This window comes from Pongo abelii, chromosome 6, assembly GCF_028885655.2.
Source record: "Pongo abelii isolate AG06213 chromosome 6, NHGRI_mPonAbe1-v2.0_pri, whole genome shotgun sequence".
NCBI lineage: Eukaryota > Metazoa > Chordata > Mammalia > Primates > Hominidae > Pongo > Pongo abelii.
This window is the reverse complement of record NC_071991.2, coordinates 141,506,414-141,578,502: the sequence shown is the minus strand read 5'-3', so window position 1 is coordinate 141,578,502 and position 72,089 is coordinate 141,506,414. Positions and strand designations below refer to the sequence as shown.

Below are 72,089 nucleotides of genomic sequence, written 5' to 3'. Positions count from 1 at the left end.
CTTTCTTTTATTTTAAAATACCACCTGTGCTCATGGTGGAAGAAAATGAAATTCACCCATCAGGCCACACCTCAGAGGTAAATTTGTTGACATTTGGTGGTTTCTTTTTCCCAATTTTCACGTATTTTTAGCTTAATAGACCTCACATTATACATAAAATTTCTGATGCTGTTTGCCACTTGCTATGATAATCTAGGCAATCTATCAATCAATATAATTTTAACTGATGATTATCTGTGTGACTTTGGACAAGATAGCTAACATCTCCAAATTGTTTTTCCATCTGTAAATTGGGTATAAAGTAATATTGCAGAGTTCTCATTAGAGCTAAGTAGAAAAATAAAGAGGTAGTTATTACAATATTATAAAGTTATTCTTTAAAAAGATTGATTCAATTAATTTTTCCATTTTTAACTAATTTTTTTAAAATTTTATTTTATTTTAAGTTCTGGGATACATGTGCAGGATGTGCAGTTTTGCTACATACGTAAATGTATGCCATGGTGGTTTGCTGCAACTATCAACCCATCACCTAGGTATTAAGCCCTGCATGCATGAGCTATTTATCCTGATGCACTCCCTCCCAACTAATTTTTTAAACAACTCCCTGCTTTCATGTTTCTCCCGGTGTGCCTGCATATAATTTCTAAACTGTCTTCAGCAATTTGATAGTCTAAAACTATAACTTTCTAATTTGGATATGTCTGATTACTAGGAAAGTTGAATGTAACATTATTGTATTATTGGCCATTTGCATTTCCTATCTTATGAGTTGTCACTTTCTGTCCTTTGCTTATTTAGCTCACAACTTTATCCAGAGTGCCTGGCTCAGGACCTGGCCAATGGAAAGCACTCAATAAATGCTTGTTGAATGAATGAATGAAAGAAGTAGTTAATATCAGCAAACCGTGCATATAACAATATTTGTTATTAATTCACATGCATTTTTTATTCATTAGAGTTATGGATTCTGTGTTTTTGTTTGCTACAAATATTTTTCCATTTAATGTTTGGGTTTTTATATGGAGAAAGTGTAATTCTTTTAGATTTTTCATTGATTTTAAATTTTACAAATTCATCCAATGGATTATATGATTATTAATTCCTTTGTTTTCAAATAGAAATAGGTTAAGAATATGTAATTGTAATTAGAATTAGAGAAATGAGTTTACGTTTAGGTAGAAAATTCAAGCATGATATAAGTCATTGGCATTGAAAGAATTTTGAAAAGTTCCAAACTCCCTTGCATTATTTTAAGTTGACATCCAAAAAATTTACTATAGGTTTAATAGTTTCAAAGGATGACTTTGTTTTAAGAATAAAATTTCTTCTCTTTGTCATAATATTATGTAATTTTTATAAATAATTTATTTCAAAATAATTTTACAAAAAGTTGCAAATATACTACTGACACAGCTACTGTATCTCCCTAATTCAGATTCCTGTATTTCCTTCTCTTGTCTGATTGCTGTAGCTAGGACCTTCAGTATCACGTCAAATAACAGTGGTGAAAGAGGGCATCCTTGTCGTGTTCCAGATTTTAATGGAAGGGCTTTCAGTTTTTCCCCATTTGTTGTGATACTAGCTGTGGGTCTGTCATAGATGGCTTTCATTATGTTGAGGTATGTTCCTTCTATCACCAGTTTTTTTAGGGTTTTTGTCATGAACGGATGTTGAATTTTATCAAATGTATTTTCAGCATCAACTGAAATAATCACATGGTTTTTGTCTTTCATTCTGTTGATATGATATATTCCACTGATTGACTTTTGTGTGTTGAACCATCCTTGCATCACAGGGATAAATCCCACTGGTCATGATGAATGATCTTTCTAACTTATTGTTAATTTATAAAATGAGAAGGAAGAGAATGTACCTGAGTGTGAAAGACTGAGAGGCAGGGAGCATTATGGGGCGTACTCTCCTTCCTGGGTCTTCACATTGGTTATTGATTTCTCTGAGTTCAGTCCCAAGCCTCACTGTCTTCTGCTCTGTCTGAGATTTTGCAATCTAAGCCTTATCTTCAATTTTTCCATAGAATAACCTCTAGCCTTCTGCCTAGGGCACGTTTTTGCCTAACCGAGTTGGGGTGGTAAAGAGATCAGAGGATTCAGCTGCTGTAATAATAGACTTTCAGCTTACACCCGTGTTTTCACCCTTTTTGTATTCTCGTTCTCAACTGTTGTTAGTCTGAAGTTCCCTGGGGACCCTTGAAAGGAATGTGTTGTGCTTCTAAGTGGTTTCTCTTTTTTATTTTATTTTATTATTACTATACTTTAAGTTTTTAGGGGTACATGTGCACAATGTGCAGGTTTGTTACATACGAATACATGTGCCATGTTGGTGTACTGCACCCATTAACTCGTCATTTAGCATTAGGTATATCTCCTAATGCTATCCCTCCCCGCTCCCCTCACCCCACAACAGTTCCCGGTGTGTGAAGTTCCCCTTCCTGTGTCCATGTGTTCTCGTTGTTCAATTCCCACCTATGAGTGAGAATATGTGGTGTTTGGTTTTTCGTCCTTGCGATAGTTTGCTGAAAATGATGATTTCCAGTTTCATCTATGTCCCTACAAAGGACATGAACTCATCATTTTTTATGGCTGCATAGTATTCCATGGTATATATGTGCCACATTTTCTTAATCCAGTCTATCGTTGTTGGAAATCTGGGTTGATTCCAAGTCTTTGCTATCGTGAATAATGCCGCAATAAACATACGTGTGTATGTGTCTTTATAGCAGCATGATTTATAGTCCTTTGGGTATATACCCAGTAATGGGACGGCTGGGTCAAATGGTATTTCTAGTTCTAGATCCCTGAGGAATCGCCACACTGACTTCCACAAGGGTTGAACTAGTTTACAGTCCCACCAACAGTGTAAAAGTGTTCCTATTTCTCCACATCCTCTCCAGCACCTGTTGTTTTCTGACTTTTTAATGATGGCCATTCTAACTGGTGTGAGATGGTATCTCATTGTGGTTTTGATTTGCATTTCTCTAATGGCCAGTGATGATGAACATTTTTTTCATGTGTTTTTTGGCTGCATAAATGTCTTCTTTTGAGAAGTGTCTGTTCATATCCTTTACCCACTTTTTGATGGGGTTGTTTGTTTGAGTTCATTGTAGATTCTGGATATTAGCCCTTTGTCAGATGAGTAGGTTGTGAAATAAAAGAGGATACAAACAAATGGAAGAACATTCCATGCTCATGGGTTGGAAGAATCAATATCGTGAAAATGGCCATACTGCCCAAGGTAATTTATAGATTCAATGCCATCCCCATCAAGCTACCAATGACTTTCTTCACAGAATTGGAAAAAACTACTTTAAAGTTCATATGGAACCAAAAAAGAGCCTGCATCACAAGTCAATCCTAAGCCAAAAGAACAAAGCCAGAGGCATCACGCTACCTGACTTCAAACTGTACTACAAGGCTACAGTAACCAAAACAGCACGGTACTGGTACCAAAACAGAGATATAGACCAATGGAACAGAACAGAGCCCTCAGAAATAATGCCGCTTATCTACAACTATCTGATCTTTGACAAACCTGACAAAAACAAGCAATGGGGAAAGGATTCCCTATCTAATAAATGGTGCTGGGAAAACTGGCTAGCCATATGGAGAAAGCTGAAACTGGATCCCTTCCTTACACCTTATACAAAAATTAATTCAAGATGGATTAAAGACTTACATGTTAGACCTGAAACCATAAAAACCCTAGAAGAAAACCTAGGCAATACCATTCAGGACATAGGCATGGGCAAGGACTTCATGTCTAAAACACCAAAAGCCATGGCAACAAAAGCCAAAATTCACAAATGGGATCTAATTAAACTAAAGAGCTTCTGCACAGCAAAAGAAACTACCATCAGAGTGAACAGGCAACCTACAAAATGGGAGTGGTTTCTCTTTTGAGTGCTTGTTAGCTGGTAGCTTCTTCTCTGATAAGTTGGTTACTGTTCCCCCTTGTTCCTTTCTGTATTAAAAAGGAAATCTGCGATTTCTCTGGTCTGCTTCTGTCTTCCCTCGAATTCTATATTTTTCTGTGGATTATACCTTTGCTTTTTTGCCATTTTAGTGGTAGCTGGGGAGGAAAAAGAGATAAACATGTATGATAAATGTTCTCTGCTTTAAGAGACCGTTTATAATCACCTAAAATTGTATATCTCTGTTAACTAATTCTTCACTCTAAGAACTTTCTCTCTAAAATCTCTGACCAACTGATTACCCTATATAAATTAAATTGAATTTATCTAAAGAAAATTGCCTAACATATCCAGGAAACTTTTTTGACTATTAGTAGCTTGCTGGCTTGCTTTTTTCCAGGAAGTATTTTATAAGTGGCAGTATTGTTTACCTTTAAATAATGACCTGAAGCCTCTTTATAAAATTCCATCAGATATATCTTGGCAATGCCTCTACTGACTGGACTGTCTATATTAAATCGAATCCACCCTGGCTTCTTTTTTCAATTACCTTAATCTCAATGCTGCTGAGATGTCAGATAGATGGTAAGTGTAAAAACCAATGTGAATGAAAGCAAAAGAATTGGTTACTTCAGCAATAAATGTCAGTTTATTTCATAACTTGGCCTTATAAACCTAAACTTATTTCTCCAAAGTAGTTTAAATTAGATGTTTTTCATCACAAATTGAGTAATTGGTTCAATTGAATGTCCAAACTGGCCTGTATGTGGATAAGCACATTTCCTGGGAGTGAGGGATCATTTGGCACATCCATCAGGTTAATTAAAGACCAGAGGTAGCCTGAGTCTGGGGTTGGGGTTGGTAAGAGTATAGATATTCTTTTCATATCTATATTGAGGATCTGATCTATAGTACACCTCCTCTACTGCTAGTCAACAAGACAGAGCTGAGAGGCCCAAAGTCTAGACTCAAATATAAAACTAATGAGAAAGGCCTGATCTATAAGAGACACATTAAGGCCTTCTGGAGTACTCTCCATCACTTCCTCCCTCCCTCAGTGGCTGTGAATGAATATAGAGAGATTCTAAGTTGAAAGGAATGTGCACTTCTGAGCCTTCCCAGGGAAATCATCTTCTGGGTCTCAGAAGTTTCCATGCCTTGCTCCCTGGGAGCTCCTGCTGTCTCAGTGCAGGAAGAACCAATGGCCCAGGAGCCATGTGGAGAACTCATTAAAAGGACACAGCTGGAAAGTTGCCTCAGGCATCTCGGCAAAGATGAAAAAAAAACTTTATAATTGATCTCATAGGAATAGAAACTATTTTAGGTTTTACAAAGTAAGTGTCAGAAAAAAATATCCTTATGGGGTTCATTAAAACTTTGCCACAATTAATTACAGCAGCAGCACTCTTCAGGCAACTGCTCCAGAGACCACAGGCATTTGGCCTTTGGGAACAAGTCCTGATTACACAGCTGTGGGGCACCAGCACTGGTGTTTAAGTGGAGTGAGGAGACACTCTCCTTGGAGACTGGAGGTCCAAACATCTTATCAATAGATTGAGCTTTTTTCTAATTCACACATGTAGACAAAAATAATAGACCAAATATCCTACAATATTCTAGGCACAGTGCTAAGCCTTTTATAGGCAGTTTTACCAATCCTCAAAAAAATATTTAAAAGTGAACATTTATTACCTCCTTGTTCATAAAACAAGAGACAAGTTCAACGAAGTTAAAGAACTCATCCAAGGTCATATAAGTGACAGCCCCAGAAATTAAAACTCATTCCAAAGCCTTTTCCACTTTTCTGCTGATGGAGAGTTTAGCATGAAGGTGCATGTGCCATCTCTAGACCTACACATGGTCCCTAGTTCAACCATCCAAACAAATACCTCGAATATTCTTTCCCTGGAATCAGCAAGGAAGACCAAAAAAGGGCAACATTAACTGAAGACATAATAATAAAGGATATGAGTTAGAACTTCTTCAAGTTAATACTGTTCTGATTTTAACATATGCTGCTAGCTTATATCTTTCCCAGTTGTTTTTAACCCCAAGTCTAACCACCGCCTTGACACACACTCAATTCAGGCACCTTTATTGAAATGCTAGTACAAGATAATCTTTCTTGATAGATACTAAATTGATGGCAAAGTATTCAACTCTTTCAGTTCTTCTGTAAGCTTTAACTAAAGTCCGTGGCATGGGAATGCTTGAAGTTAATAAACTACAATGTTTGTCTAGGTCCTCCAAGAAGCAAATGCCAAGATAGACTAGATGTCCAAAAGATTTGTTGTAAAAACATCATGAGGAAAAATAAGCAGGAATCCAGAGAAGTTTGGAAGAGCCATTGAATGCAGCTCTGATTCCTGTGAAAGAGAAATAAAAGGAAGTGAGCAAAGCAAATGAAACACCAAGGGTCACAGCAGGAAGACAATGACACAAGTTATGCCATTTGAAAAAAGTTTAATAAAAGGACTATTTACAAAGGTATGAGAGGAATATGGGAAAACCACAAGCAAGGGTGCAAGATACCAGGATAGTGCAGGATTCTGAGCTTGTAATAAAACTCCTATACAACCTCTAGGCCTAAATGAGAAGAGGGGATGGCTGTTATTAGAACGAGGAGACAAGGACGACTATGTGGAAGGGCTGGCTAAATAGGAACTTGAATCAGAGTCAGTTGGTTCAGTCCATATTGATCCTGCAGGAAGTGAATAAATTCTTGACCTCACACTTCTCCCTCTTTCCTGTTTCTCTTGCCTTTGCTTCCAATAAGCCAGACTCAGGAAGCCAGAGGGCTGCAGAGCCCTAGTTTTTACAGATCAGTCTTACAGGGCAGAGAGAAGGGTAGAGAAAGATGGAGGGTGGATATGGAGAAAAGAATGCCAACTAATAAATGTAAAAAGAATTGAAAGAATTATAAAATTACTACCTTGGAGCCAACTTAATAATTTATTCAAGCAATCAGTGGATGCTAAAATAATTGACTGAAAATATCTTAGGAGATAGGATTTTTACCAGAAACAGATCCCAATCCAGACCCCAAGAGAGGGTTCTTGGATCTCACGCAAGAAAGAATTCAGGAAAAGTCCATAAAATGAAAGCAAGTTTATTAGGACAGTAAAGGAATAAAGAATGGCTACTCCTTAGACAAAGCTGCCCCGAGGGCTGCTGGTTGCCTATTTTTGTGGTTCTTTCTTAATTATATTCTAAACAAGGGGTGGATCATTCATGCCTCCCCTTTTTAGACCAAATAGGGTAGTTTCCTGACGTTGCTATGGCGTTTGTAAACTGTCATGGTGCTGGTGGGAGTGTAGTAGTGAAGACCACCAAAGGTGGTCTCCATCTTGGTTTTGGTGGTTTTTAGCCTGTTAATTTACTGCAACCTGTTTTATCAGCAAGGTCTTTACGACCTGTATCTTATGCTGACCTTCTGTCTTATCCTGTGACTAAGAATGCCTTCACCTCCTGGGAATGCAGCCCAGTAGGTCTCAGCCTTATTTTACACAGCCCCTATTCAAGATGGAGTTGCTCTGGTTTAAATGCCTCTGACAGGATCTTCAGGTAGTCTCCCAGATTCATGCTGTAGAGTACTTACGAATTCCCAAGGGAGAAGATACCCTTACAACGAAGAAATATGGTGGAAAACACTTAAACAAATCACTGAATAGCATTATCAATAATGGGGCACGCTGACATCATATGTCTCCCGATGTCATGCACTGAGAAGGATACAACATGTCTATGTAGAATTACTTCCAAAAAAGCTTTATCTGAATCTGGATATGAGGATTCCAAATTTCAGGACATTCTACAAAACAAGTAGGCTGGACTCTTCAAAGAATCCCAATGACATGAGAGACAAAGAGTAAGAGAATGGTTTGAGATAAAATTAGACTAAACAAGTAAGAAACTAAATGCACTGAAACAATCTTTGATTAGATCCTGAATGAATAACAAGATAGAAACCCAAAGAGCCATTTTTAGATAATGTTATCATATTAATGTTAAGCTCATGTGTGTGATAATGATATTGTATTTAATATTTGTTCTTAGAAAATACTTGCTAAATTATTCCGTGGTATATAGGGGTGTGTGTGTGTGTGTGTGCATGTATGTGTACATATATTCTATTAAGATTTACTCACAATGTCTAAAAAGTACTTCTAAGTTATTCAGCATATATATAATATATGTATCCACTGATGCATTTATATCTTATATCTACATCTATATCTGTATCAAGAGGAAGCAATATAGATGGATGATAAATATATAGAAAATGTCAAAATATTAACAATTAAGAATTAGTTAATATAGAAGGAGATATGGGTGTTCATTATATTATTCTATTCAAAACTATATATTTAAAAATTTCACAATAGAAATAGGAAAAAACAAAAATTGAATTAATCTACTGATAATAAAACTTACATCAAACTAGGAATAAGCAGCAACCCCTTCACATGGTGAAAGTGAAAGACTTAATAATTTCCCATTAAGAACGACTTTTGGGGCTTGCTAGCAATCTTTGTTAGGCCCACAGCAGTCTTTAATCTGGGGTTATTCTTATTACCACCATTGAATCCAACTATTGATGCCATTGTTTATTGCCACTTTCCAAGGACTCTATTCAATGGCCATATGTTAAGAGGTGTTTCACTCTAGCTGATGGGAACATGAACTCTTCCTGGCCTGATGCAAGCTCTGAGAATAACTGTTCCCTGTTTGTTTCTGATGGTTTTTCCCCAGCCACATTTGTTTTCTTATAGAGATGTGCTGATCAGTATTCAGCCGCAGGTTTGAGGAGAACTCTCTGAAGATATCTGGAGTTCTCTCTCTCTCTCTCTCTCTCTCTCTCTCTAAGTTCTCTCTCTCTCTCTCTGTCTCTCTCTATCTCTAACTCGATCTCTCTGAGATGTCTTTCTCCTGTGGTACCTTGCCATGTTAATACTAATCAGCTTAGCATTTCGGAAGTTTGAACTGTTTCTCCTGAACTTCATGAGACCACAGGGTGAGTTCTCTCTACCTCTCTCTACACAGTAAGCTAAAGCAATTATTGAATTTTGCTTGGAATGTTTCTTGGAAGATCATCCAGGGACCTGGCTTGGATCAGAAAGTAGAAGAGATGGACTAAATATGGAGCCATGCCACAAGTGTCATTTGCATGAAAAGGATCATCTTTGTAGAAAAGGCTAAAAGGAGATATTCTGTATTGTTAAAAACAACAACAGCAACAACAAAACCTGAAGTTTCACACTCTCCCTGGCTGTGAGAAAGTAAAGCTCAAACACACCGAAAACCCTGGATCATAAGGAAATGTTCTGTTGGTTTTGGCTCTTCCATCATACAAATCCCTGGAAACATGCTTGTCTGGGGAATAAAGTCATCTGCTTTAAAATAAAGAAAACCAGAATAATGTAATTCTTGTTATTTACCGGGGTTATGTTCTATACAATCACCATGAACACTGAATTAACAAAACCTCAGCTATTGCTCCTAGGGGAAATAAATACAGGGTTACAGTCCTGCAAACCTTTGGTAGCAGCATTTCATCAACTTAAATACAATTTGCATTTACATTATATGAGTTCCTTTGCCAATATCCTTGTAAAACAAGCTGGTTTCATCAGTGTTGAAAAACAACTCATCCACGTAATCCTTTTTCTGTATAACACTTAGCCTTTATTTTAAAAATTCTTCTCCAGCTTTCTTACCTGCAGAACCTATCTTTCCTGCAAGTTTAACATTTTCCATGCTGCATTTCCTTTGGTAACATGTGACCCAGCCAGGACTAGCTGAGAAGGGTTTAACATTTTCTTGATCTTAGATAATACGATCATAAATTCCTTTGGCTTTCAGCCTCACAATAGTGCTGCCCACTGTGGTTTTGCTGTTGTGACTGTTATTGGTTTCCTTTTTATTAGTTGTTATTTTATGCATGCACACATTTAGTCACTCATCTCTGCCATAGCTTCATAGCACACTATAGTTGCTACTTTAGCGCTTTCTTGAGTAGTCTCACATACAGATTGGTAAATTTTCTCTTTATTTTTTTCTGGAAGTACTGTATTGTTGATTTGTTAACATTAAATCAGTACCAAGGGTTATATAACACATTTATTTTTTCTGTAAAGTCACATTACAGCTTTCTTGTGCTTAGGAACACTGTACAACACTTTAATATTACACTTGAGGGCCATTTTAAACAGTAAAATTACCAACAAAAAGCACAAGAACGTGGAAAATGTAGCATTGGGGTAGCCCGCAGAAAGAACACTAGTTTACAGTCTGAGAGCTGAACCAAGAAGATAGAGTGTTGTCCTGTTTGATCTCAGCTGGAAACATGAACATCTGGGGACTCAAATATTTGCTACACTGGACACGTCCTTGAATAACCACAAAAGTAGCCTGAGTATTGATTTGGGGCTACAAACACATTTCAGCAAGTAGGCATATTTACAAGTACAGAATCTGTAAATAATGAGAATATTTGTATCTACAAAATATTCTACAAGGAAAAAACTGGAAAATTCAATGTCTGATTAAAAAAATTCACAAGACAATTTTGTTTTACAATACAGATGAAGTGGTAGGCAAACAGTTCTGAAAGGAAGCCCTTTTCTTTACAAAATAAGAAGAGCTTTCAGAGACTCAAGACTTTGCAGAGACTCAAAAATACTCAAATATCTTGATGTAGTAGAAATAAATAAAGTATGATCACACAAAGTTTAAAGTAGAAATGAAATTTTATACAAAAATACTTCAGAAATAAAGTTGAAATTGGAACAGGTATAAGGAGAATAGAGACATTGCTGGAAACACACAAAGGAATATTGAGCATATAAATAATAAAAGCAAGTATACCCAAATTGAAATAGAGAATTAAAATGAATTAGCAGTGCTTTTGGAGAAAGATCTTGATCAGAATGAGGAAATGTGAAAGCTGCCGATACCAGGATGAAGTAACTAGTCAAACACACACAAATTGGGGTCAGGAGGGCATGAAGGAAAGGAACTCATGCTTACTTGTCTGAGATACACACACACACACACACACACACACACAGTCTACAGGACTTTAAAAAAATAACCCCATGAGAAATTCTTGCATGTTTCTCACATACACACATATTTTTATGATAAGGTTTATCACTAAACATTCTTTAGGATTGCAGCAATTCCAATAAGATGTTCCCATAACACTTGCCCAGTAATAGCATCTCCACCAGTGAACCAATATCTCTAGCTTCAAACCAATGGATCCAATGAACTCTGTTTCTGAGCAGTTTATGTAAACTTCAACCATTGGCAATAAAAGTTTTCCTTTACTATTCCCTCACTGTATTTGCCATAGTACATCCCAGATTATAATTCTCTTTATTTACTCCCATATACATTTGTTTTGTTGGGAAATAATCTTCTCTGGTGTCTTTTTTTCTTAGATTGACAGCAGGAACATGAAAAATGTGGAAGGTAGGTATAAGAGTGCTGATATGTTCATTTTCTAGAAAATTTAAGTCATAAAGTAAAAGTATTTTAAGTTATAATTCAAGAATATTCTTCCAAAGTAAAAATTAGACATGAATCTAGAAATTGAAAAGGCAAACTATGTTCTTGGGAAATTGACATAGAATGGAAGTATAATGATACATCCTAGTAATGTTACTAAATTTAAAATATAAAGAGAGAATCATGTGGTTAGCTAGGCAAAAGTAAAGCTACTTATAGAGTCAGTCTAGACTTGTACATTTTCATAGCAATATCCAATAGCATAGCTAAAGTTTGTGAAGCAACATTTACAAAAATCCTCCAGGAAAGAAAGTATCACCCAAGTTTTATACCCAGCCAAATGTTTGTACAAATGAAAAGATACAAATAGTATAGAACATAACAGAAACCAAAGAATATCAGTCCCAGAAAATCAGTGACAGAAGTGGCAGTGAGCATTGAATCTTTTTATTTGTAGAACTGTGATGAAAGTAAATATGAGGACTTAGCTGGCAGGGCAGAATGCAAATGCCAAAAACATGACTTGAAAATATAGAAATAAATACAAATGACAAAAAATGGAAGAAAAGAAGATAGGAGATTGTGTAATGCTGAGTTCCTCATCTTTAATATCTGAGAGCAAAAGTATTTCACTTAAATCTGGCAAATCAGTAAAACAGATATAAGTACATTTAATTGATAAGAATAAATACAAAGAATGGTTATATGCCCAACTAAAATCAGATGAGAGAGGAAAGGCAGGAAGGCAGAATAAAGAGTATATAGACAAATTCCATTATTGTCCATAACAGGTCATTACCTTCATGTGGGAAGTAATTAATTCAATGTAAAGAAACAGAAGATTAAGGATATTGCACAAAATTACAGATCTAAAACATAACCTCCAGAATGAAACTTAAATCTTAAGTTAGAATGATCTTAAATCTTCAATGTTAGAGTGACCCAAAAAATAAAACATACAACATGGTTTTTTTAAAGCTACAAATGCACCAAGCTTAACATAAAATCCAATGCTCTATCCTAAAATAAATATTTCAGTTATAACGTAAATAGGCAAATTCATTTATTAAAATAACTTAGAGTTTGGATATAAATAACAAAGTTCAATTTTACTCTGTTCACAAGAAACAGAGTTAAAGCAAAGAGATTTATAATATTTAAAAAGAAAAGTATGAGTAGTGGCATACTTTTTCTTTTTTCTGTTTCTGTTTTTGGAAGTACTATATTGTTGATTTGTTAACATTGAACTCATGGTGTACCAAAGGTTATTTAACACCTATATTTTCTCTGTAGAAGCACATTACAGCTTTCTTGTACTTAGGGACACTATACAGTACTTTAGTATTACACTTTTAAACAGTAAAATTATGAATTGTAATCTTAATATCAGAGTAAAGCATGAATTGTAATCTTAATATCAGACAAAAAAGTTAATAAGTCATATAAGAGCATGTAATGAGACCAAATAATATAATTAACACAGCAGATATTATAGTTATAACTACATAAACTTCAAATGAAATAAAGTCAACCTTTATAAAGCAAAATCTAGAAGTGACTCAAGAAGAAATAAGAACATAGAACTAGCAGGAGTGAGGAATTCAACTTTTTCACTCTGTATCAGATTATGGGAAAAAAATAAAACATAGAGGTCTAAATAGCATAATTAACAAAATAGATATAATTACTATTTCACAGTCTCTGAAACCTGAAAACAGGCAACAAAACTTCTTTTTTTGAGGCAAAGTTTCGGTCTTGTTGCCCAGGCTGGAGCACAATGGCCTGATCTCGGCTCACTGCAACGTCCGCCTCCTGGGTTCAAGCAATTCTCCTGCTTCAGCCTCCTGAGTAGCTGGGATTACAGGCGCCTGCCACCACGCCAGGCTAATTTTTGTATATTCAGTAGAGACAGGGTTTCACCAAGTTGACCAGCCTGATCTTAAACTTCTGACCCCAGGTGATCCACCCACCTCGGCCTCCGAAAGTGCTGGGATTATAGGCGTGAGCCACGCGCCCAGCCGAACCTTCTTTTTAAATGCCAGTAGAAAACTCATAAGGAAAGAGAAAGAAAGAAAAGACAGAAAAGAAGGAAGGAAGAAAGGAAGGACCACATATTAAGCCTAAAATAAACCTAATTTCCAAAAGTAAAATGAATACCTGCATTATTTTCCAAACACAACTCAAAAAAATAAAATTACTAATAAAATAAGAAAATTAAATTTCCAAAATTTAACAAAACATGTAAATACTATCTGAAACAAGCTTTGTAACAGTGCTTACTGATGCAACTTGAATAAGACTGAACATTATAAATATGCCATTTTCCCCTAAGCAATTTAATAATTATAATGCAAACCCAGGGGAAGTCGCAACCGGATTTGTTTTAACTGTAGACAGGATGACGCTGAAATCATATGGAAAAGAAAAAAGAATGAACAGCAGGACACTTCTATAAGAGAAGAGTTATGAGGGAGCCTGGTCTTTTGTATTTTCAAACATTATAAAATCAGAGTGATTTGAAGTCTGTTACTGGTGCATGGTTAGAGAGACACGTCAATGGATCAGAATAAAAAGATTTTAAGTAAAGCACGTATTTTCAATATATATTGAACTATAAAGCACATAATTTTCAATATATATTGAAATTTTGTTTATGATGATTATGACATCACAAATCAGTAAGGCGAAGTTTGATTACCCAATAAATATACCAAAACCACTAAATGTGCTAGAAAAATAATAATATTGGATTTATGGCTTTCCCTTTACACTGTGTCTCCCAGGAGTCAAGATCCATTCCCAAGACATGGGCAAGCAAGAAAAACTTCTTCACTATATACTCCTGAGAATGTTAAACCATGTCAATGTATAACTTTTAAAGAAAAATTAAATGCAAAAACCTTCTTTGTTTATTCAGTTTTGAAAAATGTATTTTTCTGAGTATATAAAAAACATGTTAAAAAAATGTGAGGAATACAGAACATACCAAAAATAACCAAGACAACGTAAAGCAGAATCCCAATAATGCCAAAAAGCAATAAGTGGCAGCTATTCCCACACTTCTTTTTATGTTTCTATTTCATTTATTCGTTTCATTCCACACTTAAGTCACATGTAATACTTATAAAGTTAAAAGATTTAGTCAGAATCCTTTTTCAGCTGGACTTCATGCCACAATTTCATTCTAACTTTTCACCTACGTCTTTGACCTTAGTGTCTTTGTCATCAGAGCTACTTTATGAATCATCCAACACAATTTTCCAAAGCACATCATTTTCACTTCCCTTTAAGTTATTTGAAATATAACACCTTTTGAATCAATGTGTGATCCTTTAGTGGAAATCTTATTTCAAGCCAGAAGTGCTCTTTCATAAACCAGCAAGATATTTGCCTCTTAAAAAATTATTGATATAGAGTCATAATTTGAAACTGTAACCACTGCTACTTTAAGAACTTGAATTACCAATTCCAAGCTTTGTGCCTTTGAATTACAAAAGTCCTTCATTACACTGACCCAATTTAATGATTAGAGTTTGTGATTTATTCTTTATCTTCTCATACCAAATTGATTTACTCATACCCATTTCACTTAAATTAGTTAATGCCCTCTTACTTTCTCATCTTACTCTTGTGCTCTTTGTTTCTTGAATATCTCCTTTTTCTCTCCTTTGTATTGCATTAAATATTCCTTCCTTGCTTCTCTAGCCATCCAGATCCTAGACAGCTTTCAAGATTTAACACAAATTACACTTCTTCTAAAACTGCATTTTTATCACTGCACTTTTAGCATGTTTTTCTTATTCTTCTGAGTTCTTATAGAAAATTTGTGTTGATTTTATTAGCAGTTTTTTACTCATATTGAATAATTCAAATATTTTATCATCACATTTTACTTATTAATATCTTATGTCTCCATATTGGTGGTAAACACAATCCTTTGCATTTCACCTAACAGTTTATTTCACATAATAGGTGCTCAGCCTTACATAAATCTTGAGAAAGTTCTTGAAGTTTCTAAATCTCAGTTTATTCCTTTGAATAATAGAGAATATTGGACCAGGTGAATGTTCAAGACCTGTCTCAATACTAACTCTCCAATGCCGATTTAACTCTTGAACACTATTCACATTTCCCACTAGATGGTACTAACACCAAACAAACACTACTTGAGAAAATTGATAATATTTTTCCCCAGAAGGTCACTGCACTATTTTATTTGTCCTGGATTAATTATTTATCATGTGCATAAGACAAAATACACATATTATTTTCTGATACTATACAACAGTCTACTGTTGGTATAGCTGAACATAAACTAATAGCTACAGCATGAGATGCATTATTATGTTTCAAGAAAATTGATAATATTTTTAAGTGAGTGGCACAGAAGAATAATCAGGACAGGTAGCCTGTTATGTACAACAGTTATAATTGGAAAAATACATTAGAGACATATATATTCAACTGTGATACCATCAAACCAATCAAGGAACCAAACATATCTTCTTACCTCTAAAAACGTCCTTGTGTTCTTTTGAGTGTGTGTTTTTTTGTAAGACCACTTAACATGAGATCTGTCCTTTTAACATATTTTAAAGTGCACAATATTGTATTGTGTACAGCAGATCTCTATGTCATATTCATCTTGCATAACTGAAACCTTATGCCCATGTGTTAGGGTTCTCCAAAGAGACAGAACCAATAGGATATGTGTGATGATAGATAGATGATAGATAGATAGATAGATAGATAGATAGATAGATAGATAGATAGATATTTGTGAGGGGATTTGTTAGGAGAGTTGGCTCACACAATTATGGAGGCTGAGGAGTATGGTAACAAGCCATCAAGCTGGAGACTTGCTGGGATGCCAGCACTGTGGCTCAGTCTAAGTCCAAAAACCTCAGAACCAGGGAAACAGAAGGTTTAATCTTTAGTTCCAGTCTGAAGGCCTGAGAACCTGGGGTTCCAGGGGGCGTTGGTGGAAGTGCTGCAGTCTCAGGGTCCCAGGCCAGAGTGCATGGATTTGATGTTGAAGGGCAGGGTGTGGAGAGTGTCCCAGTTCTAGGAAAGAGAGAGAGAGCACAATCCTTTTCTCTCTCTTTATTCTATCAAATTGGCCCTTAGCGGATTGCATGGTGCCTACCCACATTAAAGGCAGATCTTCCCCACTCAGTCCACTGACTCGCGCACTAGTGTCCTCTGGAAACATCCTCACAGACATACCCAGAAACAGTGCTTTACCAGTTCTCTAGGTATTCCATAATCCTGCCAGGTCGTTACCTAAAATTAACCATTTAAGCAACAACTCCCCATTTCCCTCTTTGCCCTGCCCCTAGAAACCACCTCTCTCTTCTCTGTTTCTATGACTTTTACTACTTTAGATACCTCATAAAGGATGGTATAATTGGTGTATGCATATGTCAAAGCTCAACGAAATGTGTACATTAAATTGCACATTTTATCTTTAGTTGTACATTGTGCACATTTTCTAAATTGTACATTGCAGAAAAACTCCGATTATCTAACATTTTTAGCTTTATTGAGATATACGTAAATTTCACATATCAATTATATCACAATAAAGCTAAATATAGAGAATCATAGAGTTTTTCAATTGGACAGTTATTTGTCTATAACTAATTTAATGTGTATCCTCAAAAAATATTATTTGGTCTGGGCGCGGTGGCTCATGCCTGTAATCCCAGCACTTTGGGAGGCCGAGGTGGGCAGATCACGAGGTCAGGAGATTGAGCCCATCCTGGCTAACACGGTGAAACCCCATCTCTACTAAAAATACAAAAACAAAATTAGCCGGGCGTGATGGCGGGCGCCTGTAGTCCCAGCTACTTGGGAGGCTGAGGCAGGAGAATGGCATGAATCTGGGAGGCAGAGCTTGCAGCAAGCTGAGATCACGCCACTGCACTCCAGCCTGGGTGACAGAGCGAGACTCCATCTCAAAAAAAAAAAAAAAATATATATATATATATATATATATATATATATTATTTGGAGTAATGTTTATGAAATTAGCCCCAAATGCCTTATTTAACAAATATTTACTGATAGCCTACTCTGTACACACAAAAAATAGGATAGTTGTTTGAGGATACACAATGATAAATCACGTATGGATGTTGTTAAAGAAAAAGGAAACAAAAAGACTTAAAACTGTAATAAAACTTAAAAATGAGAACATTCAGAGGGTGCAGATATGACATTCAATTGCAGAAATCATCACTGATATTCATGGAAATTGGGGTATTTTAGATGAGTTTTGGGTTATGGGCTCAATTTGCTTAGTCACATAAAAAAGCAAATAGTGGAGGATAGTAGAGGACATTGAATGTCAAACTCAGGTCTTTAGATTTCATTCAGTAGATAATGGGGAAAACACTAAAGACTTCTTCACACATAGACTCATTATCAGAGCTGTGTTCTAGAAAGATATGTCTGCTGGTAGTGAGGCTATTTGATGAGAATGATAGGAAAGAAACAGGGCTGCAGGTTGAAGGGATGTGACAGTATTTTCACGTGAGATGACGGTGGCCTGAAGTTAGATGAAGGACATGGTGACGGAGGACACACAGCATCGAAAAATGGAGGGAGGATGAATCGAAGTAGAGGGCAAGGAAAATGGGAACGAGCAATAAACTGGATACCTTGGAGAAAACTGGAGTCTGTTTTGTTTTTGTGAGTGATGAAGGAATCAAAAAATGATGAGTTTTTACCATCTTGAGTTTGAGAAGCTGTCACTCTGGCTTCTCTCCCTCAATAAACCCACCTGCTGCTTTCGTGGCATGCTACATGTTTGCTGATGCCTTAAAAAGCCTCTAGATCTGTTGAGCCCATGTTATGATTGCAGCCTGTCTAGAGCAAACAACTCATAGCTGAGTCTTTGTGGAGTCAGTTAGAAACAGCTTGTGTGACCTTCTGGATGCTTCTCTTAAGGAAATTTTCAAGACATTTAGAATCGTATCAGAAAAATACCTGTACATGGCCCCAGAAAAATATTTTGTCTTTTTCTCTCTCGTAGGAAGCACAAATCCCCCTTGATTCAGTTCAGCTTAGTTTAACAATGTTACTTGAGCACCAGCTATATCCCAGGTGCTATGCTAGGCTCTAGGGACACAATGATGAATGACACAAGATTCCTGCTTCTTTGAGTTCGGAGAATAGATGATAGGACAGCTGTGTGGCTTAGATGGGAAGAGGGGTTGCTAGTGAGGAAGGTTCTTGGAGGAGGTGATGCCTAAGTAAACTAGAAGAATAAAAAGTATGAATAGCTGAAGAGGAAATGATACTTTAGGCCCAGTGAACAGCCTGAACAAAGACAAGGAGGCCTGAAACAGCAAGTTGTGTTTTGGAAACTACAGGAAGATTGAGAACATCAAGTGCTAGTTGGGAGTATCAGGTGACGGTGCTGAGAGGTACAGGCAATGCTGAGAGGTACAGGCGATACTGAGAGGTACAGGCGATGATGAGAGGTACAGGCGATGATAAGAGGTTCAGGTGATAATGAGAGATTCAGGCTATGATGAGAGGTACAGGCAATGATGAGAGGTACAGGCGATGCTGAGAGGTACAGGTGATGCTGAGAGGTACAACAATGCTGTGAAGCACAGGACCCTGCTTCTGACTGCAGGTGGTGGAGAGAAACACTGAGGTGTTCTGAAGAGGAAGCCAACAGCATCAGATTAGCATTTTAATTTGCAGGGTGGAGGGGACAGGGAATTATTTTATCTTAAAAACAAGTGATACAGCATTTTTAAACACGAAAAAAAGTAGAAAATACAATGTAGTGAAGAAGAAGGAAGGAAGGTCAGGGTGAAGAGGAAGAGATACAAAAACCCAGCAAGCCATCCACTCCTAGACAAACACTTTTTAAATTTTAGTATATCTAGATTTTAGGATCAAGATCGTTATTGACCACATTGTCTCAGCACACCATGCGGATCTTTCAATGTCTGAAAGCTTGAGTCAAAAGGGGAGACTTCTCAGATGTTAAATATGATTTACACTGAACTATAAGGGCTGCTTTAGCCTGAGCCCTATTGTTACCATGACAACATAACAAAAGGAAAGATTGATGAAGCTGCTCTGACCCAGAAGATCTTTGATAATTTCTAATATCAAGTAAATCATGGCCATCCTCCTCCTAAAAAAGCCATGTTTTACACCAGACATCTTTTTGTTTGTTTGTTTTCCTTTGGAGACAAGGTCTCACTTTGTCACCCAGGCTGGAGTGCAGTGCAATTAAATTGTATTTAATTTATATTATTAAATATAAATCATTTAATTCATAATATTAAATCTAAATATGTAATTTATATTATTGCTGAGCTAACAATAATATATCATCACTGTATGCCACTTTCCATGTCATTAGCTACCTTTTCCAATATAAGAATATGCTACATTTTACTCCATTGAACTATATTTTTTGAAATGCTGTCCCATGCCCTGATTTTTCTGTTATAAACAACATTGCAATGAGCATCCCATTTTTACTTTTACATAACTTCATTTTCTTAGTATAAGTTTCTAATTGGAATTCCCATACTGCAAATTTTACTTTAATCACATCATTATCAGCCTTATTCATGGGACATGCTACTCTAGTTCTCACTACAAACTTTTACACTCAGTATTTGCTCTGCTCATAAACATTTGCCCAAATACAAATAAAATAATATTTTATGGAGCACTGACTATATGTCAGGAATGGGTCTAAGTACTTTATCTGTATTTAATGGAGTTTTCAAAACAATGCAATGGAATTGGTGTGATTATCAGCCTTGTTTCAATTATGAGAAACTGAGGCACAGAGAGGGTAAAGTCATCCAAGTTTACACACCAGGAACTAGCTTCAAATCAGAAGTCTAGCCCAGAGACAGGTTTTTGTAGCCACTACCCTATACTTCCCATAGCTGGCTCCTGCTCATCATTTGGACTTTGTGTACAATACCACCTCCTCTTGTCCTTCCCTTGACCTTTGTTCCTAAAGCGGTCTACGCTTATCCTGACCTGCCTTGCCACACTACCCCAAATCTACTCTCTGACTTTTTCTTTCCCAAAGAGACCGGGTCCTATCATTTACATCTCCCAACTTTTTTTTTGCTGCCTGGTTTCTGGATAGATTCAGCCAACAGAATAAGCATGGGGAGAATTGGAAGGAAATCCTGCTATCTCAGTCTCCCTTTGGAGATAAAAGAACAAAAGGAGACTGAGAGAGCAGGATTTCCTTCCAATTCTCCCCATGCTTTATACTATGTCTCTAGCATAACTGAATCCCTCCAGCTCTTAGAAGAGCTGCCTGTCCTGCCAGCTCTGGGAGATGTTAATGGCTTCCTAATGTTGCAGGTCTCTGGGTGCCTCAGCATCCCTTGTTTGTTCCTGTATCCCAGTTCGCATCTCTGTAAGTGGTGCCTTCACTAAAATCTCTTCATTGGAATCATCTGAAGTAAACTATGTTTCCTGGCAAGAACCTGACTAATAGAATCAACATATTCTCTTTATTTTCTTCATGCTACTTTTTTACAGTCTGAAGTCAACATGTGTATATTGTGTTTCTCTAGCTTCAAGTTTAAAATTCATAAATGGAACTTATGAATTCCATTACTCAACTCTGTTTCCTCAGCATGCAATAAATATTTGTCATACTTACTTATCTATGTGTTTATTTATTAAAGCGTCTACAGATTAAATTGCCCTCCAGAAATATATACATATATATATATATCTGTGTTTCTGTCAAAGAGTGGCCTTAAGTCAAAATATTTTTGTTAGATGCATCCTGAAACAAACAAATAACCTGTAAAATAGACATTGAGTTCCAGGGAGACCAATTCAAAGGTGCCTCTCAAAACACTTACTAATAGTCGCTGATTAAAGGCCATGGCTGGAGCTCAACAATCGGGGTCCTGTATTTTCTCTGATTAAAGTCAACATTTTTCTTCGAAAATTGTTGTTATTTAACAGGCAATCTAGAAATGGAACAAGCAGGCTGGAGGTTAACACTGGTAGAAGAATTGAATTTTAATTAGAGAACCCACGTTCATCCTCAGGGATTGAATGGCAGTAAATACTAAGGCTTGTCTGGCTGAAGGTTTGGGCAAGAAAAGATCTGAGGAGCAGCGAGACCTCCCGGTAGAAGGGGCTGCATTTTCACCAAGAGGAATTGGAAGATGGGGTGGGCGGGGGAACTGGGGTTTAGCAGAGAGTTTTGATAAGGAGGATGGCTTTGGGAAAAGAAATAAAGAGAGAGGGAGAAGAGTCAGCACAAGAGTGAGGAAAAGCCATGGAGTCCCCTCCTCGCGAGGGGCCAAGCCCTTGAGGGACTTCCCTCATATGATACACAGCACTGAAAGACAGTTGGAATGTAACCACTGACCTTATGTGCTGAGGATCAGGGACTTAGCCACTTCACCTGTGGCATCAGAACTGTTTAGTTATGTGAACCAATACAATCTATTATCTTAGCCACTTTGAGCTGAATTTTCTATTACTTATATTGGAAAGGTTCCTAACTGATAATTAATCTGGTACCAGAGATGCGTGAGGCAAGGAGGCCCTAAAAGGTGAGATCGGCTACAATGAGATAGGATGGAGGGTAGTGGGCATGTCTCTTTCCCATGCTGGGACATTAGTGATCTTCATTACCTGTTTGCAAAACAGCTGGTTAAAATGCCACCTATGCTGTCTTGTGAGTCAGACTATGAAACTAGCTTGATAGGCAAGATAGATAGGAAAATAGACTTGATATGGAAATTTTAGACTATCAGAGTACATTAGGTACTTCTTGTGGTTCAGATAGAAAGAAATGACCTTCGACTGTCAGTGTCTGAATGCAGAGGGGGATGGCACATAGGTCTCCCTTAACCAAAAGAAGCTTTTTTTTTTTTTTTTTTGCCTTTAACCAGCAATCCAAACTGTAAGAAACCCCGGTAGTCTTGAGCTGGCATGAAGAAAAAAGCTAAACTCTCTAGTTGTAGCCCAAAGTAACTCCATTCAGGGAACTTCTGAAATACATGTTATTCCTGACACAAAGTTGTTATTCCTGTTATAAAAGGCCATTTATTCACAGACATACAGCCCCGGGGCCAAGTGCAGCTTATTAGTGAGTCCTCATGGGACCATTATTTCTTCTTATTCAGGGGTAGAAGACAAAGTTTATGTCATTAAAAATAAACAGGGGAATGAACATTGAAGGCCCATTTCTAGGCCATGCAGAAATTCCCAAACCTAATTTTAGAATCAAGTATTTCACTTTAGTCACTAGCCCAAACTGATGGGACCAAAGAAAATAAAATCCCACTATACATTTGTGGGAGTTTTGACAGAGAAATGTGTGGTAGTATTGACAGAGAAATTCCACACCAGATTGCTGATAGCCTCTGCTTAACTCAACTTCTAAAGTGTCTACAGAATGCTAAAAGTGAACCGAGAAGTGGGTTTCTAAAACACCATGGTCCCTTGTAGATCAGTGAGGAAGCACCTTCATTTAAGTGCTCTGGGCTATTTAGTCATGTGATTTTGACTCTGTTAACCTGGAAACTAGCTAAGATGGAATGTGTCAACTGTATGGTTGGTTCACAATGATTTTGAAAAAACAAAAGAAAACAAAAAAAGACTCTTGATTGTTAAGTTACATCTGGACTTGGAGTAACAATAAAATAATTATAAATAGTTATTCTAATAAGTATGGCAATTTTTTGGTGTGTGTCGTGAATCTTATAAGGGGCATGTCCCTGTTATGAGAATCCTGCAATCTATGTCCCTGCAGTCCTTATAGGACACACTGGTTCCTATGGATCGTGAGGCTTTTAAGTTAGGAAAATCCCTGCACCCCCCAATGTGAATCTCAACCTTTGATCTAAACTGTCAGCTATGAAGAGGACAGCCTCTGGGCGGCTATGTGGACCAGTACACAGATTGCTGATGCAAAAGCTTCTGCTGAGAGAAATGCCTGACATTGTCTTACTAAAGAGCAGCTGTTCTTATCTGATATCCTTCTGAGTCATTGGTGGCTAATGTGGCCTTCGGGAGTCTTTTGAGTTTGAATGCTTAAATAAACCAATGAAGATGCCCTTGGTGAGCAGAGCATGCTTAGAAAAACAAATTTCTCTGTTGCGTAACTCACATGTAACCATGGAAGACAATGAACAGGAGATCCTCCCGGAAACAAAAATAGGCAATCAAAGATTATTTTGTCTGTTTCCAAGTTTAAGACATTTTAAAAGGAAAAAAAAAACAATTTTATCTGCACATATGAACAGGACTGCTTGATATTTTATTTCAGACTTGGAGCTTGATGTGATCGATAGGACTCTATGTTATCTCCATTCAGCAGTAGTGTGAGAAGTGTGTGTGTGTGTATGTGTGTTTGGTTTTACTCTGTTTTGTTTCTGTTTTTTTAGCATGAGCATTTTAGAAATTCCCCATTCATCTTGGGAAGTAAAATAAATGAGGGTTTTACACAACCAAAACGAAGTAGTATAGTGGGTATGTACTGTTTTGAGCCATTCAGCATCAACTGCTCCCTCCATTTTATGGTTTAGTTCTGTGTCCCCACCCAAATCTCATCTTGTGGCTCCCATAATTCCCACGTGTTGGGGGAGGGACCCAGTGGGAGATGACTGAATCATGGGGTTGGGTCTTTCTCATGTTGTTCTCATGATAGTGAATGGGTTTCATGAGATCTGATGGTTTTGAAAACAAGAGTTTTTCTGCACAAGCTCTCTCTTTGCCTGCTGCCATCCATGTAAGATGTGACTTGCTCCTCCTTGCCTTCTGCCACGATTGTGAGGCCTCCCCAGCCATGTGGAACTGTGAGTCCAATAAGCCTCTTTCTTTTGTAAATTTTCCATCAGCAGCATGAAAACGGACTAACACACTCCTGTTGGTAACAGAATCACAATTTTAATTCAGGTATGTACTCTCCTTTGTGTAGCCCATGAGCTTTGGAGGTCGATTCTATTTCTGGTCCCAGGCATAATCCATGACTGGCTTAAGCCCATTAGCATGTTTCAGTCCCTTGGGCATAGAGATGGTTTCAGGGAAAGGCATGGATATATGATTAAATTCTAACCCATAACACCTGAGGAGAAATTTTATAAGGGTTTCTAGGAAAGAAATGTCTGTTTGTTTGAAATAAGTGCCAGGAGAGGCATTCTCTTCCTACTAGAAGTCTGAGGTCCCAGAAGATGCTGACAGACATATTATGACCACAAAGAAAGTCAGTTCCAAGTGGAAGCAAACTATGTGGAAGGCAGAAAGACAGATAAAAGGAAACAGGATGTTGGAGATATAACTGACCTGAGGATCACGCCTTGCCTAAAATGTGTCCATCCTTTGTTAGGTTGCTCAAGACAGTACATTCTCATTACTGTTTAATCTAGCTTGGGTCAAACCTCCACTGCTTGCATCTAAAACATTTCTTAATAATCTGTTTCCTCTTTACACACTGGACTCTTCATCTCATATTATTTTTTCCCTGACTATATACTTTAATGATAAAAGCCATAAATCCTTGGACTCTTGGGAGAATGCAAAACAGTTTCCTTGAATTTCCTGTAGATTCTGCCATATGCCATTTTCAGAAATACACTCTTTCCCCAGGTCTTTACACACTGTGGCTTCCTCGTGTCCACAGGTATGTGCCGTTGTCATTGTTTTAGCTCATCTTTAACTAAGGTGAAATTTGCCAAGATTCAATACAGCGGTTCAAAGCGTCTTCCTATCTTTTTTCAGATCTTTTCTTTCATGAAATCAAATGAAAATAGCTTTTAACGAGACCAGTTTCCTTCCTTACAATTGTTTTCATTCAGCCCAGACTATGGCATTAGGCAGTGCCAGTCTTGGGCTTCAATCTGGTGATCATTCCCAAATTAGAGGGATATGGTTAGAGAAACCCACTATATACAAGATAGTAGGTTGTTAACATAGGGATTTATTTAAGAAAAAAAAAAACCAGTTAATTAAGTTATAGTGGACAAACCAGGAAAGCAGTCCCCAATTTCCCAATCTTGGTTCCTAGGAAGGATGCAGTCTGCTCATACTCTCAGGGTACAGGTGATTAGAGAGAATAAATTGGAGCTCTCTTGGCTATGTTTTTTTTTTTTTTAATTGAGATGGCGTATTGCTCTGTCGCCCAGGCTGGAGTGCAATGGCGTGATCTCGGCTCACTGCAACCTCTGCCACCCGGATTCAAGTGATTCTCCTGCCTCAGCCTCCTGAGTAGCTGGGACTATAGGCACCCGCCACCACACCTGGCTAATTTTTTTGTATTTTTAGTAGCGACGGGGTTTCACCATGTTGGTCAGGCTGGTCCCAAACTCCTGACGTCAGGTGATCCACCTGCCTTGGCCTCCCAAAGTGCTGGGATTACAGGCGTGAGCCACCGCACCCGGCCTCTTGGCTGTGTTTTAACCATTCTTGGCCCTGACTTTAGATATCTATTCAAGTGTTGGATCTCAAAACATTATCTGGGAAAGCAGGATAGTTCCCACAGCTTCCCTTCCTGTGACCAGGGCTCAGCTTACTTATAATATACCTATAATAACCCCATGTGCCATACTGTCACCGTCACCAGAGGTAGGAAGTTACTTTTCATTGGCCCAACTGCTTCTAATTTTCTTAGAGTGTAAAACATTATTGGAAATGAACATATCTCTACATATTTGTGGCAACAAGGACACATGGAAAGTTCTATGTCTTTTCTTAGAGCAGCATCACAGCCATTGACAGTGTTGCTCATCTTAAGTTTGTTGTACTGAGCGTGCTAAGGATTCTCATCAGCTCTCTTTTCCCAGTTTGCAAGACAACCACAAACTAAATGTTAAGAGCTCCTTTATATAGCTAATTATCAATATACCTGTGAACTTTTGTCTTTCTATGTGTGAGAGGCTTTTTCAGGAGTGTTAATCAGATATTATTTGCAATCTAAATTTCCAGAGTTGTAATTTTAGATAGATTAGACTAGATATACTGTGTTTGAATATTCACAATCCTTGGATGTTACAACTTCTTCCAAGTAGTTTCCAAACTCAAGCATAAAGGTATTTATTTATATCCCCCAATTTTTCTTCCTAATGGGTACAAAGGTAACTATCCTGTAACTTCCTAAATAAACATAAAAATAAGGTTATAATAATAACTCTTAGTCCCAGTTATTTGTATTCATGTGTAAATATAAAATATCTACATAATTACTTTTAAAATATTTTATTATATTTTAATGTGATATGAATTTCTCATTATGAAAATAAACTTTTCTTTCTTTTTTTTAAATTATACTTTAAGTTCTGGGATACATGTGCAGAATGTGCAGGTTTGTTACATAGGTATACATGTGCCATGGTGGTTTGCTGCACCCATCAACCCGTCATGTAGGTTTTAGGCCCCACATGGATTAGGTATTTGTCCTAATGCTCTCCCTCCCCTTGCACTCCCACCCCCTGACGGGCACAGGTATGTGATGTTCCCCTCCCTGTGTCCGTGTGTTCTCATTGTTCAACTTCCACTTATAAGTGAGAGCATGTGGTGTTTGGTTGTCTGTTCCTGTGTTAGTTTGCTGAGAGTGATGGTTTCCAGCTTCATCCACATCCCTGCAGAGGAGAAGAACTCACTCTTTTTTATGGCTGCATAGTATTCCATGGTATGTATGTGCCACATTTTCTTTATGAAGCCTGTCATTGATGGGCATTTGGGTTGGTTCCAATTCTTTGCTATTGTAAATAGTGCTGCAATAAACATATGTGTGCATGTGTCTTTATAGTAGAATGATTTATAATCCTTTCGATATACACCCAGTAATGGGATTGCTGGGTCAAATGGTATTTCTAGTTCTAGATCCTTGAGGAATCACCAAACTGTCTTCCACAAGGGTTGAACTAATTTACACTCCCACCAACAGTGTAAAAGTGTTCCCATTTCTCCACATCCTCACCAGCATTTGTTGTTTCCTGACTTTTTAGTGATCCCCATTCTAACTGGTGTGAGATGGTATCTCATTGTGGTTTTGATTTGCATTTCTCTAATGACCAGTGTTGATAAGCTTTTTTTCATATGTCTGTTGGCTCCATAAATGTCTTCTTTTGAGAAGTGTCTGTTCACATCCTTTGCCCACTTTTTGATGGGGTTGGTTTTTTTTTTTCTTGTAAATTTGTTTACGTTCCTTGTAGATTCTGGATATTAGCCCTTTGTCAGATGGATAGATTGCAAAAGTTTTCTTCCGTTCTGTAGGTTGCCTGTCCACTCTGATGCTAGTTTCTTTTGCTGTGCAGAAGCTCTTTAGTTTAATTGGATTCCATTTGTCTACTTTGGCTTTTGTTGCAATTGCTTTTGGTGTTTTAGTCATGAAGTCTTTGCCCATGCCTATGTCCTGAATGGTGTTGCCTAGGTTTTCTTCTAGGGTTTTTATGGTTTTAGATCTTACATGTAAGCCTTTAATCTATCTTGAGATAATTCTGGTATAAGGTGTAAGAAAGGCATCCAGTTTCACTTTTCTGCATATGGATAGCCAGTTTTCCCAGCACCAATTATGAAATAGAGAGTCCTTTCCCGATTGCTTGCTTTTGTCAGGTTTGTCAAAGATCAGATGGTTGTAGATGTGTAGGTGTTATTTATGAGGGCTCTGTTCTGTTCCATTGGTCTGTATATCTGTTTTGGTACCAGTACCATGCTGTTTTGGTTACTGTAGACTTGCAGTATAGTTTGAAGTCAGGTAGTGTGATACTTCCAGCTTTGTATTTTTACTTAGGATTGTCTTGGCTATACAGGCTCTTTTTTGGTTCCGTATGAAATTTAAAGCAGTTTTTTCTAATTCTGTGAAAAAAGTCAATGGTAGCTTGATGAGAATAGCTCTGAATCTATTACTTTGGGCAGTATGGCCATTTTCACGATATTGATTCTTCCTATCCATGAGCATGGAATTTTTTTCCATTTGGAAAAAAACTTTTCATTTGATTTTTCTAACTTTTATTTTAAGTTCAGGAATACAAATACAGGTTTGTTACATAGGTAAACTTGTGTTATGGAGGTTTGTTGTGGAGATTATTTCATCACCCATGTATTAAGCCTAGTACCCATTAGTTGTTTTTCGTGATCCTCTTCCTCTTCCCACCCTCCACCCTCTGATAGGCCCCAGTGTGTGTTATTCCCTTCTATGTGTTTGTGTGTTCCCATCATTTAGCTCCCACTTATAAATGAGAACACGTGGTAGTTGGTTTTCTGTTCTTGGGCTACCTTGCTAAGGATAATGGCCTCTAGCTCCATTTATGTTCCCACAAAGGACATGATCTCATTCTTTCTATGGCTAAATAGTATTCCATGGTATATATGTACAACATTTTCTTTATCCAGCCTATCATTGATGGGTATTTAGATTGATTGCCTGTCTTTGCTATTGCAAGTAGTGCTGCAGTGAACATATGCATGCATGTCTCTTTATAATAGAATGTTTCCACTTAATTCAGAAGTTTTAACCATTTAAAACTACCTTCTCAACGGCTCATACAGTGCTGATGGGAGTGTAAATTGGTACAGCCACTTTGAAAAACTATTTCACAATATGTTATCAGGCTGGGCATATTCATATCCTGTGATTTAGCAATTCCAGTCTTAGTTATATGCCCAACAGAAATACATCTATAGGTTCAGCAAAGATATGTACTAGAATATCCATACAATGCTATTCATGATGGTCCCAAACTGGACACTATACAGAAAGAGTGAGAAGGATAAATAAATTATAGTATTTTCTCTCTTTTAAAATTTTATTTTATTTCAAGTTTTAAGACACATATGCAGAACATGCAGGTTTGTTACATAGGTAGATGTGTTACATGGTGGTTTGCTGCACCTATCAACCCATCACCTAGGTATTAAGCCCTACACGCCTTAGCTATTTATCCTGATGCTCCCCCTTCCCCTTCCCATCCCCAACAGGCCCTGGTGTGTGATGTTCCCCTCCCTATGCCCATGTATTCTCTTTGTTCGACTCCCACTTATGAGTGAGAACACGCAGTGTTTGGTTTTCTGTTCCTGTGTTAGTTTGCAAAGGATGATGGCTTCCAGCTTCATCCATGTCCCTGCAAAGGATGTGATCTCACTTATTTTTATGGCTGCACAGTATTCCATAATGCATATTTACCACATTTTCTTTATCCAGTCTATCATTGATGGACATTTGGGTTGATTCCATGTTTTTGCTATTGTGAATAGTGCTGCAACAAACATAAGCATGCATGCATGTATCTTTATAAAGAAATGATTTATATTCCTTTAGGTATATACCCAGTAATGGGATTGCTGGGTCAAATAGTATTTCTGATTCTAAATCCTTGAGGAATCACCACACTATCTTCCACAATGGTTGCACTAATTTACATTCCCACCAACAATATAAAAGCATTCCTATTTCTCCACAGCTTCACCAGCATCTGCTGTTTCTTGACTTTTCAACTATCACCATTCTAATTATAGTATTTTCACACAGTGAAATACTATACTGTGATAAGAATATGTTATCTACAACTACATGTAACAACAGGAAAGATCTCAGAAACATAAAATTGAGTGAAAGAAGCTATACACAGAGGATTGCATATTGTCTAATTCATTTTTTAACTTAAATATCTGGCAAAATCCACCTCTGCTGTTTGAAATAGGACAACAGTTACTCTTGGAATTATGACTGGAAATGCACATGGGGGTGTAGTTTCTGGTGATTCTTTTTCTCCTGATGTGGGTGCTGGTTTCATGGGCTGTGTTCAATTTGTGAAAATGCTTTGAGCTGTAGACTTAGGATATTAGTACTTTTACTTAAATTAAAACTTTTAAAAAAATTTAAATGATCCTATCTTTTGTGATTCCTCAGGTTTACTGTCTCTTTCCGTTAGTGTTATAGAGGTACTGTTTTTCATATTTGTAGTTGCCTCCTATAAAAATTCATAGTGACATGTATAAAATGAGTTGTATCTGTTACCAGCTATAAAAAAGTAGTGGAAAAATAATTTGGAAAAGGTCGTTTTTAAAATTTATTTTTGTTTCAGGGAAAAAGCTGTGACAGACTACCAAAGAGGCCACAATTCTTTTCAGGTCTTTTCATCAAAAAGTGGAGTCTATTGCTCTACCTCTTGAATATGGGCTTGCTTTGGCCAATAGAATGTGAATGCTGAGTATAGATCTTAAGAGGTTTGTCAAGCTTCTCCTCTCTTAGAGCACTTTGATCTCCATGTGACAAGTTCAGGATAGCCTGCTGGAGGATAAGAGACCAGGTGGAGGGAAGACCTCACAGGCATGTTTCCAGTGACCTGCTAGTTGACTGCAGACAGATAAGCAAGCCCAGACATAATCAGTAGACCTGCCCAGCAAATCTACGGACTTCAAACTACAGACTTCAAACTACAGACTTAAACTTAATAATTTTAAGCTGCTAAGTTTTGGGGTGGTTTCTTTGCAGCAAAATCTAACTAATGAGAGCTCTTCACAAAGTGTGCTCTGAATATTTTATCAAGCTGGTCCACGTGGACATGAATATACATGCTGTATTGTCTCCATCTTCAAAATACATCTAAAATCAGACCATTTCACCCCATTTCCACAACTACTGTTTGTCATATCCACCATTGTGTGTCACCGTGATGCCATAATGGACTCATAAATGTTCTTTCTTCTCCTGCCCTTGCCTTATGCAAGTCTGTTCTTCACCAAAAGCTAGTGTGATCCTTTTAAAGCAAAAAGATCATATCACCCCACTGCTCTAAACCTACCAATGGTTTCCCATCTCATTCAGAGTAAAACCCAATATTTTCTCACAGTGGCTACAGGTTCAACAGTGTCTGGCCTATTCTTGCCTCTCTTATCTTATCTCCTACCCTGCTGTATTAGTCTGTTTTTACACTGCTATAAAGAACTACCTGAGACTGGGTAATTCATTTTAAAAAGGCTTAGTTGACTCAGTTCCACATGCCTGGGGAGGCCTCAGGAAACTTACCATCATGGCAAAAGGTGAAGAAGAAGCAAGGCACGTTTTACATGGCAGCAGGAGAAAGAGAAAGTGAGGAAGGAACTGCCAAACACTTTTAAAACCATCAGATCTTGTGAAAACTCACTCACTATTATGAGAACAGCATGGAGGAAGCTGCTTCCATGATCCAATCACCTCCCACTAGGTCCCTCCCTCGACAAAATGGGGATTACAATCAAGGTGAGATTTTGGTGCAGACACAGAGTCAAACCATATTATTACGCCCCGGCGTCTCCCAAATTTCATGTCCTTTTCACATTTCAAAACACAAGTATGCCTTCCCAACAGTACCCCAAAGTCTTAACTCACTCTAGCATTAACTCAAAAGTCCAAGTCCAAAGTCTCATCTGAGACAAGGCAAGTCCCTTCTGCCTATGAGCCTGTAAAATCAACAAGTTAGTTATGTCCAAGATACAATGGGAGTACAGGCATTGGGTAAATGTCCCCATTCCAAATGGGAAAAATTGGCCAAAGCAAAGGGCTATAGGCCCCATGCAAGTCTGAAACCTGGCAGGCCACCCATTAAATCTTAAGGCTCCAAAATCATCTCCTTTGACTCCATGTCTCATGTTCAGGGCATGCTGATGCAACAGGTGGTCTCCCAAGGTCTTGGGCAGCTCTACCCCTGTGGCTCTGCAGGGTACAGCCCTTGTGGCTGCTTTCATGTGTTGTGGGAAGTCAGGGACCCTGAACGGAGGGACTGGCTGGAGCTGTGGCAGAGGAACATAAATTGTGAAGATTTCATGGACATTTATCAGTTCCCAAATAATACTCTTATAATTTCTTATGCCTGTCTTACTTTAATCTCTTAACCCTGTTATCTTCATAGCTGAGGATGTACATCACCTCAGGACCACTATTGTACAAATTGATTGTAAAACATGTGTGTTTGAACAATATGAAATCAGTGCACCTTGGAAAAGAACAGAATAACAGTGGTTTTCAGGGAACAAGGGAAGGGAACCATAAGGTCTGTCTGCCTGCGGGGTTGGGCAAAATAGGGCCATATTTTTCTTCTTGCAGAGAGCCAATAAACGGACGTGCAAGTAGGGAAGATATCATTAAATTCTTTTCCTAGCAAGGAATATTAATAATTAATACCCTGGGGAAGGAATGCATTCCTGGGGGGAGGTCTATAAACGACCCCTCTTGGAGTGTCTGCCTTATGCGGTTGAGATAAGGACTGAAATACGCCCTGATGTCCTGCAGTACCCTCAGGCTTATTAGGGTGGGGAAAAAACTCTGCCCTGGTAAATTTTTGGTGAGATCAAACTACTCTGGAACCCTGTTTTCTGTTGTTTAAGATGTTTATCAAGACAACATGTGCACTGCTAAACATAGACCCTTATCAGGAGTTCTGCTTTTGCCCTTGTCCTGTTTCCTCAGAAGTGTGTGATCTTTGTTCTCCTTTTTGCCCTTTGAAGCATGAGATCTTTGTGACCTACTCCCTGTTCTTACACTGCCTCCCCTTTTGAAATCCTTAATAAAACTTCCTGGTTTTGCAGCTCAGGTGGGCGTCACAGTCCTACCGATATATGATGTCACCCCTGGAGGCCCAGCTGTAAAATTCCTCTCTTTGTACTCTTTCTCTTTATTTCTCAGATGGCTGACACTCATGGAAAACAGAAAGAACCTATGTTGAAATACTGGGGGAGGGTTCCCCCAATGTTCATGGGCTGGCATTGAGTGCTGTGGCTTTTCCAGGTGCACAGTGCAAGCTGTTGGTGGAGCTACTATTCTGGGGGCTGGAGGATGATGGCCCTTTTCTTCCTGGTCCACTCCACAGTTTCTCTCTGCATTTGCCCTAGTAGAGATACTCCATGAGGGTTCCACCCTTACAGCAGACTTTTGCTGGACATCCAGGCACTTTCATACATCCTCTGAAATCTAGGCAGAGGCTCCCAAAGTTCAAATCTTGTCTTCTGCACACCTGCAGGCCCAACACCATGTGGAAACCAGTAAGGCTTAGGCTTACATCCTCTGAAGCAATAGCCTGAACTATAGGTTGGCCCCATTTAGCCATGGCTGGAGTGACTGGGACACAGGGCTCCATGTCCTAAGGCTGCACAGAGTAGTGGGGCCCTGGACCCGGCCCAGGAAACCATTTATCCCTCCTAGGCATCTGGGCCTGTGATGGGAGGGGCAACTGTGAAAATTTCTGAGATGCCCTGGAGACATTTTTCCCATTGTTTTTGTGATTAAAATTCATCTCCCTGTTACTTATGCAAATTTCTGCAGCAGGCTTATATTTCTCCCCAGAAAATGCCTGTTTCTTTCCTACCATATAGTCAGGCTGCAAATTTTCCAAACTTTTATCCTCTGCTTCTCTTTCATATGTAAGTTCAGATTTCAGATCATCTCTTTATGAAAGCATATGACTGTATGCTTTCAGAAAAAGCCAGGTGGCATCTTGAATGCTTTGCTGCTTAGCAATTTCTTCTGCCAGGCACCAGAAAATTATCTCTCTCAAGTTCAAAGTTCCACAGGTCTCTAGAGCAGGGGCAAAAGGCTGCCAATCTCTTTGCTAAAGCATAGGAAGAGTGACCTTTGCTCTAGTTCCCAAGAAATTCCTTATCTCCACCTGAGACCACCTCAGCCTGGATTTCATTGTCTGTATCACTATCAGCATTTTGGTCAAAACCATTCGACAAGTCTCTAGAAAGTTCCAAACTTTCCCACATCTTCCTGTCTTCTTCTGAGCCCTCCAAACTGTTCCAACCTCTGTCCATTACCCAGTTCCAAAGTTGCTTCCACATTTTTAGGTATCTTTATAGCAGTGCCCCACTCCTGGTATGAATTTTCTGTATTAGTTCATTTTCACACAGCTATAAAGAACTGCCTAAGACTGGGTAATTTACCTTAAAAAGGTTTAACTGACTTACAGTTCCACATGGTTGGGGAGGCCTCAGGAAACTTACAATCATAGAAGAAGGCAAAGGGGAAGGAAGGCACATCTAACATGGTGGTGAGAGAGAGAGAAAGTGGGAAGGGAACTGCCAAACAATTTTAAAACCATCAGATCTTGTGAGAACTCACTCACTATCATGAGAACAGCATGGGGAAACCACCCCCATGATGCAATCACTTCCCACCAGGTTCCCCTTTTGATATGTGGGGATTACAATCAAGATGAGATTTGGGTGAGGAAACAGAGCCAAACCATATCACCTGCTTACCCTTTTCTCACTGCTCTGACTGCTCAGTCTCTTCAATGTCCCTCAAACATACTACTCAAGACTCCATATCTTTGCTTGCTGTTTCTCTACCTGGAATATTCTTTGTCCAAGTAGCCATATATCTTACTCTCACAGCTTCTCCAGGTTTTTGCTCAAACATCTCTTCCTCACTTGGTGATTCTGTGACCGTCTTATTTAAAATTTCTCATCTCCAGCAGCACTTCCTATTATACTTTCATGCTTTCTTCCTCCCCATCCATAGCACTTATTGCCACTCAAATTGGGATGTGTATTTATTTCCCAGGGTTTTCATAACAAATTACCACAAACTTGGTAGCTTAAAACAACAGAAATATATTGTCTTATAGTTCTGGAGGCCAGGAGTCCAAAATCAAAGTGTCATCAGGGCTCTCTTCCTTTGACAGCTCTAGGGGAGAATCATTACTTGTATCTTCCAGCTTCTGGTGGCCCAAGGTATTTCTTGGCTTGTGGATGCAGAATTCCAATCTCTATCTCTACCTTCACATCACCTTCTCTGTTTTCTCTTCTCTCTCATATAAGGAACGTGTCATCGGACATTGAGTCCACTCGGATAATCCAGAATGGTCTCAATGTGAGGTCCTTAATTTTATTATATTTCAAAGACTCTTTTTTTCAAATAAGTTCACAATCACAAGTTCCAGGTTGAAAGTGTGAAAATATATTTTTGGGAGCCACCATTCAACCCATTACAATATGTATGTATGTAATACACACACACACACACACACACACACACACACACACACACACACAAAGGTATTATCTGCTATCTGTTTCTGGTCACAAAGGTAACAAGTTTTAATATTTTGCTATTGTATCCCTACAGGTACATAATAGATCCTTAATATATATTAATTAAATGAATGAATAAATATAGTGATTTAAAATATATACTGCATGTGTAATTAATATATATTTATATTTTATTTTGTGGGCTTCCTTATGAGTTTGGCTGGTGATAATCAAATCTTCAGGGCGTGTTCTCTGGATAAACTATAAAAACTGACTACCAGCCTTTTATGATGGTTACCCCAACAAGATCACCAAATGCCCTAAAACTTCTGGCTTGCTTTGTGTGTCACCTTAGAAATAGCTTGTTTCTATATGAATTTAACCAGCAATCCACTATACATTATTTTCTCTGTTGAGGCAGATTTCTACATTGGTCTGATCTCCATCCTCTACTTTGCTGAGCCTGTGCACTTAGGTATTCCTTCCACAAAGGGGAAGGAGCTCAAGGTTCCATCTGTTATTTGAAAAAAAAAATTTAATAGAATTCACCAAGAAACCCTACTTCTACATTCTCCCTTTCCAAGATATTCATGAGAAATAATAAAGAAATAAATTGCCCCTGATAGTTGCAGCCTCCCAGTTTATGTATGTGGAGTCAAATAGGTGTGGAATGGTTTTAGACAGGTCCAGAGAGCATAGCCTTCCCAACCAGTTTTCCCATGCAAACCCTAATCTAGTGGCAGCTTGCTTAGATCATGCACTGCCCAAGATATTTAACAATCAACGTCTTTTCCATCATGGTAGTTGATCCTCATAACCATTGTGTAAGAAATGCCAAGCAACTATTATTACTCGTATTTTACACATAAAGACTCAGTGTTTCCAAAAGTATAGATGGCATGACCAAGGTCACATGGTGAAAATATATCCAGGGCTAAAATTCAAGTTGTTGCCAGAGTTTTTTTTGTCTTGCATTTCCTAATCCCCACTGAACATGTCTTTTCCTTTCTTAATGCACATATTTAACATCCCTATATGATTATGCCATTATATTTTGATTCATTTGAAGTTTTCAGAAAATAATCTCTTTTTTGTATGTCTAGGTTTTAAATAGAAATATATTCATCACAACTTATTTATTGCATCAAGGGACCAAACTACATTCCAGAAGCAAACATTAAATCCTTTCCATTTTACGCATTGTTCTCTTTTGCACATTTATTCCCTAAAGCAAAGTGTGCTTGCAGTTTATTTTTGTTTCTTTTTTCCTCTGGGACCTATAATTCACATTTTTTCATTTTTATTTTATTACTGTTCTGCAGGTATAGCAATTCATAATTCCAACTATATTCCTTTACAACTAGCTTTCATACTTGGCTTCTAAAGAAGTATGTTTTCTCTCTAGGGAGAGCCCATTCACTAGAGAAAGACCCAGGGTTTGAATTCAGGGAACTGGGACTTTTGACCTCTGCTCCCCCACTGTCTGTGGTTGTATGTTATTTACTTCCTTGAACATCTGTTCTGGAAGTTTATAAAATGGAACAAATAATTCTGCCTAACATTTCTTAATTAAGAAGAAAGAGAAAGCATTCTTGAAAGTGTGGTTTGTTCTTAGCTAAAAGATGTTATTAATGCAAGAAACTCTCCTGTTTAAAACTGTTACAATAAAAGAATTAAATTCCCACTGATGTTGGCCCGCTATGTTGAATACAGCTTAAAAATATATCTCTCTTTGCCACTGGCAAAACTATGAACCAAGAGTGAGCTTATCTATGTACTTTCTATGGGTGTAAAGCACATTTGATCAATGAGGTTCTAGCATGTGTGTAGAGGGTGTTAGATATATAGGTAAGGAGAGTTGAGAATCAGTATGGCATGGAACGAAAATCTCTGTCAATTCCTGAAACCTGTTACTTATCTCTGAGTTGAGTGTGGAGAAAGCGGAAAACCAAGAGAAGATAAAAGAGAGGGTGGCGGGGGGGCACAGGAAAAAGAGGATATCAAGATCAAAAGAAAAGAGAAGTAATGAGGGCAATTATTATTTGGCAATTCATATATTTGATGATATTTATTTATCATCTATTTTATGTTCATCCACTAAAGGATATGTTGTGGCATCTAGAAGGGAAATATAAAATTCAATAAAAGGCGACTGTGTGAGTTATATCAGAAGACAAAACACAATTGTTTAAGGTGCAATTCACTTACAGATAAAAGAAAGCACTCTAGTTTAAGCAGAAAGGATTTAATACAGGTTAGTAAGTGCTTGCAAAAAGTGTTGCAAAAACTCAAAAAGCAGTCTCTGCCACCAAAATTCACTCCCAGCACATCAAGAATGAGATTGTTGAGGGAGTTGCTACCTCTGTCTTAGAAAGATGGGAAATCAGGAAGCTACCACCTATTTTGCTGGCCCCAGAGCTATTAGTGTATGGCAGATCCAAAAACAGCTAACTCACCCATCACCATCTCTCTTCCTACTTAATTCGGTTATAAATTTACTCACAGTCTTAGAAACCCCATTTGGGGTCACAACCATTGGGAATTGTTTTCTCTAGCTCTCTAAAACATGTATGGCCTTAGAGCACTGACCATATGCACAGATGCAGACACCCAAGCGCCTGAGATTGATGTAGACATGGTGATGTCATATTAACATGGGCAGTGTCCTAACTGAGTCATTAAAGGAGAAAGGATGGAGGAAGACATATAGGCACCCACTCAGACCTTTCTTTCTAATCAACTGTAATTGACTAGTCAGATCTGCTGGCCTGGCAATATGCCAGTTTCTTCAGAGCTTCCTTGACCTCTCGGTTTCTTAGGCAATAAATGAAAGGGTTGAGAGAAGGAGTGACAATGGCATAGAAGATGGAAATAATTTTGTTCATGTTGAAGGCATGGATAACTTGAGGTCGAGCATACATGAAAATAATGGCTGAATAGAAAATGGTGACCACCACAAGATGGGAGGCACAAGTGGAGAACGCTTTCTGCTTTCCTGTGGGCATGCGTAAGATGGTGGCCAGAATGCATCCGTAGGACAGGACAGTAATAAAGAGTGGGAAAAGGAATATGACCAGTGCCAGGACAAAGTCCACCAACTCAGCTATGGACATGTCTGTGCAGGAGAGATTCAGTACTGGAGAGATGTCACAGAAGAAGTGGTTGATGACATTGGGACCACAGAAGCTGAGGCGGGAGATGAAGTAGATCTTCACCAGGGAGATGCCAAAGCCAGTGGCCCAGGAACCAAGAGCGAGGCGGAAGCAGAGCCCATGGCTCATTATGGTCGGGTAGTGGAGTGGGCGACAGATGGCCACATACCGGTCATAGGCCATGGCGGCCAGAAGCACACATTCCGTGCACATGAGAGCAATGAAGAAGTACAGTTGTATCATACAGAGTGTGAAAGAGATGCTGTTGTTCACAGACCAAAAACTAAACAGTAACTTGGGCACGGTCACAGAGATGTACCAGGTCTCCAAGAAGGACAGGTTGGCCAGGAAGAAGTACATAGGCTTGTGCAGTGGCCGATTTTGCAGCACCAATAGGATGATGACCATGTTTTCAGCCACGGTCAGAATATAGGCCACAAGGAATATCAGAAACATGGCTGCCCGCATACTCAAGCTCCCGGGGAATCCCACCAGAATGAACTTGGTGACTCGTGTCTGGTTCTCCACTTCCATATTGGAGACACAGGGCTTAGCTCTCCTGGAGAGGAAAAGTCATTTGATCAGACTCCATGGCCCAGCTATATTCTTCCATCCTTGTCTTCTCTATCAGTAACAGTAACAGTTATCATTTATTAATACACACTACAGGTCAGACCATGAACTGGGTACGTGAGGCACACAACGTAATTTAATTTCCACATAGCTGTGTGTGTGTGTGTGTGTGTGTGTGAGATAATATCTGTTTTAAAGATGAAGAAATCGTGACTTGGACAGGAATTAAGTAACTGACCACGTTGTCACTGGTAGCAGGGCAGGAATCACATTCAAGTCTCAGTCTATAGCCCATGCTCCTTCTAATATCTTGCACTGTCTGACACCTTACAACTGCCAATTCCAAAAGATACACCTGACCTTCCTGTCTCTCCACCTACCTAGAGCTCTGGAAGTTCTTCCTTACAACTCCTTTATCCTTCGCATGCTATTATTTTCATCTACCATCCCTGGAGATAGAGAGTAGCTGTCATCACCTATGAGGCACATGAGAAAGTGAATAGCGGAGATTTGGGCTTTTCAGTATTAAAGACCTCCTGGACCTCATTCAAGTCTAAGGTCTGCCACAGATTTGCTATGACCTTGAAATCTTACCCTCTCTGAGATTCAGTTTCCTCTTCTGTCAATGTGAATATTAATATTTATTCAGCTTATTTCGTTGAGGATCAAAATCCAAATGAGTTAATGTAAATGAAATTTTATATAAACTAATGGCAATAATCATGGAAAGGGATTTCCCCCCATATCAGAGCAGTGATGAAGGTAGGAATACACTAACAGGAGGGAGGGGAGGAGCTGCTGTGATCCAAGGCAAAGACGTGAGCGAAATAAACATGGGCTCATTCAGGGAATTTGACATTCTTGAGAGTGAAAATGGGGATCACTGAGTGGAGATTTCTAAAGATAAGCAAACAAAGATAGAGATGCATTAGAAAATTTGAAATATTTTCTATGAAGGTTAACAGACACAACATAATACTAAAGTAATCTGGAAAGGTCCCTCTGACCTTTGAGGAGGTGATATTAAGGCTGGGAAGGATTCTAGGACCCCAGCTCTTTGAAGGGCTGAGGTGGGAGGGAACTGTGCTGAAGGAGGTATGATTGCCGTGCTGTGATGGATGGGAAACGAGCCAAGGAAGAAGGCAGGAAGGCAGGGCCAGAAGGTGCAGGACCCCAGAGGTTCTAATAATCAGGGATCTGAACAGTGGTCTAAAAGCAGTCGGAAACAAGCAAAAGATTAAAGGTGAATGGGACATGATATGATTTATGCAATGGAAAGATAACTCTGTCATTGCAAAATGGACTCCTTGGAGGCAAGAGTGTGAGCTGTGAGCTATGAAACTAGTCGGAGGCTACTCAGAATAGGCGACAGTGAACTGAGATACTGTGGTTCCAGAGAAGTGGATTTAAGATACACATTAGAAGTAGAATCTTTAACAGTAATTGGTGGGTTGGATATGGAAGGTGAGAGAAAGAAGGAAATCAAGGAGGAACCTCAAATATAGAGCTTATTACCTAGAGGTGATGCCATTTACTAAGGTAGTTAGATGGCATCATTTACTAACTAACTGTCTTACTAACTATCACAGTTCAGAAAATCTTCTAATAATAATTTATTGAATATTTAATAGGTGCTGGGAAGTTCTTTGCATGCAATATCCCATTTAATCCACAAAATAATGTTAATTAGACATTGCTATTCTAATTTCAAAGAAGACACTGTGGTTTAGATGGATTAGATAATATTTCCAAGTTAGACAGTGATAAAATCAGAATCATAAAGCCCAGGTCCTACTACAAAGGCATGTCCTTAACCACTAGAGTGAAACACACTGATGAAGAATATCACATTTTGGACTTACCAGTGTATTTTATATTTAAAATTTCTGACTATTTTAGGAAATGTTCTTTAATCCTGCTGAAATTTTATATAAGCTGAGACTATTAGAGATGAACCCAAATGTTAAAAAGAAAGCAATATGACACAAATACATATTTAATCAGACACACATAACAGAAATGAATGTCTAGAAATGCTTGGTAAATGTATCTGAGAATAGATAATGATTGGATATGTTTTGAAATATAAATTAGGAGGAGGAAAAGCCATTTTTGGCAGATGAATCAGAATGAACAAAGGCACAGAGATCTGAAACAGCTTGAAATTTTCAGGAACTCAACTCATAATTGCTGCGTGAGTGGGCAAATTGTGAGTGAGTGAATGAGCAGAAAAGAGATGGATGGAAAGAGAAAGAGAGAGACTTTATTGTCACGGACCAGACCATGGAATAGTGAGGCATGTAAGAATTATCCTGAAGTATAGACAATAAGTAATCACTGTTTATCAGCAGGATGACAACATCCTTATTATATTCTTGTTTTTGATGTGGGAGGATGGGTTAGGATGGGACAAGGTTGCCAAACCAGAGATTCATAGACCCGTTAGAAAGCACCCTCATAGCAGACACTTAAAGATACATGTAAAGAAGAGAAAAATCATTCTAGCTTACAACATTTGGCAAAGAAACAAAGATGGACATATTTAGCTATACTTGTTCACAAGTTACATAAGTTTTCACTCCTAGAGGAAGCTCTATAAGAAAAACAAAGAATTCCTTATTTCTCATTAACTAAATGAAGGTGCACTGGCGCTAATTATTGCATACTGGTATTTTTATGTATCATCTTATTGCAAAATATGTACAGCCTTTTTACTTAAAATAGTTTTTACTCCATTAAGCATACTCAAACATGTTACCCCTCATAGCAGATTTACCACTGGTCTAGAATCAAACATCTTTGTTTCCTATGCCTGCTGCTATGCACTTTTCCCCAATTTTGTCAGGGTTCTATACATATGTAGGTTCCAAGTAATTTGAATTTGATGGACATTTAACCTCCGCCCCTGCCAAGATAGCAGCAGTTTTTGTAGCCACCGCCAGAAACAAGTTGCCAGGAAGATGCAGTGGTTGCAGCACAGGGATATCAGGTCATCGGGTCAATGGTAGGGTTTGAGATCATAATCTGGGGCACTAATTTTTGATCCCACACAAAGAGATGTCTCCAAAGTGGCAAGAGGAGCCTGCTCCCTCAGCTCACTGCATAACTGGCTGCACTTAGATTTCAGGAGACAAGAATATTATCCGGACTGATTGCTAGGAATTGAGAGTGGATAGAACAGAGAGGCATTAAACATTTTAGAGTCTAAATGTTGCTGTGCTGTAGGAGCCTGAAACAGGGCTGCCTGCATAGTGAGAAAGTAATGCTCTGAGAGGGAGCACTTACCTTGGCGCAGCAGCCTCTGATAGGATGAAATGTGAAAACAAAGCCTTCACCGATTCTAAAATAGGAAGAAGTAGAAGAAAAAGATTCAGGTATTGAATAGATGTGAGGAACCCACTTTCTAAACCTAGAAAGAGTGACTGGGTACAGATTGCCCCACTGCTTTCAAGCTGAAAGCCAGGATAAGATGACAGGAGAGCCCTAGGCACCAGGACCACATCTGCATCTGATGTGGCACAAGGCTGGTTCGTCCAGCACCCTGGGACTAGGGTGCCCATCACCTTCCTGGTGAACACGGCAGTGATTTTAGGCACACTGAGCTGTGAAGACCTTTGGATTCTGAGGGCTTTATAGAGTACCAAGACTTTCCCTACATATCTGCCAAGACCCAAGAGAAAAGAACCTTGACAATGGCAGTTCAGTTCTCTTGTGGGATCCAAGAGAAATTTCCATTTGCCCATTGTGGTGATCTTAATTGTTTTATATGTTATTAGTTCCATAGGAAAAAAAGTCCACTTATGACCACATACTTTGGAAAGAACCATATTTTTTGATAGATGAAGAGAAAAATGTACTGCAGTTAAATCTCTATGTATAGACTTTCGAATATTCTTCCATCTTTGGCTTACTTGAAACAGGATGAGCACGCAAGTGCTCCAAATGTGATATTGATGCCCAAAGGAGACTGATATTAGTACATTTTAGTAAAAGTTTGAATGACAGTTTTTGTTTTAGATACTTATGTCAACTTGTTCACTATGTAAATTTATCCTGATAGAATTATTGTCACTTTGTCAGCTGCCTGTGGGTACCATTTGACCAGTAGTTCACATTCTGGTACAAAGCTCTAGTGTACTAAAAATCACTTCTTCTGTAGCCGGCAGAACTCTTAAGTTGCCCTCTCACAAAGAAAAGCTATCAGATTCACTGTGATTTGATGCAATGGTAGATGAAGATATTAAAAGTTATAAACAATTCAGTCTGGAGAGCCACATATATTTATGGTAATTAAGCAAGCAGCCTTCAATACAATTTCTCTTATAGGACTGAAGCATGAAAACCAAATAGTAGCAAATAAAAGTAAGGCATCTCTTTCAAATCTCTGGCCTTGATTTATCTCTAAGTCTCAGAAAAACTCTGACTTCTCTAAAATGTATTATTTGATATTAACCACAATTTTTCAACATGGTTTTAAGCTGCTGTGATATGGTTGTCACTGAGGGGGACCACATTTCTCCTCCAAAGATAGAAAATGTCCATCTACTGTGAGAAGATTCTGTGAATTACTGTGACAATCATTTTTGACTCTTGGAGTCAACATTTTATACAAGCAATTCTAGAATGGAGATATTTAGCAGATAAAAATTGGCTGTATTCTAGAACATGTTGACACGATCTTATCCTAGAATTCAGCTGTACAGGCTTTCCTTGGAGTTTTATTTTCCTATACCAATTGGTTTCAAGTTGAAGTCTTCTGTAGATTCCTGTTCAGTATATACAGGAGGCAATAAGGGAACTCCAAGAACCTGTGTGTTGTGCCTGAGGTCCCTTGGCTATCTGCCTTCTTTTTTCAGAGTCCACGTATATTTGTTGTTATGTCCAGCTTTTTGTTGTTGTTGTTTGTTTTTATTGTAAGGAGCATTTTATTCTTTATTATTATTCTCTGTTGGGGTTGACACTAGTTCTGTTTGGGGCACACCCCCACACTTTGGCCATTGCAACTCGGTTTTAGCTGTCAATTGTTATTGGTTAGAGCCTGAAGGTCATTCAGAGGTGAAATCTTAGGGCCTTCTCAGGCCTTTACTGAGCATGCATTCTGCTCTGGATACACAACTGGCTTTCTTAGTTTTCTGGCATACACCTGAGTTATAAAAAATCCCTTGTTTTCCAATGTACCTTCTTCCCCAACCTATTTTCTTCCCAGTCTTTTCTGTCTGTTGCTTGTTACCACTTTTATCCCTAGACCAGGACTACTGCAACCAATACTTTTGCTTTTAACTGCATTCAGCAAATGGCACCTAGGAAGATACCCCAGCCCTGGGAAAACTCCCACTCAAGCAAAACAAAGGTAAGCCCTTCCACCAGCCCTTTAGTTGGCTTCCAAATGGTTAGAAAATTGTAACCAATTTTCTTTGAGAATAAGGTTCATATTGCTCTTTCTCACGCACATTGTTAAATCTGCGCCAGAATTGTGGGTTGTTATCTTCACAGCTGACACCAATCTGGGAAGTGAGAGAGGATAGGTGGGTAGTTTAAATGCCCAAAACTCTGTTACTGCAATGCGGCCGCTTCTGTTTTCATTAATCTTTCCATTGTTTGTTTTAAACTTTTGGCTAGAATCCATAGTTAAACAAAAGCTAATTCTGACAGTTTTTGCCATCTTATTAGTTGTTTTTTGTTTTGTTTTGTTTTGTTTGAGACAGTCTTTCTCTGTCACCCAGGCTGGAGTGCAGTGGTGCAATCTCCACTCACTGCAAACTCCACCTCCCAGGTTCAAGTGATTCTCCTGCCTCAGCCTCCTGAGTAGCTGGGATTACAGGCACCCCACCACCATGGGTGGGTAATTTTTGTATTTTTATTAGAGACAGAGTTTCAACATGTTGGTCAGGCTGGTCTCTAACTCCTGACCTCGTGATCCACCTGCCTCGGCCTCGCAAAGTCCTGGGATTACAGGCATGAGCCACCATGCCCAGCCTTGTTAGTTGTTTTTATGGAACTATGAACAAATGGAATTCCTTACTTCATGATTTTAATGGTGTGTTTTTTATATTTATATGTGTATGTGTGTGTGTATATATATATATATTTATATATTGTCTTTGCCACTTGCAACCTTGCCAAACTCCTTTACGTCTATGAGCTTTATTGTGGAGTCTTTACGTTTTATGTATATAATAACATTGCCTGAAATTTAAAATTGTTTTATTTTGTTTCTTTCTCATTTGTATCCTTATTATTTATTTTTTCCTGACCTTATGATTTTGACTAGGACTTTCAGATGAAAAGAAATGATGAGTATAAACATACAGGTCATCTTTTCAATGTTAGAGGAAAATTGTTCTTTCATCATGTTAGCTGTTGTTAGCTGCAAGTTATTCGTTAGACACCATCCTTGGTTAAGAAGTATCTTCTATAACTAGTCTTTTAGAGTCCTTGTCATTAATGAGTATTGAATTATATTTACTGTCTTTTCTGCATCTATTAAGATGATCAATTGGTTTTTCCTTTTAGTCTGTTGATAAACAAAATACATTGATTTGAATTAGTTTTGGATGTTGAATCAACATTGCATTTCCTGCATAAATGCCCGGTGGTCATAATCTATTGTATTTTTGTAACTTGATGGACTTGATTGGCTAATATTTTATTAAGAATGGTTGTGTGTCCATGAAGGTTATTGGACTCTTTTGTTTTTGTTTGTTTGTTTGTTTTGAGACAGGGTCTTGCTCTGTTGCCAGGCTGAAGTGCAGTGACACAATCATGGCTCACTGCAGCCTCAAACTCCCAGGCTCAAGTGATCCTCCCTGTAGGGAAAAGAAAGAGAGATCAGACTGTTACTGTGTCTATGTACAAAGGGAAGACATAAGAAATTCCATTTTGACCTGTACCCTGAACAATTGCTTTGCCCTGAGATGCTGTTAATCTGTAACTTTGCCCTAATCTCTTTACCCTAGCCTCTTTGCCCCAACCTTGAGCTCACAAAAACATGTGTTGTACGGAATCAAGTTTTAAGGGATCTAGGGCTGTGCAGGATGTGCCTTGTTAACAAAATGTTTGCAAGCAGTATGCTTGGTAAAAGTCATCGCCATTCTCTAGTCTCGATAAAACAGGGGCACAGTGCACTGTGGAAAGCCACAGGGACCTCTGCCCTGGAAAGCCGGGTATTGTCCAAAGTTTCTCCCCATGTGATAGTCTGAAATATGGCCTTGTGGGATGAGAAAGACCTGACCGTCCCCCAGGACACCCATGAAGGGTCTGTGCTGAGGAGGATTAGTATAAGAGGAAAGCCTCTTGCAGTTGAGATAGAGGAAGGCCACTGTCTCCTGCCTGCCCCTGGGAACTGAATGTCTCGGTATAAAACCCGATTGTACATTTGTTCAATTCTGATATAGGAGAAAACCAGCCCTATGGCAGGAGGCGAGACATGTTGGCAGCAATGCTGCTTTGTTATTCTTTACTCCGCTGAGATGTTTGGACGGAGAGAAACATAAATCTGGCCTACGTGCACATCCAGGCATAGTACCTCCCCTTGAACTTAATTGTGACGCAGATTCCTTTGCTCACATGTTTTCTTGCCGACCTTCTCCTATTATCACCCTCCTCTCCTACTGCATTCCTCCTGCTGAGATAGTGAAAATAATAATCAATAAAAACTGAGGGAACTCAGAGACCAGTGCCGGTGCAGGTCGTTGGTATGCTGAGTGCCGGTCTCCAGGGCCCACTGTTGTTTCTCTATAGTTTGTCTCTGTGTCTTATTTCTTTTCTCAGTCTCTCATCCCACCCGACGAGATATACCCACAGGTGTGGAGGGGCTGGCCACCCCTTCACCTCCCATCTCAGCCTCCTGAGTAGCTGAAACTACAGGTGCACCCCACCACACTTGGCTAATTTTTTTGTATTTTTGTAGAGATGGGGTTTGCCATGTTTCCCAGGCTGGTCTGGAACTCCTGGGCTCAAGCAATCTGCCTACTCTGGTCTCACAAAATGTTGGGATTACAGGTGTGAGCCGCTGTGGCCAGCCTCTTTTCTTATATATTTGGTTTTGTTATCAGGTAAATCTGGGTTCATAAAATAATACTGTCAGTATTCTTTTCTATTTTCTGAAAGACTTGTGTAGAAGTAGCACTAAATTATCCTTTTATATGTGGTAGAATTCATTAGTGGAGTCATCTGGACCTGGATTTTTCCACAAGGAAGATTTTTAACCATAAAATCAATTGCCTTCTTAGATAGGGAGTCAGGCTACCTATTTTCTCTTATGTGGGCTTTGGCAGCTTTTGCTTTTTCAGGAATTTAACTATTTCACTCAAGTTCTTTGAATTTTTGGTATAAAGCTATTAAACTATTACCTTAGTATTGTTTCTAATGTCTGCAGGATCTGTAGAGATGTGTTCTCTTTAATTGTATGTGTCCTTGTTTGTGTTTTCTGTCTTTGTTTTGATCAGTCTAACTAGGGATTTTTCAATGTTATTGATCTTTTCAAAGCTTGCTTTTGATTTCATTGAACTTCTCTACTATTTTTCTGTTTTTCCCCATCATTTTATATTTTATTTTGTTTCTTCTGCATCTTCTGTCTTTAGTTTTATCTTTTCAGTCTAGTTTCATAAGGTAAAACTCTGAGTCATTGATTTGAGACATTTCTAACAAAAGTATTTAGTGCTTCACATTCTTCTCTAAGCTCTGTTTTTTGTTCAATTTGAAATATCTTTTTCTAATTTTCTTTGTGATTTCCTTGACTTATTGATTAGTTAGAAGTATAGAGTTTAATTTTCATACATTTGGGGATTTTTCCAGAGGTTTTGGTTTATTCCTTATTTCTTATTTAATATCACTGCTCCTTATTTCTAATTTAATATCATTATTTTAAAAGAAAATATTCTGTATAATTTCAATTTCAAATATGTTGACATTTGTAGTCTTCTATTGCTGAGTAGAATTTTATAAAAATGTCAATTAGGTTAATCTGGTTGATGGTGTTGTTCAGGTCGTCCATATATTTGCTGACTTTCTTATCGTTTACTTGATCTATCAAATACTGAGAAAATTATGTTAACATCTTCACTAATAATGATGGGTTTGTCTATTTCTTTCTGTATTTTTAGTGCTATTATTAGATTGTTAAAATTATTATATTGTCTTGAAAAATCAACTCTCTTATTATACAATATCCTTCTTTAATTCTGGTAACATACCTTCTTATGGGAATTTATTAGAAATTATTATAGTCACTCCAGCTTCTGACATAGTGTTGCATGGTAGATCTTCACTATCTTTTTACATTTAATCAATTTATTCTTTTATATTAAAAATGAATTAATTGATTGTAGAGAGCACATAGTTGGGTTTTTCTATTCAATTCTACATGTTGTTCTCTGCTTTTTAATCATTGTGTTTTAGATTATTTACCTTTACTGCTATTAGAGGATGAAGTTGTATTTAAGTATACCATTTTGCTATTTGTTTTTGTTGTTGTTGCTGCTTTTGCTTTTGTTTTCTTTTTCTACACTTTACCTTTTTATTAATTAATTTTAATAATTTCATCTTATAGCTAATATTGGCTTATTTGTTATACCTTTGTTTAAATGTGTTTAGTAGTTGCTCTAAATTTTAAAACATAATTTATTTTTATTTTTATTTTTGGTTTTTTGAGACAGAGTTTTGGTCTTGTCACCCAGGCTGGAGTGCAATGGTGCGATCTCAGCTCACTGCAACCTCCGCCTCCCAAGTTCAAGCAGTTCTTCTGCCTCAGCCTCCTGAGTAGCTGGGATTACAGGTGCCCACAACCATGCCCAGCTAATTTTTATATTTTTAGTAGAGACAGGGTTTCGCCATGTTGGCTAGGCTAGTCTCGAACTCCTGACTGCACGTGATCCACCCACCTTGGACTCCCAAAGTTCTGGGATTACAGGCGTGGGCCACTGTGCCCAGCCTAAAACATAAATATTTAGTCTATCATAGTCCAATTTTAAATAATATTATAGTCCTTTACAAAATGTGTAAAAGTATTACAACGGTTCACTTCCATTTTTTTCCCTCTCATCTTTATGCTATTGATGTTGGCATTCATTTCTAAGTGTGTTTTAAACTTCACATGTGCTATTGTTGTTGGCATTTATTTCTAAGTATGTTATAAACTTCACAATACCTTTACTTTTACTCCACAATACAGTTACTACTTTTACTTTATTCAGTCAGTTCTTATTTACGATTAATAAAAATAAATATTTTTTGCCTCCATTATTTTTGCCATCTCTGGCACTCTTGATTTCTTTTGTAAGTTCAAATTTCCATTTGGTATCACATTTCTTCTTCCTGAAGAACTTTATTTAATATTTCTTGCAGTGCACTCACATGTGATAAAGTACATCAGTTTTGTTTATCTGAAAAAGTATTCCATGCTCATATTTGAAATTCTCACTGTGTATAGATTTCTAGATTTTGTTTTTCTTTTCAGTATTTTAAAGGTGTCCTCCTTTGCCTAATGCTGTGCCTCATTTCTGATGACAAATGTGTTGTAATTTTATCTTTGTATCTGTGTATAATATTTCTTTTTCTATGCTTATCTTCAATATTTTATTTTGGTATCTAAGTTTTGGCAATTTGAATATGATTTTTTTCTCTATCCTGATTATGATTATCTGAGCTTCTTGAATCTGGGATTTCTTTCATTGATTTTGCCAAACTTTTAGCCATGATATCTGAAAATATTTCATTTGCCTTGTTACTCTTCTTCTTAGACTCAAATTAAACATCTGTTAGATTGTTTTATGTTACTGTACAGCTTGTTCTATTTTTATCCACTCACTCTTCTCTTTTTATTCTAGTTGGGATAATTTCTGTTTCCATAACCTCATGTTCACTGACTCTTCTTCCCTGTGTGATAGTCAGTCTTAAGCCCATGAAAGAAATAATCTACTTTTATGTTGTGTTTTTTGTTTCTAGCATTTCTATTTTACTTTTTTTTTGAGACGGAGTCTTGCTCTGTCACCCAGGCTGGAGTGCAGTGGCGCGATCTCGGCTCACTGAAAGCTCCGCCTCCCGGGTTAACGCCATTCTCCTGCCTCAGCCTCCCGAGTAGCTGGGACTACAGGCACCCGCCACCACGCCTGGCTAATTTTTTGTATTACTTTTTTAAGAAACAGTTTTATTGCTCTACTAAAATTTCTAATGTTCTCATGCACATTGTTCATGTTTTCTGCTAGATCCTAATTATAGTTATGGTAAAATTCCTGTCTGATAGATCCAGTCTAGATCATTCCTGGTTCTGATTCTTTTGAATGCTTTCACTTAACAATGAGTAAGTATTTTCTTGCTGCTTTTGAAATATAATTTTTATTAAATGCTGGAAATTGTTGGTAAAAGAACAGTAGAGACTAGGCTATAGAGTATTTATACTTAAAAATGGGATGCTGGTCCTTCTGTCAGACTATGTGTGTAAGTGGTTGAGGTGTTTCAGGTATTGTTACTATAATTACTTTCAGTGCTCCACAGATTTCAAATTCTTCTGACCATGAAGAATGATGCTTTGTTGAACCTAAATAGGAGATTTTAATCAGTGTTCCTGCTCTACCCAAATTTTACCAAATGTAGCATTGCCTTTGTAATACAAGGTATCTCCATACTTTGGCTTCTTTCCCAGAAATAGGTGCTGTTGATTTTTTCTTGGTGCAAGGCTTGTGACAGGGGCAAAGATATTCTTGTTTTCCCTGATCCAGCCTCCATTCTAGTCAGGCCCTATAAACCTGAGACTTGGGAACTGGTGTTCATACCTCATCTCACCAGTCATGGCAGCCAGACTCTACTTTTTATTTGTGACTGGTCATGGGTGGGAGTTTCTGCCCTTATCCTAGCAGACTCCTAGCAGCAGGGCAGGATCCTAGCTTGAATGGATTTCTACCTCTTCCCTAAGAGCAAACTGCTTTTACTTCTACTTTTCCCTCAGTAGCAACTCACTTTTTTCTGGACAAGTGGCATGAAGGCTTTCTGACCTTTCCCCAGAGGTAAACAATGTTGATTTTGTTTGCAAGGCTTATGGTAGGAGTTGAGAGATTTCCCATCCTCCTTCAGGGAAGAAAACATTTTGCTTCTATCTTGGTTCTTTAAAAATAATTTTATTTCTTTCTCTGAATACTTTAAAAAGAAAAATTGTGGTCGGGTGCAGCAGCTCACCCCTGTAATCCCAGCACTTTGGGAGGCTGTGGTGGGTGGATCACCTGAGGTCAGGAGTTCGAGACCAGTCTGGCCAACATGGTGAAATCCCGACTCTACTAAAAAATACAAAAAAGTTAGCCAGGTGTGGTGGCATGAGCCTGTAATCCCAGCTACTTGGGAGGCTGAGGCAGGGGAATTACTTGAACCAGGGAGATGGAGGTTGCAGTTAGCTGAGATTGCACCACTGTACTCTAGCCTGGGCGGCAGAGTGAGACTCCGTCCCACCACCCCCATAAAAAAATTAAAAAATAAATAATAAATAAATAAAAAGAAAAATTGTGTTACCTTTGATTTGCAGCAGTTTTACTCTGATATACCTAGGTATGTTTCTATTGTATTTTTCTCGTTTGAGATTTGCAACACTTTATGCATCTGTTTTGATGACTTTATTAAATTTTTGAAAATGTTTTGCCATTATGTCTTACAAATTTCTTTTTCCCATTCTCTTTCTTCTTTCAGTTAGAGTCTGCAATTACAAGTAGATTAGAACTTTCCATTATGATCCAAATGTTAAACCTTTTTAGCATATCCCGTAAATCACTAATGCTGTTTTAAATTTTTCTTCTTTTTTTATTTCTTCCCTGAATCAGGTTATATTCTACTGACTTATCTTCTACTTCACAAATCCCCTGCAGTTCTCTCTAGTCTGCTATTGAGACTGTAAATTTTATTTAAAAAAATTAAATTTAAAAACACTATTTGATTTCTTTTAGTAGACTCCAGATTTTTGATAATATTCTCCAACATGGTTTCTCTTTTCTTAAACATGTTAATATGTTAATCAGTTATTTTATAGTTATGTCTGAGAGTGTCAATGTCTATATTTCTTTGGAATTGTTTTTACCATGAATCATAAAACTGAAAAAATGCCTTAAAACCAGTGTTACTAACAGTGGTTAAGAGACTAAGAAAATTGGCAGAACTTATGGTAAACTCAAAGAACTGGGAAAGCAACAGCTACCTTTCTGGGCTCATTAAGGAACAGATCTTTTCTAAACATCTATATGGTCAGCTGGGATTTCTAAAGTATTCTTCTGTAGGAGTAAGGAGAAATTACAAAAATAAAAACGCTTTGTAAAGCGGCTCCTAGATAATTGCCTGATAGAAGTCAAATAAATCCTTTCTTGAGGAGGATAACATTATGTAGAGCCTCAAATTACCCCTTCAGTTTTCCAAATGCAGTGTCCAACACTCAATCAAAAATTACCTGTCATGAAAGATGAAACTCAAACACTGAAAAAGAGATTTTATTTTATTTTATTTTATTTTGCTTAGGAAGCTCTTTAATTTTTCATGGCAGTTAATCTTTGCATAATTCTACATGGCTTCTAATATCAATATTTTGAATGTGGAGACAATAGGATTTGCTTATTATGGATTGAATATTTAATGAAAATGGAGGAAACAAGGGTATAAAAATTATGATGCCATACATTAAGATAAGAAAGAGGAATATTTTGGTGGGGGGAGTAAAAGTAGAGACTTGCTTGGATATGTGGAAATCTAAATAGAGTTATCAAGTAGGCAGTTGGATACTGGAGCGGCGCTGAGTGTGTATAATTTGGGAGTCCTTAGTGTTTACTGATATTATAAAATTAGATGAGATCAACTTGGGTATTAGTGTACTTGGATTTGAGATTGTATTTGAATCCTGAAGCATCTAATATATAGACATCTAGAAGAGAATGTGGCTTCTGCACAGGAGTCTGAGAACTTTCTGATAAGGTAACAGGAATGGAAGGAGAATGTGGGATCCACTGTGTCATATGCTGCTAGAGAGGCCGAGTGAGATGAGGACTGAAATTGACCATTGGTTTTAGCAACATGAAAAATTCTAGTGATTTATACACTAGCGATTTTGGACAAAGGGTGGGATCAAAATCTTAGTTTAGACTGAGTGTTGCAGGAATCAGGAGAACCAGAGAGACCATGGGGTGAATACCAGAGGATCTTTATTGAGTGCACGCAGACCCAGCAGACTTAACATCCAAAAACTGGGCCAAGAACAAAGACAGCACTTGACTTATATACACACCTTTGAAAGGGAGTGGGCTAGCTTGAAACAAGCTTACAGTGGCATGAAGCGTAGAGGCATGAAAGCAAGGATACAGAGGCAGAACAAAGGCAGTTAATCAAATTGTGACAGGTGCATAACCCAGAATTACACATGACCATTGCTACACATCCCAGATGGCTTATCTAGGCTTTGCTCTAGCATCTCGCATGGGCTTATCTCATAACCTTTGCTATGACACCCAGGTGGCTGTTGCTCAGGCCTGCTCAGACAGCTCATGATCTTCACTGTACTGTTTAGATAAAACAGAAAATTTGAAGTTACTAGTTACAGAGAACAGAAATCTATAAACTCATACCATAAGAGAAAAGAAAATTTGTTTTTCTCCTCCCTAAGTTGAGGGAGTGCTGAGAGTGTCTCCAGAGCACATTCCTTTGTGTCCTGGTTTCTCAGATAGTGTTTACTGAGGCTTTTCCTGGGTCTGGGCCATGCCTGTTGCTGCCTCTGGGATAAGTCAGCTGAATACAGGAAAGCTTGTTTCTTTTTCTTTTTAATTTTATTTTTTCTTTCTTTAATTTCCACCTCATGGGGAGTGATTGAAGGGGAGAACATGGGAATGAAAGGTGCAGTTAGTTCCTTCAGGGAATCGCTATGTAAAGGAGCATAGTGAAATGGGACCATGTCTGTAAGGTGATGCATAATGTGATCTATTTTTTTAAATCTAAAAATGATTTATTCTCAAGTGGTAGGCGTGATGTGGTCTTAAGGAGGTTCTTTTTTCCTTCAGATGGCAAAGGCATATCAAATTTGTGCTTATGGAAATGATCCAGGAGAAAATGAAAAATTTATGATTTAAATAATTCAGGTAAAGATACATTCAGGTTTTGTGGGGTATGAAACAGATAATTTATGAGGTAACCTTTAGGGAAAAAAAACATAAAATAATAAAGATTGTATGAAAATAAGCATCTATTTAGAGTGTAAAATAATGGATAACTAAGTTTTACAAGGTAGAAAATACCTTAAACATCAAAAAGTTATAAAAATAAAAATATTTTTATCTATTAAATGTCTGACACAACTCTAAATCTCTGCTCCCTACTGTTTTGGCTACATATTATTTGATCACATTTTCATGACAAAAACTTTGTAATATCACTTTGGAGGTGAGTAATTTGCTCAGATGTGTAAGCCAAATGGAGATAAAAACCAAGACGAAGAAAGACCACCTGTAAAGTATGAACTACCTGTTGAGTTCAAATAAACAGGGTTGTGAAGCAGGCAGAGATTGTTTAGGACGGCCTTCTAGAGGGAAGTGCTTAATCAGACCTAATTAAAACTTACTTGTTGACGCTGGGCTCTATCCAAGTCCTCATCCCCTGTGGGTGGCAACTTCATTTTTAAGTTATCACTTTGGCTTTTATTTCTTTCCTTTCAACAGAGAGAAACGTACAGCTTTTTTTTCCATAAAAGAAGTTTATTTGGAAAAGTCAGCCTCTTACACAAGGTTTTCTATCTAATATGTTCATTCTGTCAATTACAGGGGTACTTTAAATGCATTGAATATAAGAATTATTCAGTTTTTGTTTTGGTCCACCCCCTCTTTTATCCTGATGTAGAATCCACTTCTCTACTTTTCAGGTAAGTGAAATGGGTCACAAAATTTTTAGCTTTGTGTGGAGAGTAAGGATGTGTCCAATAATTCTAAGTATACCATAATTTTCTTTAAGGCCTTTTCAGAAAAAGAGAAAAAAAATACTCATTAAAACTAGGCACACTTAGCAGTTTCTCTCATAACCTTATCCTTATCTGCTTGCTTGGTGCCACATTTTTCTGGCCCTCTTTAATTTGCAAAGATTGAAACTAAAAATTAAAGTAAAAAAACAAAACAAAACCCACCACACACACACAGAGTATATCTCACACACAGCTCTAAGCTAGAATCAGATATAAATGAGACCTCTGTGAATCAAAGGAGAAAACTTTCAGAAAAAAATCCAGTAGTCTCATGATTTAACCAAGGCTTTGGGAAAACCTAAGCTGAATTCAACTGATGTTTGAAATATGTTAACATTTAATTGGATGTGCTGTATTTACTAAGAAGGCACAAATACATAGTTTTGAAATTTTTAATACTAACCTTTACAGTGAGAAAAATAATACCAAGTGATTTGAGCAGGGGCAATAATTTATAACCATTCAAAATCTGTCTTTGAATGGGGAGCAAAGTAGTACTTTAATGAAAACAACCCTCAAGTACTTACTTGGCTTCTACTAAGTATCCCAAGAAATGGTACCCAAGAAGTGTCGACAAGTACAATCTGGCTAGAACAGCCAAGATGCTTCCAAAGTTTTATGCTTCAAATTTCCTAAATATATAGATAGCAGAACCATATGCCAGAAAAACTACTGATGCTGGAAAAATATATTCATCAGCATTTTATAAAATCTCCAACTTTCAACCAACATTTCTATTCATAAACCTTCCAGTGACCATATCTGACAATACATTACAAATGCCAAAGAGGCAAGATTACTTTTAAATTTTAAATTCGTCTCAAGTTAGTTATGATTTTTCTTTTTAACACAACACTCAAAATACATGAATTCAGCAGAATTATTTTAAAAGTTAAGTTCTCTGAAGATTTCTAAAGACTAAAATGTAAGGCACATGTTAAAATCTTCATGACACTATTAAAAGCTAAGATTAAAACAAAACCTACTTCCTTCCCTCATCCTTTACCATCAACCACCCCCTCCCCAAAGCATATGGCATTTTAAATTTAAGCTATTGGTAAGGAGTGAAACAAAAATTCCATCAATGAACACCTGGTATTGTTTCCACACAAATGTCTATTATCTGAATTGAGCACCACTGGTAGATCCCAGGCCAGTAGAATATTTTCAGATATCTTGGGTCATGAACTACTCCATTTACCTTTCAGCTGAATGGGTACAGGCTGGACTCTCCTCTTCTTTGGGGCCACCTTCTGTGCCTTTCTAGTTAGGGGATTCCTCTTCTTTAGTAACTTCTTTGGGCTTCTCAGTAACATCTATGCTGTTCTTCTCTTTTTACTTTCCTTTTCCTGCTTCTCTTCTGCTTTCTGTTCTTTTACCAAAAGTTGATAATTGATACCTATCACCTAGCAAAGAAGAGCTAGACACATGCAATAATTAAGATTATGCCATATGCCCATATGTCTATTTGTAATTTCAATAAGTTATTGAGATTACCTAAAAATGGTGGCCCCAGGGGGACCCAGCAGCATCCCGCACAGCAGCATTCCACAATGGTAACCAAACCCACAGTGCTGGAGGACATCTGGGTCCAATGAGGTCCATCAGTATTTCAAACAATATGGAACTGAGCCACTAAGGTAAATCCAAAGAATCCCACAGAGACACAGAACTCAGTATAGCTGGTGGATAAAGGTGCTAGCAAATGGCACATTCCGTTCACAGTAATGGAAGCAGCAAAGAGATACTGAACTTGAGAACTTGAGGCCTTATCTGCTTTGTGTTGGCTGCAAGTCCCATAGAAGGCCTTGCTGTGTGTCAACAAAAGCCAGAAGGGAAAGAAGGAAGGCAGACTTCTCCTGGAGTGATACTGACCCTTGCCATAATTACTGAGAAAGGCCAAAGGTGTAAAGAGTCCAGAAAAATGTGAGCACATTTCCAGAGAGGTACAGTAAATATCTGAGTAAACAGGGATAAGTACAGGAATGTATTAATTGTTTGGAAGATTAATCATTTCCCTTCTTTGGGGTGTCCTCCAATAATATCTGTATTGTATCACCTGCACCTTTTTTGCATCTAATTTTTCGGCTTCCTGAAGGAATTCTTTAGACCTCTTTCCCTGCCTTCGTTGGCTTGGACCTTATTGGTCACATAGGGTCTCCAGCTACACAGCAGTTTACTAGGAAGCCCCCAAGAATTAGGAAGCTTCCTCTCCATCCATAGATACCAAAGAAAGCCTTATTGAGGAGGCCAGCATAGAGAGGCTGCCTGCTATGGCCAGTCTGTTGGCCAATGGTCACTTCCTATAGAAATGCTTGCCAATCATGGAGCTAGGTTCAAGTTAAAGGAAAGCCCAAGACTTCCAATGATTCCTATACACAAGTAAAGTTCCTGTATAATGTTACAGAAAGAAGCCACAATCAAGCTACAGCCTGACAAGCAACACCAACAATCATGACTGAACAACTGCCAAATTATTCACCAGGATACTGCTGATGAGACCTCCACCATACATGACAGGCAGCATGATGGAGCACATCTGTGACACTTCGCTGGTGGTGGCATGGAGTATACCTTCCATCTCTTTGAAGAAGACAGGAATATATTTTAGAAATGCTAAGCGGAGTTGATGGAAATGAAAGCTTCCACTACGACTGTCCACCCCCAGCTTCCATCTCAAGGGGTGTATCCAACTGAACTTCCAAATGCTGGTGGCATTTTAAGTGTAGAAAAATTCCGGCTTGCAGCACCAAGCATAGGAGTGAGGCAGCGGCAGGGGCTGGAGTTCTGCAGAGCCCAGAGTGAGGCTCCCATCCTTCTCTTGCTGCCTCATTGGCTGGTTCAAGCACCCACGTGGCCAGTTAGTCAAGTCACAGCGTGCCACTTTTTCTGGTTGAGCTGAAGTGGCTGCCTTGTCAATTTGCAATCTTTTAAAAAACTCAATTATCTACTCAAAAGGCTTTAATTTGTTGCCTATCCTATCACAACTTAACTTTCATGCCTCCCAGCATTTTATTTTAAGCCATTCTAAGTTGTTTCTACAATTTTTTTTTTTTTTTTTTGAGACGGATTATTGCTCTGTCTCCCAGGCTGGAGTGCAATGGCGTAATCTCGTCTCACTGCAATCTCTGCCTCCAGGGTTCAAGTGATTCTCCTGCCTCGGCCTCCCAAGTAGCTGGAATTACAGGCACCTGCCACCACGCCCAGCTAATTTTTGTATTTTTTAGTGGAGACGGGGTTTCACCATGTTTGCCAGGCTCGTCTCAAACTCCTGACCTCAGTTGATCCACCCGCCTTGGCCTCCCAAAGTGCTGGGATTATAGGTGTGAGCCACTGCACCCGGCCTACATTTTTGTTAGAGTTTTTACAGTCATCATGAAGGGTATATGGGTAATAATTTTTTTGAACTTTTGCATATGGAATTGTATATATCTATCGCCTTTAAAAATGAATGATGGCTTAACTAGGTATGCAATTTTTATTTAACAATATGTTCACTCAGGATTCTATAGAAAGATGTTATTGTCCCTGTCATCTAATATTTCAAAGACCGATTCTAGCTGTCATAGGCTGAATTCCAACCTGGACCCCAGGAGTCTCACTTCTTGGTGTACATGTCCTGTACGATACTCTCCCCTTCAATATGAACAGGACTTGTGACATATGATGGGATTTCACCCCGTGACAATGTTACACTATATGGAAAAACAGAATTTGAAGATGTAATTAATCAGCTGAATTGGATTTACACAAAAGGGAGATTATCCTGAGTGAGCCTGACCTAATCAGGTGAGAACTTCAAAAGTGTCCAGACTTTCTTAGCCATCAGAGAGATTTGACACAATACAGATTCTCCTGTCATTCTTGACGAAGAAGCTGCCATGTAGTGAGAGCAGTGGGCCATGTGTTAAGGATTTGAGGTGGCCTTTAGGAGCTTAGAGGAGTCACCAGCCAGCAACAAACAAGTGAATGGCTACCTCAGTCACACACATGCAAGAAAATGAATTCTTCCAATGACTGGTGAGTTTGAGAGAGGACTCTGAGACCCACATGAGATCACAACCCCAGCTGATACCTTGATTTGAGCCTTGTGAGACCCTGAGCTCAGAACCCAGCTATGCTTCTCACCAGCAGGAATGTTAAGATAATAAATTTACGTTCTTTTAAGCTTATAAATTTATTACAATTTGTTACACAGCACTAGAAAATTAATGCACTTGCTTAACATTTTTCTAAGTGACTTTTCTGTTTTGTTTTCTGAATCTTTATGATCCTTTCATTATACTTGAAATTCAGTCATTTTTACCAATATATCTATAAATATTTTTACTTTTCTTTAATTTTCAGGTACATGGCAAGGCTCTTTCATCTAAACAAATTCTTCTGTTATTTAAATGACATTTTTATTAATTATAGTTAAAAGTAAAAAATATTTTTATTCAGTCTTTTCATCAGAAATACCGATTATCCATATGTTGTTTCTCTTTTGTCTGTATCAGTTATCTTCTTTTGGGTTCCAAACAACAGATTAACTTTTCTATATTATTAATTTTTGCTGTTTACTGCTTTAGTGTCCTTTTAAAATCTGAAATAGTTGTGTGTGTGTGTGTGTCCCTACTTTACCTATAATCCTTAGCTCCTTTTGTATCTCATTCTGCTGCCGTATCACCTCGTCTTTCATTGAGCTGATATGTTTAATTTTCTTGTGAGTACTATGGTCACAAATTATTAGATACATCAATATTTATTCCCCCCTTCCTTCTTAATATCAGAAGCTCTGATTGTGTTTTAGGCACATGATTACTAACAATTAAATTACACTTATCACCTTTGAGTATGTACGTAGCCAAGTAACTAAGTTTTAATCAGCCAGCAGAATTTATGCAGCAATTTTTTGTGTGTGAGTTCTTAAAAAGATCTCTAAAGGAAGTGGGCATGCCCCTTCCTCTCTTCTTTATTTTTATTTATTTTTCGAGACAGGGTCTCATTCTATCACCCAGGCTGGACTACAGTGGTGTGATCTCAGCTCACCGCAACCTCCACCTCCTGGGTTCAAGCAATTCTCCCACCTCAACCTCCAGAGTAGCTGGGACTACAGGCATGTACCACCATGCTGGCTAATTTTTGTATTTTTAGTAGAGACAGGGTTTCACCATGTTGGCCAAGTTGGTTTCAAACTCCTGGCCTCAAGTGATTTCCCCTGCCTTGGCCTTCCAAAGTGCTGGGATTATAGGCATAAGCCACCCCACCTGGCCTCTTCTTTATTTTTGATGGACAGCATGTGAATGTGTTGGCTGAAATTCAAGCCATTTCTTGAACTATGAGGTAGAAATTATATGCCTAGAATAGTGCATTAGAAATAGAAGCTTCAATTTCTGTAACTCCAAGTTAGGCAGGCTTACCTTGCCCAAATCTAAATTAATGTCTATTTTATTTAAACCATGATTTCTCAATATTTTCTGCCTCTCACAGTTTGACTCCACTTAAATAAATGCATTAATAAGTTTCATTAATAAGTGTTGCATATCCTTATTGTTTGTTTCATGAGGAAATTATTCCCATCAATATCACATTAAAAGTGGCTTCCACTTGGAAAGCTAAGTACAATTTTCTTATCTAAAAAAAAGAAAACTAAGGCATATATTATTTAAATAACTTGCCAGAGAGCACAGGTAGTGGGAGACAGAACAAGGATCAGGAGTCAGGTCTGCTTGATGAAGCTGGGACCATTCCTTTATGCACTGACAAACTGATAAAACCAAAAGTGGGCAGGTGAAGCCCCCAAGTCACTGGATATCTGAGAGAAGATGTTTACAAAGAAGCCATATTATTGATCCCTAACATGTATATTTTCAGATATTGGCCTATATAAAACAAATTAAGCATTTGGAGGAACACTTTGTTCAAATGCAAGGATTTTACCATAATAGTCTTCTTTTAGTGTAAGTGTGGGAGTCCTGTCTACAATTATCTCCTTTTTGGTTTTGATGATAGATAACAAGAGGTTCTTAGAGTCTTGACCCTTTATCTGCATCTTTCTAAAACTTCCCGTAGAGCAGCTGTAACTTCCTTATTCTTCAAGCTGTAGATCAAGGGGTTCAACATGGGTGACACCACTCCATAGAAGAGAGCAATCATCTTCTTTTCCTCTGCCGAGGTGGCCGACTGTGGCCCCAGGTAGGTGAAGATGGTAGCCCCAAAGCACATGCAAACCACAGTGAGGTGAGAGGCACAGGTCCCAAAGGCTTTGCGGCGTCCCTGGGTGGAACGAATGCGCAAAATGGCAGCAACTGTGTGAGCATAGGAGAATAGAACCAGGTAACAGCAAAGCAAGATCACCAGAAACCCTGAGATGGCCACCATGACCTTGTTGAAGGAGACGTCCACACAGGCTAGCTGTAGCACTGCTAAGGTCTCACAGACAAAGTAATTGATAACATTGTGACACAGGGGAAGCTGGAAGGTGATAATTGTTTCCATCAGTGAATTTGAGAAGCCAGCCACCAGGCAGCTGGCTGCCAGCCCCAGGCACAGCCCTCCATGCATGATGACCGTGTAGTGCAGTGGGTGGCACACGGCCACATAGCGGTCATAGGCCATGGCCCCCAGCAGGAAGAACTCAAACCCACACAATGCCAGAGAAACATAGAGCTGGAGCACACAACCATGGAATGGGATGGACTTTTGGGCTGAGAGCAAGTGGGACAGCATTTGTGGGACAATACTGTTTGTATAACAAAAGTCCACAAATGACAGAACACTAAGGAAGAAGTACATGAGGGTATGAAGCCTGCTGTCCAGTCTGATCAGAAGAAGAATGAGGGTGTTTCCTACAATAGTCACCAAATACATGGCCAGGATCAGGGAGAAGAGGGAGACCTGAATGCCCCAATCACTGGAAATCCCCAGAAGAATGAACTCACTCACCCATGTCTGGTTTTTATTTTCCTGACCCATGAGCTTCCAAGGACCACACTAAAGATGTAGAAATAACCAGTCATGGAAATGAAGGATTAGAAGATGATTCGTAGGGCATATGGAGAGCCCACCCATCTGAACATGAAGTCCCCCTAGAATGTCTCAGCCAAATCACCATCCAAACTCTGCTTGAACAATACATCCAGGCATGAGGACCACACTGGGACCCAGCTGTGCAGGGAATCAAGGAAAAAAGAAGTTACATTCTTAAAATTCAGTTTATTGGAATATAATTTCTTCTCCCAAACATCTGCTCTTAAATAGGGGAAGGAAATTAATGCAGTATTTATACTTAAAGTCTTATTCAGTTTAGTAGTTACTACAGAAGAAATGAGAAAGATTTTTATCCACATGAAATGTATGTCTGAGTTCTGACTGCTGTTCACTACCATCTAACTTCTTTTTGTTTGTTGGGTTTTTCCTCTGGACATCTCAGACACAACTCTACTCACCTCTCCTCAGTGGAATGCATCCATGAGACCTTGAACATTTTAAATAGTCTTCGTAGACATTTTATAACTAAACAATTTTGAGTTTGTTTTCTGTAATTTGCCCTTTTACCTTTAGAGTGTCAAGTGGAAATGCTTCCTCCCCGCCTATCTCATTCAAGGGTCCCAGTAAGCCAAGACCAACCCAAGGTGGCCAACTTCTAGGGATCAGGTGTTGCACGAAGATAAGATATACAAAATTGCTAAAATTAATCTCTTATCCCCCACGAGGTGAACTTAATGAAGTGGTTAGTGACGTCAGATTATTACTCAATATGGATGTTTTCTCAGGGATAGTATAGTTTATTCATTTCTTGTAGAAAATGGATCAGTTCTCACCAGTGAAGATAGAAAGATAGAAGATAAGGCTTTAATTCTAGAACATAGTGACATAAGTAGTAATGCTTTTCTTTTTAGAAAAACTACTTTTTTGAACTTCTGCACAGCAAGGGAAACAATCAACGAAATGAAAAGGCAACCTACAGAATGGGATAAAGTATTTTCAAACCATGTATCTGGTAAGGGATTAATATCCAAAATATACAGGAAGTTCCCACAGCTCAATAGCCCAAAAAAGGTTAAAAATGGGCAAAGGAACTAAATAGATATTTTTTCCAAGGAAGACATACAAATGGCCAACAGGTATATGAAAAAGTGTTCAGCATCACTAATTACCAGAGAAATGCTAAGAAAATCACAAGAAGATATCGCCTCACATTAGTAGTAGTTTTTTGAACACCAAATCAAAACTTTTTAAATATTTGCTTAGTTACTGAAGGAAGTGATTCATAACCAAAGAATTTAGACAGGGTGTGAGGTCTTGGAGAGATTCTTGCAAAAGTACATAAAGGATTTACACCAAAATTTGGTTGGTATTCCAATGGCTCTACCCTAGTCATGATGTAACCATAAGGGACAGCACACTACAATTGAATTTATTGAAAGGTTCTAGTCTCAGCCCAAAAACAATTGAAATGACTGTTAGAGATCACATGACTTATAACACAGGGGATGGGGTATTTTAAAGTTCATTATTATGCACACAGCAATATTCAGATGGTTGCTCATAAAATATTCAGGATTCAGTATTTTTTTAATAGGGTCTGAGATACCAAGGAATTTATTAAAAACATAGAGCTTTCAGAAATTGGGTATCAAATAAAAATTCGTGAAAATGATCACATAGCATGAGGCACCACATTCAATACCTTACACTGAGAGTTTTCAGTCATCCATCCCAAAATCATCAGACAATTAATGCTCAACTATAAGACTGAGGAAAAAAAATGCACAGTGCTTAAAGGTGTAGGGTTGTTCATGGTGCGAAAAGATAAAAGGATTCAAAATCTCCATCACAAATAGATAATTTATAATTAAGAGTAATATTTTGCTCGAATGTTCAGAGTTAACAGATTTTAATCCCCATAACTAAAAATAATAACATTGTTAATTATTTTGTTTCCTTTCTTGTAATTTTATGTTGTGCTGTATCTATTTGTACATCAATTTCTTTTTGTTCTGCCCCATTTTATACTAGCATAAAAAGTATTTGTTCTAGAGACATATGAGTCAGGAAATTTCCTAGTCATGAAAGGCGTGATACAAATATGCACTGGTGATGTTTACAATGTCCATCTATCCTGGTGTAAATGTACTTGTGGTACCCGAATGCTTTTTAGAGATTTACCAACAGCTGAAGAGACTATACTACATAATACCACTAAGTGTAAGACCCATCTGTTCTTCCTCTTCCTACTGCTTTGTTCCCAACCTAGGGCTTCCTACACTGTAGTTCTCAGAATACAGTTCAGATTGAGGGGGGTTGCTAGGTTCATTTTGACAGGCAAGGGAGTTTTCTAAAAAAATCATTATAAGTACCTTCTCTGGGGGTGTTATTTTAAATCTGAAGATTTGAACTATATTTCCTCCATATGAGAGCGTTTGCTTTTTTCCTTCATTTTCTCCTTCCCACCTAACATCATGATGGCCGCAGATATCTGCAAATCTTCAGGTTTAGAAGGGAATTATAACTCTCTATCATCTATCTATCTATCTATCTATCTATCTATCTATCTATCTATCTGTCCACACACACACTTATATATATTACACACACATACACACACTCTCTGTCTTCAAGAATTGCTTATTGCTGACAGTATGAATATTGAAGGAAGTACTAGTTGTTTATGTTTACTATTTTGTTATAGGATTTAAACAAATGAACTAAACAACTATGTACATCACAAATAAAACTTAAAACATACCAAAATGGGATGAAGAATTTCTCGGAAATGTTTCTCTGCTGACCTGCTCTTTAAAGGAATACCAGTGATTTGTCCTACATTGTATGCAAGACTTACTTCAAATACCCTTTCTTTAGTGCTGCCTACCAAGAGCTCAAACGCAACTGTGATGCGGCAAGTTTTCCAGATACTATCGTTGGGGATGATGTGCACACAGGTGGCATCCATGTGGAAATTATGGTTAAGGTTGGATTCATTTATACTTGACACTTCTATAACAAAGGCTTAAAGAAAAAACGTGAACAAACATTGAACAAACAAAATGTGGTATTTTTCTACCTTTCTCCAAAAACCTATGCAAAAGGAGAGTATTTATACTTCAAGCCATGTTGTTTTTGCTCAGAAACAATGTAGTCAATTTGGGTTTTTTCCCCCACAAAAAATATATTTGATATTTTTTAAGATGACAGGCATTAAAGTCAAAGCAAAACCAGTTTCTTCGTAAAATTGTTTCAAATAACTTACCCGACTCAATTGCCCAGTAAATCATTGAATCATTGGATTTGGTTTCAGAAAATTTTCTTCAATTTGTCTACTATTTTTGTGGAGAGTGGTGGGAAGAAAACAAGCAAGCTCCTGAAGCACTCTTGGCTAGGCATAGTCAAAAGTTCATGGGGTGGAAAGAATTTTAGGAGAATAATTAAGTTGTGAGTGCATTGATCGCTATATGACATTGGGATAACCTTATACTTACTGTTTTCTGAGAACATACTCTGTGCCAGTCATTATGCTAAATATACATCTATTCACATAATATAATATAGTGTAATCACAACATCATTTCAAACTTTTGCTTGTTGTCTATAATTTACAGGTGAAAAAAGGAGGCGATATGCCTAGAAAGTGGGAGTCAGTAGGAAACCAAGGATTATATGTGAATCTGGTGTGCATCCATTGTGCCACTCCTATCTATAGCATGGCCTTGTGTCATGCACAATGATAGTCACTGTTTAGAGCAGGCTGTCCAATCTTTTTGCTTCTCTGGGCCTCAGTGGAAGAATAATTGTCTTGGGCCACACATAAAATACACTAACAATGATGATAGCTGATGAGCTAAAAAGAAAATTGCAAAGATGATCTCATAATGTTTTAAGAAAGTTTATGAATTTGTGTTGGGCCACATTCAAAGCCATCCTGGGCTGCATGCAGCCCATGGACCATGGGTTGGATAAGCCTGGTTTAAAGGCCGAGGAGTAAATGAATGTAAAAATCAGATGTATCAAGAGGACTAATTGAGTTTCTACTTTTGATCTCATTCAGTTCAGAGACTGACTATTCCAAGAGTCACAGTGCACAAGAGTACGCTTATATCCACTTGCCCATGAAGGTGACATTTGGCTTTCAAGCCTCATGGGCAACAGGTCAAAGAGGAGAAACACCAGCATCTTCCTCATTTAGGGATTCTTTTTGTTGTATACGATTAACTAGCCTCTTTTACACATTTGAAAAGGTAATCATGCTTTATGTCTGATACAGTAATGAGCACAACAGTTTACAGTGGGTACATGTTGGAGAGACTGTTTTTCCCCTCTAATAAAAATTAAAGAGCTCTGATTATGGAAAATAATGGGAATACAATGGAGATGTTTGTCAAATAATACAAAATTTCAATTAGGCAGGAGGAATACATTCAAGAGCTCTATTATACGTCATGGTGACTATAATTAATAACAACACATGATATAATTGAAAATTGCTAACAGAGTAGATTTTAAGTATTCTCACCACAAAAGAATGATAAGCACATGAGACAATTCATATGTTAATTAGCTTGGCTTATCCATTCCACAATGTATACAGGTATCAAAACTTGTACACCATAAATACATCATGTTGTACACATAAATGTATACAATTTTAACTTGTTAATTACAAATGAGCTAATATCAGAAGTAGATAAAAGTGAGCACTTATATTTAAAAATTAGCCTTCAGAAGAAAATTTGAACTTCAGCATAGTTTTGTGTAGGTAAAACAAGAAAAAGCTGAAGACTGATAAGAGATCCTGCACTGAAGAGGTGAGTCTTACCCAGTTGGAAAGATTTGTTCCTTCTTAGCTGTTTCCCATCAGGAACTTAGAATCTATTCTTTGTAGTGGTGAGAGCTTATAGATCATGCCAACATATCTCCCACTATTTGTATAGTTACTGTCACACTAGAATAAAAAGGGGGCTGTGTTTCCAGGTTACTTGCTAATCATGCCAAAGGCAGAGGTATAATGCTGAGTGGCCACATGGTTACCTCAAAATCCCCGTACAGGGAGGAAAGAACCAGGGGTTCTTTGCATAGTCACAAGAATACTCTCCATGTTGCCCCCTTTGGATTCCACATACAGACACACTCACATGCTCAAGCTTTCCACACACTACTTTTCATGCCTCCTTGCCTGTACACAGACAAACATGGAACCTTAATATTGTGAATGCCCTAAATGTCTCTGAATTGTACACTTTAATGTTGTTAATTTTAGGTTGTGTAAATTTCATCTCAATTTAAAAAAATCTTCATGTACTGTGATATATATATACATTAAAAGCCTTTCTCAAAAAAATTATCCCAAATTTAAATAAATAAATAAATAGATGGATAAATACCTGAGAGAGAAAATTATACAAAATGAGAAAATGGGGAAAGGGAAGTGAATACTGAAATGTAAATAAGAATCAACAAATGAAGAAACTTATTGTAAGCTATCTATGGGAGAAAGTGAAAAGTCTAACTCTTCTCTAAGAAAGAATTAATGGTCATAAAGGAAAAAGGACCTGGTGCTCACTCCTTAGAAAGCTTAGCCCCATCCTAAAGGTTGAGAACACTTAAATCACTTGAAAAGTTCTGGCTTCCTAATTTGAATACCCAGAACATATTTTCTTAGGACAGATTTCCACTGGTGGACAACTTTATCAAGCCACCATACCCTCAGGCCTGAAGACTATGGGAGAAGGCCAGGTATTACAGAAACCAAGTTTCATCATTCACGTTGATAATTAAATGTTGAAGAATCCAGGAAAATTCCTGACTCACCTGTGGAGAGTGAAGAACGCCATCCTGTACCTTGGAAGGATGGCAGGGCTGGGAAAGTCGTGGAATTTGAAGAAAGTGCAGTTGGAACAGATAACTTTCTCTAACTTTAGGGATGAAATCTCAGGAGGCCAATTATATTTTGTTTATTGGATTTCTTTTATTTTCCCTCCCCCTCTGTATGGTCACATATGCACCTAATATCCTAACCTACGTTCAACTTTGCAAATAAAAGTTTTATCTCCTTGTCCCTGGAGCATGGGAAGGGGTTCACGAAACTTTAATTTCTCAAGGGGGTTACGTTTGAGTCTTCAGTGATGCCACCTTTGGATGGAAAGAACTTTGATCCCACTTTATGGGCTTGTAGATGTGATTAAATCTCTACTTCCTCATTCCAATTCGCCCATTTCAACCTCTGTTTGAGCAATAGCTCCTGGTCCAGGCAACTTAGGAGACCATCAGAATGCTCTGTGTGCATAATCTGGTCTGAGCATGGGCAGGGAGACTTTTTTATACCAGTCCCCAGTGAGATGTTGCTTTATAGTGGGCTGCTTGCTCTTCGGGTTTGGAATTCTACCACCACCTTCGGTAACCTTCTTAGAATTTTTGTCTTGTCTTTACTTGAAGGAAGACAGACCTTATCCTGGTTTTTAACTTAAGAGATTTTACTTTAGATCTTTAGTGAGGATGCTAAGCATTGTGCAGCAAAACCTGTAGAACTGAAATGCATTTCTCTCTCTCCCCTTACCCAAGGGTGAGAGTGGAGATTTCCGTGTGTGCATTGTTAATATGAAAGCCGCAGGCTGTTCTTACTGACTGCTCAGCTACCTGGCATTGCCCTGGGAAAGACAGCTTATGATTTCTTCTCCCTGGCTTGTTCTGAAGCTGATGCAGTGGTATCTTTTTCTGGCCAGTGGTCTGAGAACCACTTTCTAAGCACAATGAACAATCTGCCTAAAGAGAACTCCCCACCCTTGTGAGTGCTGGAGTTGGAGAGAGAAATTCGTTAGAGCCAGAGGTAGCTCTGGATCTTAAAAAGAAAAGAGATAAAAAGTGCAGGCCCAGAGAAAAGAAAAAAGTTGCTTTCTAGCTTCCAAAATGTTGCTGATATCTCTCATTAAATACTTTTTTTTTTCTTATTTACTGTCTTCTTTACTTTGCGGATTTCTTATCTAATTTCTTATTCTTTTTACCATTATTTATACAGTTCTAGGAGGAAACAAATAGAAACTCATTTGTAAAATACACTTCCTCACCTTCAGACTTTATGAATTAATTTTTTCCTATGGTGTATAAGGAAAAAAATGACTTTTTTGGCCTTTTAGTATAGACACTTGTGCCAACATCATTTTTTGTAGTATGTATTTTCCTAAATTTATTTGAAATTATGAATATATGATATATTAGATTCCCACATGTGAAAGTTTCTTTTTGGACTGCATCTTGATTCACTAACGCATTTGTCTTTCTCTACACCAATACCATAATTTTAATTGTAGTTACTTCATGATATGCTTTGATATGGCGTAAGACAGGTACTTTCTCACTTTATTTCACTTCCTTTTCACAAACCTTTTAATTACTTTTGCTTGATGGCTTTTCTTTCATGTGAGGTTTTAAATCAATCTGTCAAGTACCATTTTTAACAGTGTCTTCTAGATGTGGATTGCTATTTCCTTGAATTCACATACACTTTGAGAAAATTTGACTTTTATGATATTAATTGCTTTTCTGCCAGAAGTAGCTGTCACTTCATTTATTTTAGGACTTTTAAAAATATCTTTTAAAATATCATTAGAGCTTTCTCACTAAAGGTCCTACATGTGTATCATTAGATTTATTTCATATTTATTCTTTCATGGTTTATGTTGTTATTATACACGGGATAGTTTCTATTATTTTTATAGTTGTTGCTTGGGTAAAGAAATGCTAACCTCCTTGCTGAGCTCTCATGATTTCTATTAATTTGGTAATTGAATATCTTGGATCTTTTAAAGATATACAAATCATATCAACTGTCTTCTGTCCATCACTATCCAATTTACACTTTTTTCTTCCAAGTTTTAATGCAATACATGGTATTTCACAACCTTATTTATAGGCTAGGTGAGACTACTTGACTGTTTGGACAGCTAACATGCAGAAGATCCTTGAGAAGGAAAATAAATATTTATTGTTGTAAGTTCTGTGCTTTACGGATTGGTCTTTACTTGGGATTATCTCTGCCCTATCTGATTCATATGTCTGCTAATCTCGTTCTATGAGCATGTATAGTATTTATTCTATAAAGCAATAAGAATGTGGCTAGGCAAGGGGATTATAAGCCCACTAGGGCTTATACACAATATAAATATAATAAACATTATATAATATAAATATAATAAATATTATATAATGATATAATATAATATTATAAAATATTAGCTAAAGCAATCCAGTAATTTTTTAAAAATAATGTATCATAATAAAATATGGGTTTTCCCAAGGGATGCAGGGATTGCTCACCATAAAATAATTGACTAATGTAATGAACTACTTAATAGACTGAAATGGGAAAATTTATATGATTATTTCAATAAATGGATTAAAAACCATTTGATAAAGTATTTATCCACCGATTTAAAAAATCATTTAAAAATAGAACTAGAAGGGAACTTCCTTAACTTGGTAAAGGTTAAATATTCCAAATCCACAGCAGTGTACTGGATGGAGACTCTCTGGATGCATTTCTTTAAATCAGAAATAAGAAAAGATACCTATTCTCACAGCTTACAATTAGACAGGACACTAGAGGTCCTGGCCTATGCTATAGGAAAAGAAAATAATTAAGATTTACAAAGACTATAAGCAAAACCATCATTATTTACAGATGGTAAGATTATATATCTAGGAAAATTTTTGTAGCAATCTATTAGCCTTAATAAGAGAACTAGACACAAGACCACCTCACAGATATCAATGACTACAACTGTAATTTCAGCACTTTGGGAGTTCAAGGCGGGAGGATTGCTTGAGGCCAAGAGTTCAAGACCAAACTGGACAACATATCAAGACCCTATTTCTACAAAAAATAAAAAATTTAGCAATAATTGGTGATGCACACCTGTAGTCCCAGCTACTTGGAAGGCTGAGCAAGGAGTATGGTTTGAGCCCAGGAGTTTGAGACTATAGTGAGCTATGATTTCACCACTGCACTCTAGCCTGGGAGACAAGGTCAAACTTTGTCTATTTAAAAAAAGAAAGAAAGAAATCAGTGGAATTTCTGTACACCAGCAATAACCAACTAGAAAAATAAAATAAAATGTAATTTATAACAGCAACACAAATTATAAAGTTGGAATTGTGTAAAGTAGGAATTGTTTAACAGAGAATATACGTGATTTCTATGGCACTCTTTGCCAGAACTTTCAGTCCTCCCAATATTCATTTCTTTCTTTCTTTCCTTTCTTTCTTTCTTATGGAATCTCACTCCAGTCATGCAGGCTGGAGTGCAGTGGCATGATCTTGGCTCACTGCAACCTCCACCTCCCAGGTTCAAGCTATTCTCCTCCCTGAGCCTCCTGAGTAGCTGAGATTACAGGAGTGCACCACCACGCCTGCCTAATTTTTGTAGTTTTATTAGAGAAGGGGTTTCATCATGTTGGTCAGGCTGGTCTTGAACTCCTGACCTCAGGGGATCCACCCGCCTCAGCCTCCCAAGGTGCTGGGATTACAGGAGTGAGCCACTGCTCCCGGCCAGTATTTTTTTCTACCTTCCTTATTATTTTTCTTCCTAGCAATTAACACCATCCAACATAACATATATCTTATTTTTGTTGTCTGTTTCCCTTAAGTTGAATGCAAACTCCATGAGGACAGATATTTTCGTTTGCCTAGAAAAATGTCCAGCATGTAAAAAATATTTCACAAATATTTGTTGAACAAATATGGAGAAAGTATTAAAACTATAAATAGGACATTAAAGAGTTTCTGAATAACTGTAATGACATTTCATGTTTTGTCTTAGACAATTTAATATTAAAAGATCAGTTCTCCAAAAGTAATCTATAAACAATTAAAATTTCCAGTGAAATTTTTGGGAAACTTCAGACTAAAATTGGTCAAAATTTTATATGAAATAAATCTCTCTATAAATAGCTGAATTAACTTTGAAAAAAAGACCAAATAAAATATGCTCATGTTATTT

The 72,089-nt window shown here is 37.8% G+C and overlaps 2 protein-coding genes and 1 pseudogene across 2 annotated transcripts; all 3 read right to left on the bottom strand.

Annotated features, from left to right (window-relative positions):
• Window positions 1-34,328: 34,328 nt before the first annotated feature.
• LOC100433649 (olfactory receptor 6B1) lies at window positions 34,329-42,766 on the bottom strand. The gene is made up of 2 exons (XM_054559139.1): window positions 42,436-42,766; window positions 34,329-39,136 (listed from the first exon to the last, which is right to left on the bottom strand). The coding sequence occupies exons 1-2, from the start codon at window positions 42,708-42,710 to the stop codon at window positions 38,176-38,178; spliced, it is 1,236 nt and encodes a 411-aa protein (XP_054415114.1). The 5' UTR covers window positions 42,711-42,766; the 3' UTR covers window positions 34,329-38,175.
• Window positions 42,767-53,524: 10,758 nt separating this feature from the next.
• Window positions 53,525-57,832, bottom strand: LOC100434410 (monocarboxylate transporter 1-like; annotated as a pseudogene).
• Window positions 57,833-61,138: 3,306 nt separating this feature from the next.
• On the bottom strand, window positions 61,139-62,071 carry LOC100434024 (olfactory receptor-like protein OLF3). Its single transcript, XM_002818609.4, has one exon. It carries the CDS (start codon window positions 62,069-62,071, stop codon window positions 61,139-61,141), a length of 933 nt encoding a protein of 310 aa, XP_002818655.3.
• Window positions 62,072-72,089: the final 10,018 nt, after the last annotated feature.

Excerpts from the sequence above, each read along its gene's own strand:
- LOC100433649 (XM_054559139.1), bottom strand. The coding sequence starts at position 42,710 with ATGGGCACCCTAGTCCCAGGGTGCTGGACGAACCAGCCTTGTGCCACA. Across the intron at positions 39,137-42,435 it reads TCAGAGGCTGCTGCGCCAAG|GAGAGCTAAGCCCTGTGTCT; the intron begins GTAAGTGCTCCC and ends TTTCCTCTCCAG.
- LOC100434024 (XM_002818609.4), bottom strand. The coding sequence starts at position 62,071 with ATGGGTCAGGAAAATAAAAACCAGACATGGGTGAGTGAGTTCATTCTT.